We start from the raw sequence: 69651 nt of genomic DNA, 5'->3' as shown, positions 1-69651 counted from the left end.
TTCCCGCTTCCAGCACTCGTCCATGGTGTTGACGTGTTCACGCATGTAGCCAGCTTGCTATAGCTGAATTGACTGTGTGAGATATTTGATGAAGATCATATACTTAGTGGGATTCAATGATTAAGTTGATATAAAATGTTACTTATATTTTCTCCAAGACTATTCCACACCTAAGAAAATGTCATATTTTTCTCAGGGATAACATTTGGAGGAGGGTGTAAAGGTGGCATATTTAATAGATATGGAAACACCATCCCCAGCTTGGAGATATTGAGTTATACATTCTCTGACTCCTGGGTTAAAGCTGTAATTTTTTCAAAACTCCTTCACCACTGTGACAGACATAATTCCAAAATGCCCCTCAGGATCTCCTGCCCTATCCCCTGGGATTATAAATGTGGTGATACGGCACAGATTAAATGTTAAATGTTGAATTACATGTCAAAAGGGATTTCAAAAATGTAATTAAGGTTATTGATAAGTTGACTCTTAGTTATATGTTTGGATCTTATCTAATCCCTCAAGTTCTTTACAAACAGAGAATTTTTCCTGACTGGCAACGGAAGAGTAAGTTAAAAAGATTCAAAGTACAATCGGAAAAAAATGCACCATTCCTGGCTTTGAAGACAGAGGGAGCACATGCAGAGACCTCTGGAAACTGAGAGTCACCCCCCACCCCCACCCCCGCCCTGACTGCAAGCTAGGAAATTTCTGGACACCAGAGACTCCATTTTGAAGTTCCATTTTCCTTTCTAACTAATTAACTCTTTTTTTTTTTTTTTTTTTTTTTTTAATTTTTTTTTTCAACATTTATTTATTTTTGGGACAGAGAGAGACAGAGCATGAACGGGGGAGGGGCAGAGAGAGAGGGAGTCACAGAATCGGAAACAGGCTCCAGGCTCTGAGCCATCAGCCCAGAGCCTGACGCGGGGCTCGAACTCACGGACCGCGAGATCGTGACCTGGCTGAAGTCGGACGCTTAACCGACTGCGCCACCCAGGCGCCCCATCTAACTAATTAACTCTTAAACTGGGCCATCGCAGTCATTGTTTTACATGTAATTGCTCGTAAAATCCAACAAAACAACTGTCACTCAGACTATAAAACTGTTGGCAAGAAGTTTATGAGAACAGGAAAATTAACTACAGCATGGCGGGAATAGTTTTGTTTGACACCATCAGTAGAATCATCAATTAGATAGTAATCAAAAGCTGTTCCACCTCAGCATCATTTTTTTCCCTCCTGTTTTTTTTAATCTAAATCATGTGATTAGTCCCTCCTTCTTTCTCATAAAAACCTCTTGCTTCCCCCCTCCCCCACTTTTCCTGGTTCCACCAAAATCTGTACTCCCCAAATTGCAATTCTGAGACCTCAAATAAAGGCCTGTGTACTTTTTCAGGTGTCCTACTCTTCTCACTTGCAACAATAATGAGGGGACCTTGACAAGACAAGGTCTATTGCTCACAAGTCACAGAGGGTACATCACATACCTGCATGATGGTGAAAAGAGAGGACAAAATAGGCAGAGAGGGAAAGGGTAGGACTTGAGGTCCCTGGGTGGGGAAAAATACATATTTGGGAACAATGCTGGGAGCCTCTGACCACAGCCAACTCCCTTGAGCACAAGGTTCCTCTTTAAAATGTAAGACACCACCAACTCCCACTCAGGTTTCCCTCAGGAATTTGACAAAAGACCTAACTAAAAATGAGTAGTAGACAATAAAATGTAAGACCCACAAGGAATGATATGGCCCTAGACCACCCCTTGTACAATGGAAACGAGCCAATCAAAATGGGATAACGAGACATTTAGAGTTACCTAGACAATAGGGGCAGGACCTGAGAGGAAACAAAGGAGAATGAAGCAGGGGTCTGGGCGGGGGAGAGGGGGACTGAAAAGTTGTAAAACAAAGACCCTTGCCTATAGTCGCAAGCATTCACTTTCAGATGTCCCTCTCTGCAAAGAGAGTGTTCATACTATTCTTCCTTTCTCATCTTATACTCTAATAAACTTTTGCCTGCTGCTCACTTTCATTCTTCGAAGCAGCAAGACAACGAATCCTGGGTACCGAGATAAAAAATCCTGCAACACCTGAGGCCACACAGTTTGGTTACAGGTACAGAGACAGAGAGAGAGGCAGAAAGAGCTTGCTAGTCTGAGGTTCTGCCTTTACTGGGGTCAAGAGTGGGTTTGGAGGTGCACTACTGGTGAATTTAAAACATGAGTGGAAATTTTTTTTAAATTAATTAATTAAATTTAAAAAGGTTGCCTGGTTGGCTCAGTCAATTGAGCGTCCAACTCTCGATTTCTGCTCAGGTCACGATCCCAGGATTGTGGGTAGAGCCCAGTGTTATAGGCTCTGCACTGAGCACGGAACCTGCTTGAGCTTTTCTCTTTCCCTCTGCCTTTGCCCCCTCCTCCATTTGTGCAAGCTTTTTCTCTCTCTAAAAATAAATAAAACATAAGAGTGGGATTAAAGTATGGGAAGGAAAACACAGGGCCACTCAAATGGTCAGTTATAAGCCACACAGGGCTTTCCAAAGGAGGAGTTCATAGGCCAGGCAGCCTGGCTCTCCACCTCGTTGTGTAGTTGGTGGGCATTGTGTTCATTTCAGATGGGATGTCTTCGAAATGGATGTCTCAGCAATCAAAGCTTAATATCATCATAATCAAAAAAGCCAGTTGTCAGGCACTTACACTACTTCGAACTAAGGTAACACTCTGAGGTACTGGGGATGAAGACTCCAACATAACTTCTTCTTGTAGGACACATTATGCTTGTTTTGCCGTTCGGTTATCACAAACCACAGTTTTGAGTCGCTATGAACAGCTGTGTACAAGTTTTTGTGTCAACATAGCTTTTCATTTCTCTGAGATAAATGCCCCGAAGTACAGTGGATAGATTGTATGTAAAATTTTAGTTAACGTACAGTGCAATATTAGGTGGCAAGCTGCATCAAGAACAGTGTATTATCACTGAAGGGAAGTTATACCATTCTGCAACGCATGTGGAGAGGTGCTTAAGAGCACTTGTAATAAAGATGCTTCTAAGAATGCTAAAAGCACAAACATAAAAATTACACACACATACATACACACATACCCTATGCTCAACCCTCAGTTGCCATGTCCAGCTGCAATCTTTTTAGTTGGACTTAGTTTATCTCCAGTTGAATATGGACGCACTGATGACTTCCCGATGGTATACTTTTCCACCCAGAAACTTGGGATCTAATTTCTTCACGCAATTTACATTAGGGCCTCCTGAATAAGAACTGAGTTTCCATCGTATTCACCCCTCAACTAGCACACCCAAGACTAATGCAAACTTTGAGGATATGCCAATACCTAAGATTTAAAACATAAATAGATAAAAGGTAAGTCTTTTATGCTTTTAGAAGCTACATCTTATAGTTCTTTTCCACAGACCAAACAAATAAATTCCATGAGTAAAACAAACAACATAGTTATTTGGCGAGGCATCTCCAATGATGTGGGTCTGCAGGAAAAAAAAAAAACCATCAGGATAGACCTCAACTCCAGACTTCTGCTTCACCACTCTTAGATAACATTTCCCCATCATGAAGTGCTCCCGTAGGTCACACGTGTACATAGAGACCATAGAAGCTTATAATGCCCTCATGTATGACATGTCCTTCCAGAGCAAGACTGGATTTTCCTGCTTGGACTTCCCTGTGACTTGCATCTGGTTAGATGTTTGGAAGCAATGAGGACTATAAAAGGAAGCTCAAGAGGAAACCAAATATCATTTTTTGACAACTTGTACAGATGAGATCATCACAAGGTGTCTAGGCTAGAGAAGAGTGTCGTTTCTCCTCTTTTGAGGGAGACAGGGCTACTTGTGACAACCAAGAGGATGAAAGATAATCTATGCCTTCATAGTTCTCACTCTTTCCCCACACAAATGTGTCTACTTTCGATTTCAGAGTCCCACTCTTTCCCCATAAGAACACTGACTTAAAAAAATATCCTGGTGAGGTTGCACACTCCGTCAGCTTTGCAATTCCACCATCTTTATAATAAAATTCGAATTGGAATTAGATCATACACTCTGTTGGCAAGAGATGTGGTGATGGTAGCCACGGGAGCTCCATATTAGAAGCATGTCCAGAAGACATGTTGGATAGAGTGTCTCTGGGGAGGCACCTAAATTGGATCCAACATACACCCCTTTTCATATTTTCCTTGCCTTGAAATAGAACAGGACTTTAACTAAAACTCTGCCAACTAGAATCTACTCATGTGTAAACCTTCCAAGAGCAAAATCAGCAGCTGCGATCAATGATAAACTGCTTGAGATGGATAAACTCTGGATCTGAAAAATAAAAGTGATGTATATACGCCACTAGTGTTCATTGTGGAATTCACAGAGGGAATTCCATTCCCACACAGAGAAATAAAGAACTTTTTTCAAGCCAAGAAGTTCTTTTTTTTATTGTTTTTTTTTTCATTTTAATTAGGTTCCACACCCAGGATGGGGCTTAAACTTACAAGTCAGATATCAAGAGTCACATGTTCTACTGACTGAGTCAGTCAGGTACCCCTCAAGCTAAGTAGTTCTAACATTCCTGGTGCAACAAATTGAATACAAATTCAGTAATTTTAACATAATTTAGTAGTTTATAAATAAAAATATGTTTGAAATAAACAATAATACTCATGTTAAATTTTCTATATGGATAAAAATACAAATAACAAAACAGGTTGAAATTGGAAAGATTCTTAGTGATCATATACTTCGATAGTGCAATGTTGTCAGATGGTGACAAAAGTGACAGATGGTAATATCCCTCTCTACTGCATACAGTTTCACCCAAAAATCTCAGTCCCTCTAAATTACCATCATTTTTGGATTATATTAAAACTCACTAAAATAATTCATATCTGTGATGTAGCTATATCTGTCTCAAAGCCTAAAGAGACTCATCTGAGTTATGACATTCTTTCTTTATCAGTTATTATATTCAGATTCCCTATTTCAACCATCAACTGCTTGTACACTTTACTTCTAGCCCACATGAATATATCTACTTAATTTGGGACACCTAAGCTACAACCATAATACCTTAGCAGTATAAAGAATTATTATAATTTGTATGACTCAAGAAAAACTTAATGCTTCTATAAATCAGAAGGGACAATTTTAGAAGCAAAAAGTTTTTACAAAAAGAATAATAATCTGAGTACAACCCCAACAATCAGAACCTTCCTAAGGTGAAAAGATTCCTTCAGAAGGGTGAATGTTCACACTGTGTTCTGTCACTGTTCTAGAAGGATCTAGATAAATAGGAGAAGAATTCAAAGTATAACCCCCCAAAATAGAAGGGAGATTACCCTAGATTATAGATTATCCCTTAAAACACAAAGATTTTATTATTATTTGAATCTGGTGCTTTCTGCTTAGTCATGAAGAACAAACAAGTTTAAGGTCTATGATCAGAAATTATGCGATTCAACGGTTTAATTAAGAGAGCCAATTGAAACAGAAAAAACCTTCCAGGCTGTGGTTATAAGCATATAAAAGTGTAACTATAAACAGAAGTCAACATGAAGAAGGGCATGGAAAGCACCATATCAAGATTACAGTGATACTAGGCAGTCAAGAAGGCAGAGGCACAGCTGAACACCTAAGGCACGAGTCTTTCCACGGTTGTTTGTACCTGGTGCTGTCTCTTCCTCTCCATGAAACTGACTCAACACTAACCAGTGTTTATTTTCATTCCTGAAGGAATTAATTCTCATACCTCCTGATTATGGTAACATCACAATAAAAAGATAACATTCTCTGTAGACTTCTAGGCAAATCCAGACTATGAAGAAAATTTTGAAGATCCCATTCATCTTTTGTCATCTAAGATTAACTTCTTCTTCCATAACTTCCTCATGGCGTTTTTCACTTCTGCATTCCTCAGCGTGTAAATCAGAGGATTGATCAAAGGTGTTCCAAGTGTATAAAATACAGCTATCATCTTATCCATGGGGAAGGTGGTTGCAGGGCGTGTGTATATAAATATGCAAGGACCGAAGAACAAGATGACCACAATGATGTGGGAGACACAGGTGGAGAGGGCTTTTCTCCTCCCTTCAGCACTGTGGTTTCTCAGAGAATACAAGATATTAACATAGGAGCACATCAGCATGACAAAACTCAGGGTACAAATGGCCCCGCTATTGGACACCAAGAGTAGATTGATTACGTAAGTGTCTGTACAGGCGAGTCGCAACAATGGCTGCAAGTCACAAAAATAGTGATCGATCACATTGGGACCACAGAAGGGTAAACTCAAGGCCAGAAAAATCTGAGCTAAAGAATGTACACAGGACCCCACCCAAGCCATAGCCACCAGCACAGCACAGACCCGTTGACTCATGATGGTTGTGTAGTGCAGGGGCTTACAGATGGCCACATAGCGGTCAGCGGCCATGAGGATAAGAATGAAGATCTCCAGGCAGCCAAAGAAATGGAATGAGAAGACCTGTATCATGCACTCACTGAAAGAGATAGTGCTCTTCTTCAAAAAGGCATCCACAATCATTCTAGGGGCTACGGAACTACAGAAACAAGTGTCAGATAAGGACAAGTGGAAAAGGAAAAAGTACATTGGACTCCCGAGGGCCCGGCTGGTCTTGATAGTAGTAATGATCAGAAAGTTACCCAGCAATGTCCCCAAATAGAAAAGCAAGAAAGTGACAAACACTATTTTCTTCCTAACAGGATCCTGGGTCAACCCAAGGAGAATGAACTCTGTCACATTATTATTCAGCCGCATGATTTCACGAATGAGGAGAAGGCTGAGTGGGAAGTGGTTGATCTACAAAAAAATAAAAGAATTAATTCATGGTGTGACGTGTGATTTTATGGACTATTTTAAGAAAAATAAATATTCTTCATCATGAATATTTTAGGGGTCGCTTCTTATAAGTCACTTCAACACTTTGTTCCTCAATTTATAATGAGAACTTCATAGGGTCATTTTAAGTCTCAAACAAGCTTGTTAAAGGTACACAAGCTTGTATACAAGCTTGAATCTAACTAAGGATACAATCTTTTAGATACAATCCTTTGTAGCATTTAAATGATTCTGTGTAATTGGACAATTCAATGAATACAACGTGAAAAGACATGGGTCAATTTTATTAACTTCATTATTTTTTCATATTTAATAAATCTTCAAGCACACGTTTTGATGGTGTATTACCTGGCATTTTGGATATATTTGACTGCTGCTGAGGTTACAAATATAAAATCATAATATAAATATAAAATCACAACCCACTTTCATACCATAAAGAACATCTTTATGCAATTATTTATCACCATATATTTGTTATACATATTTATATAAATGTATAATTTTATAAATATGTAATATGTTATCCTTCACTGAATTTCTCCCAGATATTACAACTTGAAAAGAGGAACAGGAAATACTTATAGCCTCTAAATAATATGCTATTACCATAAAACACCCTTACAATATTTAGTATTTTGCACACACTAATGCAGACAAGTGATAAAATGGTCTTTGATAGTAAATAATCACTTAAATATCTGCATTTCTATTTCCTCCCCTCCCTCCCACTTCTGAAAAGCATCTGTTAGAGGACCCCAAGTCCCCGAGGTTACATATAAATGAAAGGGGGTATTATTCTTCAATAGCTCATGCTTACAATAATCCAAATTTAGCTTAAGCACTTTGGATTCTGAGATCTTTTGGAAAGATGTCACCAGGCAGTTCATGTAGGACCAGATCATGACTGTAAACGCCAGTAGAGTCTGTACTATCCAGGTACTGAAAATCTGATGTCTTTTTAACAGAGTGCAGACTCTGAAGAGGGAGAGAGATATAGACAAGAGAAATAGTAAATAAATAATAACTGACTTCATTCAATTTGTTTTCTGTCCTGGAAAAGTCAATGATCATTCAGCTTTGAAATTTCATTCCATTGAAATGAAGATTTCTTTTTTCAAATCTGGAAAAAAAAAAGATTACCATTGGCCTCACTTCCAAGAACAAAATCTTTTCTTTAGCTCTTTCCCGTCAATATACTTTTGAAAGGGACACTACATGCAAGTAAAAATATAAACTTAAATGTGATGTATTTAAATAGAATTTGGAAGACCTATTTATCCCATTGTGTTCCTCCTCAAACTCATCCATACCTTCAATACTCTGTCTTGAAAGTTGTGAGCTTCCAAAGCACAGATGGACTAAGTAGAAAATTTCCTTTATATATTTGTTTCTCTGCCTTGGTAAGGTTACTTCTCCCCAACATACTTGAAATGTAACTTATCTTCTTCCAAATCAACTTTCAGGATGGGGCACCTGGGTGGCTCAGTCGGTTGGGTATCTGACTCTTGGTTTCAACTCAGGTCATGATCTATGGTTTGTGAGTTCAAGACCCACATCAGGCTGTGTGCTGACAGTGCAGAGACTGCTTGGGATTCTCTCTCTCAAAAATAAATAAATGAACTTAAAAAAAAATACTACTCTCAGGAAAGTGTCTGATGAAGTTATTTCCTTTAGAATTCCAGATTTTTTTTAATTCTCTTTAGACTGTGTAGTCTTTGGCAAAGATCTTAAACCACAAGGGAAATGAGTCTTGGTGTCATAGTCAGTACAATAAGCTCATTCTTTCCTTAGTTATTTAAAAGACGTCCATCGTAAAATATTTGTACTTAAAAATATAGCCCATGATTGTGACCACTAAAACAAGATTATTTACACACGTGGACATGTATTTTTAAGATAAATTAAGAATCAGAGGGGCACCTGGATGGCTCAGTTGGTTAAGCATCTGACTCTTGATTTCTGCTCAAGTCATGATCCTAGAGTCCAGGGATCGATCCCTGTGACAAACTCCTCAATGAGTATGAAGATTCTCTTTCTCTCCTCTGCCCTTCCTCCACTTGCATGCTCTCATTCTCTCTTTCTCTCTCTCTCTCTCTCTCAATAAAAAAAAATTAAAAAGAATTATAAATACATATGGTTTCATTAACTTGTTAATAACTGTGAGTTCTACTCAAATATTTAATCAAGAGTTTAATCAATAATCTCCTTCCTTCCTGGAATGTCATTTCATTTCTAGGTACTTCAATTGTCTCAAAACTTCAGGACCCAAATGCTAAGTAATATCCTCTGAAGGCCTTTAGTAATTATTTTGTGATAAGAGAAATTATTACTCCTTTTCTCTAAGGACATCCTTTATAGCTTTTCTTATAATGTTACATACCATGCTTAAATTCTGTTACATGAGTGCTCTCTTTAGCTTCGTTCTTGGAATAAGAATCTCTGAAAACTATTCTCAGGATTTTATTCTGCACAGTTCCAAACCCAGTGATTTGTACCGTGTCCATAGTTAGTATTTTTAAATTAAAATTTCTCAATTAACTCTTAAATTATAATATTTATCTGATTATTTTGCACTATTCTGATCACAAAACATATTCACACCATTAATCTGCTGTGGCCTTGTCTCTGTTATGTGTGGTAGACAGACAGATATGTTCTCAATTTATACATCCATGAAGAAAGCTGAGATCAATTTTTTAAAAAATTAGTAAGTGTGGATTAGGAGATATACTCTGAAGAGCACCACACACCCACATAAGATTTCGAGAGCCTGACATCCATAAAAATGACTGTGGATCTTAAACATTCACCTTTTCACATGAACCCTTATCCCACGAAGCATTCAAGGAGTGCCGTACATTTTTCATATCTTCCTGATATTGATGCATGTTTTGTCCATGTTTTTGTGGACGACCATATCTCCATTTTTTCCCAAGCCATATTAACACCCTTCATCCATTTCTCCAAGGAATCTGACACAAAATGCAATGATGTGGAGACAAAATGGCACTAGTAAAATAGCACATCTTCTAATAACTACTGTACTTACCTCAATTTTTCAAACAAGTGTAGCCAACTTTAGAATGGCTACATTTGTCAGAACAGTAACGAACAAACTACATCTTGGATTTGGAGATGACAGAGGAGAGCTGAAAGGCACACAGAAAAAAAAATGGAGAAGAAAGGAGAGTGGAATATGGACCGTCAGGTGGATCATTCTACACTAAAAATCTGTTTTACTGCAGCATCCATGGTGAGAACCATTGCTTTCCTTGAGGTCTTTCTTCAACTACCCAACCCTCCCTGATTGGATTACACTAGACTTCTATCTTTGGGAGAATCTTTACACTCCTTTCTATGCAAAATCCACCATTTTCTGTGGGAAGGTTAACAGGTTGTCCCCATATTCTTTATCCTTTAAGTTCCCAAACTGAAGAAGGATAGAATGAAACCCTCCCACATATATGGTGCACCTTTCATCATACCATTTTGCGTGTAGCAAGTTAAACTCTTACCATCTCATTTTGGAAACACACACAGAGTAATCATTCTATACTGTGATGTACGAGTGTCTATTGAAAACCGTCACCTGGAGATGGGAAAGCAGCATTCTCCAGAAGCTGTCAGGGTCACTGTCGCTACTGACCTTTCCTCTAGTTTCTCACCAGGCGTACATAAGCTCTTCACACTTTAAAATCCATCCCGAGGACTTATCCTACTCAGCTACCTTACGTGAAAAGCACTTGTGAACTTTTCTACATTCTGCCATCTCAAGAAACTCTTAAGACATGAAATTAATCCTTCTATCCCTACACAGAAATGAAAAGCCACACATAGGTTTTCACATACCTGGTACTCATAAAATATTTGTTGAGTGTCAAAGATGGTTTTATTCCAAAGCTTCTTTTTATTTTTATTTATTTGCTATATTAAGAGTAAGTTTTGAAAAAAAATCTTTTTTTTTTCATGTTCCTTTTTTGGAGGAAGTGGGAGCAATAGCCACAAGATGTATGGAAATATATTTTTTAAACATGTTGGATTATTCTATAACTATGCTTCTTTGAGTATAAATATATAAGTAATCTGTCCCTTATCTGTCAGAACACTGAAAATTATTAGTGTCAAATATTTCCATCCCTATTTGAAAACAGCCTTCCCATAGAACATTGAAAAAAGATGCCCTTTCTGCATCCCAGAAGGAATATTTTAAGACATAAAGATATAAAATATTAGCACCCTAGAGAATACTATTCCCTAAAGTTTTCCTTTCTTTGTTAATCAGAAACATCCCAGATGTTGTAATACATTTAACTTTTGGTTCATCCATTTAGTCCATAGAAGAATAAGTTAACCCTCCCCAGACTCAGGAACCAAATACAGACAAGGATTTGGTGGTATCAGATGCCTCGGGCTAACCAAAGATATAGAGAAAAAAATAGGAAAATACAAATTAATGGTGCTAAACAATAGGAAGAAGAGAAAACAGTGTCCTTAGCAAAAGAGAATGTGGGTCTCCAAGAAACTACTCTAATCCCACTCAGTGCTCTTACTTACCTTTCTGTGCTTTAGGAGACAAGCTTTTCTAGCCCTTGCAATTTATTTGCAAGTACAATCCAGGGAAGGAAATATGGTGTCCTGAAACCAAAGGTTCTGTTCTGTGTGTTATAGCCATCCCCCAACAAAGAACCACAGATTTGTAGCAAATGATCTGAAGATTAGTATGTATACTGAATAGATATCTCATGTTTTTCAAATTCATTTACATTGGTTTTGCTAACCAATTGTTAGTAAAAAGACACTTATAAAGTTAGTTCATTTTATTCGAATAATTTTACTTCACCAAATATATATTGAAGGTCTTTTATACACTATTTTTTTGTGACTTTACATAAGTTGTATCTTTTCATTTACCCAACTAAGTAGGTATTAACAATGACATTTTGTATGGAAAAACAAAACAAAACTAAAACTCATGGAAGTTAAGCAGTTTGTCAGGTTACAAATTTAGTAATTCAAGGTAGAGATCTCTTTTAATGACTCTCTTTTGTCATAGTTTTCCTCATTCCACACATTTTCCTGACACCAGCCAAATCGAAAACCAGGAAGTATTAGAAAGCGATGATAAGGGAAATTTCTAGTGGCTAACAATGATATCTCAGGTTGAGGCATTTAGAATTAATAATAAAATAACGGGAATAGCTTGATATACAGGTGGCCATACGATATACAAATGAAAATGCTCAGTAGGCACTTGGATATTTTTTTTAAGTATGAATTTCAAGTTAGGACTGTAGAAATAGATTTTGGTGTTATTACCATTAAATGATAATTTAAATCAAGAGATTGGATGAGGTCACACCCTCCCCCTACCCCACCGTGCAAAAACAAAAACAAACAAACAAAAAAAACAGGTAGATGCTTTGGAGAAGTGAGCCAGCTACAAAATGAAGGGTTATATCAACACTTAAAAGAATACCTGAAAATTCTGATTGAAATGATCAGTTACTGAGAAATTAAAAATCGGAAAATTTTGCATGAGAACTAGAAACCAAGAAAGAATTCCTATTTTATTCCTCAAATTCTTCACAAGTTCCATAAACTTTATTTTTGTAATTGTTTTCTTAAAGTAGGCTCTACACCCAACATGGGGCTTGAACTCATGACCCTGAGATCATGAGTTGGATGTTCTACCAACTGCGCCAGCCAAACACCCAAATTCCATAAAGTATATACTCATTGAGGGTGGGGATTACAACTATCTTGTTCTCCACCAAATCTACTAATAAACATTTATAAAGAGAAGTTCATAGTAGGCTTTAAATACTAATGAATGAATGAATGAATGAATGAATGAAACAAATAAACCAAATTGAAAAAAGAATTTGGGTGATAATTTATAATTACTTCTTCTGGGGGTTCCTGGATGGCTTACTTGGTTAAGCATCTGACTTCGGTTCAGGTCATGATCTCATGGTTCGTGAGTTCGAGCCCCGCATCAGGGCCTGTGCTGACAGCTCAGAGCCTGGAGCCTGCCTCAGATCCTGTGTCTCCCTCTCTCTCTGCCTCTCCCCCGCTCATGCTCTGTCTCTCAAAAATAAATGAATGTTATAATTACTTCTTCTGAAAAATTACCTATATGGTGGTAGGTGAAATAAGTTGAAGAGATTCTTTCTGAACTACCATAAAACTACTAATTTGGAAGGACAGCAGATAGAAGTGAGGTCAGGTCTTGAGACACAACAAATACTTCCCTAGGAGTCCCTCCACTGATGTGCCTCAGTAGCACTTAGAATCAAGAGCACTGAGACATTGAACCCCACTAAGCATGAAATGGGACTTTGAAAGCATCAGGTTGTCCTCATAATGGAGTGTGACACTTATCATGATGGGATATGGAGTGTAGCATCAATAAGATAGAACTTTGGTGGACATCTGCTGCTTTGCTGAAATATATGTAACACTTCTGCAGATACACCTTGCCTGCCTCATAAAGATGTGCTATAAAAACTGTCTTAGTGGGTCCTGATGGATTCTTCCTGACAAAACTCCATTTTCCTTCTTTGAATGAACCTTGATTTTCCTCTGAGGACCCACTCAGTATAAGAGTTACGAATAGTGTTATTCCCCAAGGTAAGGAATATGGCTCCTATGTGGTCAATGAGAAAGCATTTCCCCCTGTTGTAATAACTGGGACAGGGATCTATTAGCAAATGAGAGGACTCAAAAATTTTGTTCAGACTATTGAGAAAAGTCATTTTTTTTCCTAATAGTTTCTGGAGTAGAGACCCAGAGTTCTTGCCTATGATCTTGTCATAAGTGGAAAGAGCCTGATGGAAAATGGATCCAACACATAAGCAAGCAAAGTCAACAGATAAGCAGAAGAAACCCATCCCTATCATAAAATTTCAACTAGAATTTACCCATTTCCAAACTATTTTACCATCTTTTATTTTATTCATTTTATATTATTGCCTATTTACATTTATTTAAATGATGTAATGAATATTTACAAATTTAAATCTACCCCAAGATCAAAACTATTACCAATAATTAAATCCATTTTTGGCTCATTCCTTATCTTGTCCCCTGCTTCACCCTAAGTAAACCAGTAGTCTGCTTTACTTAATATAAATGATCTTGCTTCTTAAAAAGAAAATATCTTTATCATATGTATATATATATGTTTGTCAGTTTTTCCTGGTTTTGAATTTTAGACTATATGCAGACTTCTAGAAATTGTTTTATTTTTTATTCAACATGATGTATGCTACCAAGTTTTGTGTTGGCTTTTGAATGCAGTTGTCGATTCATTTTTATTGTCATAACATACTCTATTCTGTGGTTATTTCCAATGTGCTTACCCATTAACCTGTCAGTGAATATTTGACTACTATGAACAATAACTACGAACATTTACAAACATGTGTCTTATGAGTGTAATTGGTAGCTTGTAAGATATGGCAATATTCAGCTTTACAAGATAATGTCATACATTTCCACAAGGGGTCCAGGAAATGCAATCGAACTATGTACCAAAGAGAGAGAGAGAGAGAGAGAGAGAGAGAGAGATTGGAATATTTGTGAACAGATCTAATACCTCCACTTGTTAAGCAAAGAATTAAGAAAAAAAAAAGTTATATTTTGCTGTTTTTGTTTTAATTAAAAACATGGATACATTTGTCATCCGTAAAAATCCGGGTCTATATTTTTCACTGTCAGTTTTGAAATGTCAGCTGGTGGGAGTGCCTGGGTGGCTCATTCAGTTGAGCATCCGACTTCGGCTCAGGTCATGATCTCATGGTTCATGAGTTCGAGCCCCACATCCGGATCTGTGCTGACAACTCAGAGCCTGGAGCCTTCCTCGGATTCTGTGTTTCCCTCTCTCTCTTCCCCTCCTCCACTCGTGCTCTGTCTCTCTGTCTCAAAAATAAATAAACACTAAAAAAAGTTTTAAATGTCAATTGTTAGCAATATAATGGGACAGATGGTAGCTATACTCATGGCGAAAGTAGTAAAAAGTATAAACTTCTCAAATAAAAGTTGTACAACTGATATTAATGCAACATTGTGTGTCAACTACGCTCAAATAAAAAAATGTCAATTATTAGACACATTATCCTTTCATATTTAGGATAAAATTTGTGAGCACTAAAATAGACTGATGTCCTGTGAAGAGAAGAGACTTTCTATGAGGCAGAATGTTTATTCATTAAACACTTTTAAAAGATGTGATCTAGAAAGTTAGATTTGAGGTATATGATTGCACTTCATTAACAAGAAACATAAGTATAAAAATATTTCCATCTACTCCTACGTAGCTATATTAATTAAAGATAACTTGCAGGGGTTAGGAGAAGCATGGTAATGAATTTGAGAACAACATGATACCATAAAGTTCTTTGTTCCCTAGAATACAGCCTGGGTTCTAAAGTCTAGTTGAGTAGAATAAGATCTTCTGTTTGGAAAATTAAAATGAGATGCATCATCTTTACTCTCTTATTGATAGGTTACAGAGTTCTTTAAATAGATGAACTTCCAGAACGTTGAGTCCTACGTGGAACTGATACCTTCTACTAGACTGCCTGTGGATACTTTAGACTATACACAAAATTTTGTAAAAGTGAAAAACTCAGACAGCTTAATTAAAATAGATTTATCTTCATCCTATTTCATAATTTAAAAACCCAATCTGAACAGGTAATGGGGATAGACGAATAGGTAAAGCACAGAGGATCCTTAGGGCATTAAAAAAAAGTCTGTACGACACTCTAATGATGGATGTATGTCATTATACATCTGTCCAAACCCACAGAATGTGCAACACTAAGAGTGAACCTTAAGGCAAACTAGAAATTTGGGGTGATTATGATGTGTCAGTGTCAGTTCAAGTGCAACAAACATACAACTCTTATAGGGGATGTTGATAATGAGGACGCTATGCATGGGGTGGGGGGCAGCTAATATAGGGGAAATTTCTGTGCTTTCCTTTAAGTTTTGCCATGAACTTAAAAGTACTCTAAAAAAATAAAGTCTTTACTAAAATGATTTACTAGCTGATATATAGATACATATATGCCATGATTTTAACCAAGGTATAATCTGGGGGGTCAAGTGCTATACTAAGGCTATGACAACAATGTATTCTTTAGGTCAGCCTTACTTACAGATGCTGTGGCTAGCCCTGCCTTTGTCTTATGACACAGGGAAGGAAAAAGGGCATTCCCTGAGGCACGCAGCCAACTGTGGTCAATATCTCCTTCCAACGTGGTCTCTTGGGCTCCAAGGCTGATGCAATGCTTTAATTATTCAGAATTCTTGGTGCCAAAACCACTTCCACACTAACAGGCACGCACTTTTGTTTATCAGCTCCCCAGTGACAACTTCTTCTAGCAGCCAATGGATTCTTGGCAAGAAGCTTTGGAGCTGAATACTACTATGGAGCTACTGGAAAGGGCTCCTTCTAGCAGGCGCCAATTCCCCCAACATAATAAGAGATTCTCTGAAGACATTACATCAGCCACCTTGAATGGTATCTCTGTCTCCAGTGCCCTGCCCAGTCATGAACTGCAGCTGAGGCCTCCTTCCTTTCTTCCCATCCATGACCTGATGCCAACTCCCTGCCTTTACACAGAACATCTTCCTGTGATCACAATGCAAACAAAATTGCACTATTTTTTGTTCTGTTTTCTTGACTTAATCCGTCATGGATAGAGAAAGGAATTCCATTTTTTTCTTCTTGCCTCAAACTCATTAGCAAAATTATCTAATGGGACGAGCACAGTCCTGTAATATTTAAATTTTAATATTTAATTCTGAAATCTTTAAATCTATTAAAGTATAAAATTTATCTTTTAAAATCATTTTTTCTTTTTGTTTGGTTTGGACGTTTGTAGAGAATGATGAACAATGAAGAGTCTTGATGGGACAAAGAAGAAAATTTCCCTCCAATGGGACAAAGAAGAAAATTTCCAAGGTAGGGTAGAGAGGAGAAAGAGAAGAAAGAAAAGTTAAGATGTAACATACTGGATCAAGTTAGAAACACTGTCTTTGAAGGAAAGGAAAATACAAAACCACACGGGGATTCTAAATGTTCTATGTACCACTTCTGGCACCCACAAAGATTTCTGTCTAGATTGCTTCCCAGAAGGGCATGCTACAACAAAAACGGAACTGTGGTTCCCAACTACTAACATAAGACTAAGTAATTAACAATTTCCATGAGTTCTATTCTTGCATGTTTTGATAAACCTGAAGCATACAAGGTATAATGAACAGATAAATCTCAAACACCTTGGATCATGGTAAGCTGATCCCTTCTGAGAACATGAGGCTGGCCTTTCTTAATCATTCAAGTTTTTCCACAAATACTCATAAGACTAGGAGAAGTTCCCAAAATATAAACCACAAAACCTTCTACTTCCTGTAATTTCAAGAAAATTAACACTTTTACTGTCCTTTTGTTCCTTCTTACTTCTCCTCAATCCTTAACTTTCCCATCTGCTTAATCTTGTTATGAAAGCCTTTCACTTCCAGCTTTGATTCCAACTCTTGATTCTGCTCTTGACTTCTGATCTCATCCTTGTGAGAGGCTCCAAGCTGATGTCACAGAGCCTGCTTAAGATTCTCTCTCTATCTCTCGTTCTGCACCTCCCCTACTCATTCTCTGTCTCTCAAATAAATAAATAAATAAATAAGGGGTAAATATATGTGCAAAACAAATAATATGATTTCTACAGCAGCAAAAACCCACATTAACTTTTTTCTGTTTTGTTTTGTTTTGTTTGTTTGTTTGTTCGTTTTTACTGTAGATGGTGGACTTTGTCATAAATAGGAGAATTTTATTTTAATACTTTTCCATCCAGGTACCAAATATTAAAGACCTAAACTTAAATGTCCTCTTGATACAGCCGCCACCTACCTCCTAAATCCCCTGAGAGTTGTGTGCTGGCCCCCAGACGACAGCCACGAACCAGGCTAAAAGCTGAATGTGTTGTATTTTTTCTAATTTATTTATTTAAATTCAAGTTAGTTAACACACAGCGTAGTATCGGTTTCAGGAGTCGAACCCAGTGATGCATCACTTCCATATAACACCCACTGCTCATCCCAACAAGTGTCCTCCTTAATGCCCCTCGCTCATTTAGCCCGTTCTCCCACACACCTCCCATCCAGCAACACTCCAGGTTGTTCTCTGTTTTTAAGAGTCTCTTATGGTTCGCCTCCCTCTCCATTTTTATCTTATTTTTCCTTCCCTTCCCTTATGTTCATCTGTGGTGTTTCTTAAGTTTCACATATGATTGAAATTATATGATACTTGTATTTCCCTGACTTATTTCACGTAGCATAATATACTCGAGTTCCATCCACATCTTGCAAATGGCAAGATTTCATTCTTTTAAAAAAATGCTTATTTATTTTAAGAGAGACAGCAGGCATGGAGGAGAGGCAGAGAGACAGGGACACAGAGAATCCCAAGCAGGCTCTTCACTGTCAGTGCAGGGCCAGATACGGTGCCTGGTCTCACAAACTGAGATCATGACCTGAGTCGAAGTCAAGAGTCAAATGTTTAGCCGACTGAGCCACCAAGGTATCACAAGATTTCATTTCTTTACTGGTTATGGGCCTGTTCAAATTTTCGATTTATTCCTGCTTAAGTCTGGTAGTGTGTGATTTTCTAGGAATCTGTCAATTTCTTCCAGATTGTCCAGTTTTTTGGCATATAATTTTTCATAGTATTCTCTTCTAATTGTTTGTGCTTCTGTGGCGTTAGTTGTGATCCTTCCTCTTTCAGTTCTAAATTTTATGAATTTGGGTCCTTTCTCTTTTCTTTTTGATAAGTCTGGCTAGCGACTTATCAATTTTTTCTTATTCTTTCAAAACACCAGCTTTTAGTTTTATTGATCTGTTCTACTGGATTTTTTTGTTTCTATATTGTTCATTTCTGTTCTCATCTTTGTTATTTTCCTTCTTCTGCTGGCTTAGACTTTATTGGTTGCCCCTTTTCTGGCACCTTGAGGAGGAAGTTTAGGTTGTGTGCTTGGGAACTTTCTTGCTTCTTGAAGTAGACCTGAATTGCAATATACTTCCCTCTTAGGACTGCCTCTGCTGCATACCAAAGGGTTTGGTTTGTCATGTTTTCATTTTCATTTTCTCCCATGTATTTTTTATTTCCTCTTTAATTTCCTGGTTAACCCATTCATTGTTTAGTAGGATGCTCTTTAACCTCCACCTATTTGAGGGCTTTTCAAATTCTTTTCTTGTTTGATTTCAAGTTTCATAGTGCTATGATCTGAAAATATGCATGGTATGATCTCAATCTTTTTGTATCTGTTCAGGGCTGACTTGTGACCCAGTATGTGATCTATTCTGGGGAATGTCCCATGTGTCTTTGAGAAAAATGTGTATTCTGCTGCTTTAAGATGAAATGTCCTGAATTCATCTAATAAGTCCATCTGGGCCAGTGTGCCTTACAAAGCCATTGTTTCCTTTTTGATTTTCTGTTTAGATTATCTGTTCATTGCCCTAAGTGGGGTATTAAAGTCCCCTACTATTATGTCATTATTATCAATGAGTTTCTTTATGTTTGTGATTAACTGATTTACATATTTGCTTCCAAGTTGTGAGCATAAATATTTATAATTGTTAGATCTTCTTGGTGGATAGGTCCCTTAGTTATGATGTAATGCACTTCTTCATCTCTTGTTACAGCCTTTGTTTTTAAATCTAACCTGTCTGATGGGGTGCCTGGGTGGCTCAGTCAGTTAAGCATCCGACTTCAGCTCAGGTCATGATTTCGCGGTAGGTGGGTTTGAGCACGTCGTCGGACTCTGTGCTGGCAACTTGGAGCCTGGAGCCTGCTTTGGATTCTATGTGTGTGTCTCTCTCTCTCTTTCTCTGCTCCTCCCCTGCTCACACTCTGTCTTTGTCTCTGTCTCTGTATCCCTATCAAAAATAAATAAACATTAAAAAAATTTAAATCTAGTTTGTCTGATATAAGTATGGCAACTCTGGCTTTCTTTTGACCTCCATCCCCTCACTTTCAATCTGCAGGTGTCTTTAGGTCTAAAATGAGCCTCTTTTAGGCAGCGTATAGATGGATCTTGTTTTCTGACCCATTCTGATACCCTATGTCTTTTGGTTGGAGAATTTAGTCCATTTATATTCAGAGTGATTACTGAAAGACATGAACTTAGTGCCATTGTGTTACCTATAGAGTTGATATTTCTGGGGATGTTCTCTTGTCCCTTGTAGTCTTTATTGCTTCTCTTTTCTTTTCTTTTATCTCCACTCAGAGAGCCCCCCTTAAAATTTCTTACAGGGTGAGGCACCTGGGTTGCTCAGTTGGTTAAGCAACCGACTCTTGATTTCAGCTCAGGTCATGATCTCAAGGTTCATGTTTTCAAGCCCCACGTTGGGCTCCACGCTGACAGTGCAGAGCCTGCTTGGAATTCTCTCTCTCTCTGCCTCTGTGTGTGTGTCTCTCTCTGTGTGTGTCTCTTTCTCTCTCTCTCTTCCTTCTCTCTCTCTCTCTCAAAATAAATGAATAAAAACTTTTAAAAGAAAATAAAAATAAATAACATTTCTTACAGGGCTGGGTTAGTGGTCATGACCTCCTTTAATTTTTGCTCATCTGGTAAACTCCTTATTTCTCCTTTTATTTATTTTCCCATTTAGTACATTGAACATTTTCTGCCACTCCCTTCTGGCCAGCCAAGCTTCAATGGACAAGTCTGTTACTAACCTTATGTGTCTACCCTCTTAGGTCAAGGACCTTTTGTCTCTGGCTGCTTTCAGAATTCTCTCTTTATCTTTGTATTTTGCAAGTTTCACTATAATATGTCTTGGTGTTGACCTATTTTGTTGATTTTGAGGGGAGTTCTCTCTGCCTCTTGGACCTGATTGCTAATTTCCTTCCCTGGATTAAGGACGTTCTCAGCTATACTTTGTTTGCATAAACCTTCTGCTTCTTTTTCCTACTCTTCTTCTTTTGGAAATCCTACAATATGGCTGTTGTTTCATTTCATGGAATCACTTAGTTCTCTAAGTCTCCCCTCATGACTTAGTAATTTTCTTTCCCTCTTATATCCAGCTTCATTATTTTCCATAATTTCACCTTTGATCTCCTCTATTCTCCCCTGTTACTTCAATCTTCACTCTCACTGTATCCAGTTTGTTTTACGTCTCAGCTATAGCCTTTTTTCATTCATCCTGACTAGTTCTTAGGTCTTTGGTCTCTGCAGCAAGGATTTCTCTGGTGTCTTCTATGCTTTTTTTCAAGCCCAGCTTATAGTCTTATGACTGTTGCCCTAAATTCTTATTTGGATATATTACTTATATCTGTTTTGAGCAAGCCTTTGGCTGTGATTTCTTCTTGACCTTTCTATTGGGGAGAATCCCAACATCTTCTCATTTTTGGCTAAGTTTCTGTCTTTGGGGTACTTTTAAATCTTGGTATGTTTCCTGCACCTGAGAGTACTGCCATATTACAAAGGGGTCATACACTGTCCAGGGCCTGGCACTTCAGAAAGTGTTTCTCGTGTAAGCTGTGTATGCTCAGTTGTTGAGTTTTTTGGCTGCTCTTTCCCACCCGTCAGTCCCCTGCAGAGCTACTCCTTGCTTGCAGTGGGGAGTGTTTGCACCTTTAAGTGGGTGTGGTTCGATTTGTTTGTTGAAGTAACCCTCACACCTACCAGGCTGTCCCCCTCCAACTGTGGTGGTCCTTCTGCCACCCTGAAGATCAATTTCCTGGGTATTCCAAGTGATCTGCCCTCGATGCAAATGTGCTGAAGGGACAAGAAAAGCCCAGGGTCCCCCTACGTCTCTGCTGTCTTAACACGTCCCCAAAATGTGTTGTAATTTTTAAAGCCTTGTTGATTTATGTTAGAAATACCAAAAATGTATGAAAAATGTTCTCATCTTAAAGAAAGAATCAGTATATTTTAAGGATTGACTCTATAATAATTCTGCTTTGAGAGATATCTCTCAACTGAGATAACCTCCTGCCCCCTGAGATTGGAAACAGTCAACCAAAGAGCAGAAGCTACATTGGCCAGCCCTAGGGTCCTGGCACTGTAACATGCTCTAGGTGGGAAATGACACCATGTAAGTAAAGTGATTTTAACAATCGATCCCATGAAAACTGATTTGAAAAACATTTACACTGATAGGTATGACGAAGTGGAAGGATCTTGCTAATTACAGGAAGAGTTAGCAACACCTATTTAGGTTCCAATCAACAATAGATGATGCTGCCCAGGCTGCTGCTGGGTGGGAACAACAGGCTTAAGTCGGCCTTGCTGCCAGACTTCAGGTGCCAAATAGACCATTTACAGAACTCTTAACTAAAGCACAGCACCTTTCAGACCTTTCCAGAAAAATAAAGAGACAAGATTCTAAACCTTGAGGAAGAAGGAAACGCTTACACTGAAAAGAATGAACAATACATTTTTTAATTGGGGGATTGGTCACAGCTGTGGACAGATGAGCTAAGCCAAAGTTATGATATAGCTTGGTTAAACACCAATTTCCAGGATGATTTCCTAGACAGGTAAAGGACAAAGCCGCCCATCCTCCTCCTGTTCAGATGAGGGCAACCTGGTCAATGGTGATTTCTCTAACAGCTTCTACAACCCTTGGGTTGATTTGGCTCTTCTGCGATCTTGCCACAAGGTGGCGATCGAGTGAGGTAGTAGTACAAGTTCCAGCTCCAGGTTTCACCTAGGACTGGAGGATTTGTATCTTTGCGGGTCCAGAAAATGCTCGTGGGTTGTGTGAAGTTTTAACCACTTTGTACTTCATCCTGTGAGTGGTATGGAGGGACCACGCTAGCCGATTTCACCCTACATTCACCACTTGGATCTCAAGTGAGCCATTGATGCTGCTGGGGTATTATACTGTCCACAGTCCATTTACTCTCTGTTGTCCTAAAGGGACTGTCATTTCACTGGTAGCACTTGTTAGCGTCAGCAGTATTGGTGACAACAGTGTATCCTAAAGAATTATCTTTTCCTGTATCGTTAAATTTTTAAAAATTATTTTAGAGAGAGAGAGAGAACAAGCAGAGGAGAGGAGCAGAAGGAGAGAGAGGATCTTAAGCAGGTTCCTTTTTCAGCACAGAGTTCGACACAGAGCTTGATCCCAAGACCCTGAGACCTTGACCGGAGCGGAAATCAAGAGTCGGTCACTTAACCAACTGAGCCACCCAGACACTCCGATTCCCTTCTGTCTTTAAACCCCAGATAATTCTCTTTTCTCAGTCTCAACCAATGATTTTACTTTCTAATTCGTTGAGAAACTTGAAGCAATCTGAAAAGAATTCGTATAAGCACATCACCCCATCTGCCCCACCTCAGCATCTGTACCCACATAAGCAGCCCCCTGCCTGTTATCATGGAATTTGGCTCCTTAGAAACCGTCTGTTCTACCATCTGAAGCCAATGTTCCACTACGTACTGGATCCTATTCCCTTCTGTCTATGTGAGACCCGTGGTCTGATAATCATCCCTCTTTCCTCAGCACCTTTTCATCCCTTCAGGATCACTCCCATCATCGTGGAACCATCCAGTTGTTTCCTCTATCTGAAAAAGGCCCTTCTCTCAACCTCATTCCTTGCCAGCTACTTTCTGCATTGATTTCTGCTCAGGTCATGATCTCATGGTTCATGGGATCAAGCCCCGCATCGGATGCCATGCTGACGGTGCCAGTGCGGAACCTGCTTGGGATTCTCTCTCTTCTTCTCTCTGTGTCTCCCACTTCCTCAAAATAAATAAATAAACATAAAAAACCACCCGTCACTTAATCTGACCTACAAGGTGTCAATGTGTCACCAAAACACAGAACTTCAAACGTCTCTTCAAAACATCTCATCGTGTATAAATTACTATTACTATATGCATATTTAAAAACATATTAACATACGAGCTACTTAATAAATTTTGAAAATTGATATCAGACAAAATGATCAGTTTATTCCTGGATGGACATTATTCCAGTTACCAAGGAATTCCCATTCTGCTTCTTCTTTCCTTTCCCACGTTATAAAGACTTTAAAGATCTTCCTATATGAGTCTTTTTTTTCTTGTTAGAAGCTTTAAGGGTACCTGAATGACTCAGTTGGTTGAGGGTCTGATTCTTTATTTCTGTCAGCCCTGCAACAAGCTGACAGCGTGGAGTTTGCTTAGGATTCTCTCCTCCTCCTCCTCCTCCTCCTCCTCCTTCTCTCTGCCCCTCCTGAGCTTGCACACACTCTCTCTAACCCTCTATCAAATTAAATAAACTTTAACAAAAATAATAAAAGTTTCCTGGGGCACCTGGGTTCCTCAGTCAATTAAGCATCCAATTCTTGATCTCAGTTCAGGGCTTGATCGCAGTGTCATGAGTTCAAGCCCTCCATTGGGTTCTGCACTGGTCATAAAGCCTACTTAAAAAAAAGAGAGAGAGAGAGAGAGAGAATAAAACATTCTTGGCTTCTTTCTGTCTTCTGATCGTCGTATTATTCCTGGGAGGCTGGAATACAAACAAGGACAAGTTGAGGGTCAGCGCTGGAAAAACACTAAAGAAATACCATTTAATCCAGGATACAATATTTAAGTAATGGATGGGAGTCACCAAGAGATCAGTTGTGCACTTGCTAAAATAATTATGAATGAGACACAAAAATTAAAAATTGGCAACAGCAAATCAGGAAAAAAATAGGATCCTAGGAGATAATGTAAGTCAGTTTGTCTATCTCAGAGTAGAGAATCTTGATGGGTTAGGAATTCTTTTATGGAAGCAAAGTTCTGCCTTCCACTTATGTTGTGGAGCTGGACAAAATATATGAAACACTGTTTTCATTATTGGACAACTGGCAACACAGGGAAGGGATCCTTTAGAGAAAGGAAACAGATCAGTCGAGCACTGGGTCAGACCCAGGATTTGCAGGAACACATCAGACCACAGTGCAGGAAGGCAGTCTGATGCTGAAGTTGTCCCTGAGACAAGGATTCAGAGCACAGGGCTCAAGGCACCTGAAGAGGCTGCATCGGGGGGGGAGGTTCCAGAAGTTTCTGAAAGGTCCTTTGCCATCGAAGTTTTGCTCAATACTGAGAATATTAAATTATGTATGTGGAATGAAACCACAGAAGACAGAGTAATGAACAGAAAAAGACATTTTCTCAGTCACCCTACACATTCCTTGCAACTGGGGTCTCTGCTTCACATAGTAGGTCGAGAACAGGCAGACTAATTCCATCAGCTTGTAACTGAAAGGGTAGTCCCTTCAGTGGCCATGCTCGGCAGAAGACCCCAGACACTGGCAATGTGAGCTGGTTTTCTTAATGCTTTAGCCTCAGACTGGTGCACAAAGCCTCCACTCACATTCCTTGGGCCTCAAAATGTAAGCTATACCTTCAACATCCACGGGGGCCAGGTAGATAAATTCTAAGACACCTGCATGTAACTGAAAGGCAGCTGGGAAATGAGAGGAAAAAGGGAACTTTTCCTGTGAGTGACTTAACTCTCCCTGGTGTAACTTGTCAGTGAAGCACTAAATATATATCCTGCTCAGTCCCATGTTTGAACCCTTTTAACTAATTTCTCTAAGCAGTGTTTTTCAGAACATCATCTTGGTTGTTTCAGAGAGATGACACTTGCTTTTTAAGTTCTTCGAAGAGTTTAAAAATATTTCAGTTTATTTAAACATTACTGATTATGTGTATTGTGATCGTGCAAATATAAGCAATAATAATGAAGGGTATCTATTGTGCATTTATCATATCACAGGCACTTCCCTGAGCACTTTATCAATGTTAACTCATCTCATCTTTGCCACAAATCTATGCATTCACTATTGTTGTGCTCCCATTTGGCAGATGAGCTACCTGAGATACAAAGAGATTAAGTGAATTGTTCCAGATAAATTTCTAAGCCTAGTTTAAAGCCCAGTTTAACCCTATGCTTCGAAATTCCTCTATGCCAATTCCCTGGAGATAGGAAATGTAAAAGCCATGGAAAGGTACACAAATTAATTAAATTCAACAAAATGTGATGAATATGTTGAGATGTAATTTACAAGTACTAACAGAGTATAAATAAAGAGCCTTTGGCTGAGCCATTTGGGCCAACAAAAAGCTTCCTAGAAGAGATGAAATTGAAGTTGAGTCTGAAAACATGAGTAAGATGTTTCCAAGTTAGCCAAAGTAAAGGACATTCCAGGTAATGGGACCAGCATGAACAAAGACATAGAGTATACTATAGGCACTGCTAAGGATGAAATCAATTAAATTCTACAAAACACGTTGAAAACTCCCTGGCACGTGGTAAGTATTTGGGCCAGATTTATTACACTGTGCCCACAGTTATTAGCCTCCCTGTATCTACACTAGTTTCCTTGTAACTTTGCAGACCCTTCCCTTTCTGAGTCTGGGAAGTCCCTGTGACTCACTTTGGCCGATAGAACGTGGTAGACACCCCGACCGAACGCCCGTTCTGAGCCTCTGCCTCAAGAGGTTTGTGCACTTTCATTTGCTCTCTGAGACACTTCTACCATGAGAACACCCCGGATTAGCATGCTGGACGACAGGCCACCAGGGAAAGAGCACCACTGTCCCATTCAAGATCATATCGGATCAGACTATAGCTAATCGAACCCAAACACCTGAGAGGTCCCAGAGAAGATCATAGAGCCACCCATCCACCTGAAGCTGACTGCAGATGTTTAAATGAGCTCAACTAAAAGTAGAAGTACACCCCAGCTGATCCATAAACTAACAATTAAAACACACACACACACACACACATATATATATATATATATATATATATATAGTTTTATGTTACTGAGATTGCATGGTTGTTTCACAGCAAGAGCTAACAGATATGGGATTGAATAATAATAGCTATCATTATTGTTGGTCTGAAGAAATTCAGGATGTACAGGACATATAGTTTTAGTCAGAAAGATACAGAAAATAGTGTTGGAGAGGTACATACTGGCAACTACGGTGTGTTAAGGAACTCAGACTGAATACCATAAGCAATCTGTTGAAAACCCCAGAAGATGTAATGAAAGATATCAAATAAGACAGAGAAACAAAATTCAAATCAGAAGAAAGCCAGGTTGGAGATCGAATATGGTGAACATTGATGTATCAGTGTTAGTTGAAACTAAGATAGTAGATAACAGTACCCAAGTAATGTATGTGATGAGAAGAATGAGCCAAGGGTAGAACCTAGGTTTACAAGGGCTTTTATTTTTTTTTTAATTTTTTTTTTCAACGTTTATTTATTTTTGGGACAGAGAGAGACAGAGGATGAACAGGGGAAGGGCAGAGAGAGAGGGAGACACAGAATCAGAAACAGGCTCCAGGCTCTGAGCCATCAGCCCAGAGCCTGATGCGGGGCTCGAACTCACGGACCGCAAGATCGTGACCTGGCTGAAGTCGGACGCTTAACCGACTGCGCCACCCAGGCGCCCCACAAGGGCTTTTAGAAGACAGGAAATTATAGCAGCAGAAAGTGGACCAGGAAGTTAAGATTAGAGAAGTACCAAAATAATCATGATACCATGACATGATGGAAGTCAAGGAATAGAATTACCATGGAAAGAAAGTGGGATTTTTCTGGGAAAAGATGACTTGAGAAAAAAAAAATCTTTAAATCCCATGCCTTCCTTTCCAATTTTAAACTATAAGAACAATTTAAAATAACAAAACTTATGGCTGGACCTAAGGAAAAAAACACCTAAATGTTTGAAACATTTTAAGGAATGTCTTTAGACTTAGGTTCCATGAGGATTGGGGTTGTGACTCTCTCATTCAACTTTGTATCCATCAGTCATGGAACCTAGTATGCATTTAGTACACAATGTGTTGAAAGAAGAGAAAGAAGGAAGGAAGAATGGATGAGAAGGAGGGAGGAAAAGAGGAGGAGGGAGCACTGGGGGGAAGGAAAGACAGAAGGGAGGGAGGAAAAGAGGGAGACTTTTGAAGGTTACTACTGGCTTTCTAAGTGCTAACAAGGGGTCATCAGTGATCATAAGAAAGAGAAATATTCTTCCCACATCAAGGATACTAAAATTAGAAAGCTTACAAAAATCCTCCAAAGGGAAGGCAAATAAAAAGCTTTCAACATTTGCCAGAAGCAGAGTCAGCCAATTTGTTAAGTTACCAAGTCAAGTAAGACCTTTCTGTCCCCTGACCACTTCTCCCACCCCTCCCAACTGAGTCCTTATCTAAAATCTGGGGGAATCTAGACTCTATATGATCTACGAATGAGAAGAAAATTCATGAAGCTTTCCAAGCACACACAAACATATCTTTTCTCTCTATATATAACATTTTAAGGAGCAACAAGAGATAAGAATTAAAAAAAAAAGTTTTATTATGTCTTGGTTACTTAAGAGCCAATAATACTAAATATAATAATCAAATGACCAGATTCAAAGGTTTCAAAACTGAAACTGCAAGACACAAAATTAGGGAAATCAGGAGTGTTCACTTAGAATATGAAACATAATTGCCTCTTGTAAATATGGCCCTGAGAGCTCTGACAAAGGTCCTCTTTGGGACTTAACTATTTATTCTGCCACCTTTTTCTATGTAAGAATCCTGGGCATCTTTGATGGGACATGATAACAGTTGGTCTTCAGTTGGTAGAAATGTTTCACATACTCATGACGTTCATTGGATTCTTTTCTCATTAGCCTATATCACTTAAAGTAATACTTCTTGGTGCCAACTTGATGGGAATTATAAACTCAGATACTGAAATAGAATCACATGACAGTACTTAATTATGAGATTGTGATGCGGTGTGGTGCTGTATGCATCACACGCCTCAATTACGTCATCTTCAAAAATGCAAATACGTATTTTAAAACATCCTCCTACAAAACCAAAAGACCAAAATTGAAAAGCACTGAGGCAGTCTTTCCCATCCTCGATTCTTCCAGGGAATCTGAAACTGGATTTTTCAGACACTATTCAGAGCCAAAAAAGAAACTGTTTTCATGATGCCCAAATGCACATGACAGCCAGGAAAGCTAAGCCAAGCTAGGTCAATGTTATAGAGATACCCTGAAATTGCATTTTTTTCCCTCCAAACGTTCAGATACCCAAAAAGTGGTTCTCCAAATATAAAAAGAGCAAAGCTTCTTCTCTCCTCACCTTTTCTTTCTCTTCATTGTTCATTGTGCATTGTTCTCTAACCCCTCTTCTATCCTATATCCCTTCACATATTCCTGCTGCCAACCACCTCACTGCCTCTTCTCTGTGAAGATCATGGGGACAGACAGCCTGACAAAAAGCAGATACCGCCCATCACTGCCAAGTGTAAAACTCTCCTTCTCCCACCATTCACAGAACTTTGAGAGTGTTTTCCAGGGACAGTCCAGGTTTTCAGTGAGGTTTCCAGCTTTTCGTGGAGTTTGAGGGTCCATCCATGTAGGTGCCCCAGTGAGTCAGGCTCAGGAACAGATTCCACCATAGAATTTTCTCAGAACATCTTCTGCAAGTCCCAGGTTGTCAAGACCGCTACCTCCATTTCTCGGTTCCAGTTCCATATGGATTAGCTCCATGTCCAAGTTCTTGAGGACCAGAATAAAATCTAGAAAAAGAATTGGTGTGTGCACACACATACACACACTACACAATCATGCTGCCACTAGTCCGTACATTTCTTTCTAAATACAAATACAAATTTGTACAGGAAGTGAGATTATCATGAAAACATGGCCAGATGTCAACTAAGGACCAGCTTAAGTTGTTCAAAATGGTTACGAACTTCAAGTGATCCTATTCTAATGCACTCCTTTCAGAAAAAGGGATATGTACTTATTTGTATTTATCACTATTAATACAAATAAATATATGCAAAATGAGTACAATTAAAATTTCTCAATTGTTTTTCCCCCAATGAGAAAATTTTACTTTTCCTGTCCATGAAGGAAAATCAAGCTCTTAAGGAAATATACATTAGAATCCCTGAATATCCTGTATCAACAGAAGTCATACTTTGCTACACCATAACTTTTTCATGGCATTTTTCACTTCAACATTCCTCAGGGTATAGATCAGAGGGTTGAGCAAGGGCGTCCCAATTGTATAAAACACAGCCACCATCTTGTCTATTGTAAATGTGGTTGGTGGGCGTGTGTATATGAATATACATGGACCAAAAAATAGGACAACCACAATAAAGTGGGAGGTGCAGGTGGAAAGGGCTTTTCGCCTTCCTTCAGCACTGTGGTTACGCAGAGAGTACAAGATGACAACATAGGAGGTAAGCAGGATTATGAAACTCACCGTGCATATGGCCCCACTGTTAGAAACAAGTAGCAAATTTATCACGTAAGTGTCCATACAGGCAAGTTTCAACAAGGGCTGAAAGTCACAGAAATAGTGGTCAATCACGTTGGGGCCACAGAAAGGCAATCTCAAAGCCAGGAGAATTTGTGCTGAAGAGTGGATACAGGATCCCACCCAGCTCAAAATCATCAGCACACTGCAGACATGCTGGCTCATGATGGTTGTGTATCGCAAGGGCTTACAAATAGCTATGTAGCGATCAAAAGCCATGAGGATGAGCACCAAGATTTCCAGGCACCCAAAGAAATGAGCTGCAAAGACCTGAGTCATACACTCATTGTACGAAATGGCATTCTTCTGAGTAATGGCACCCACAATCAATCTGGGAGCTATGGTTGTAGAGAGGCAAGCATCAGAAAACGACAGATAGAATAGGAAGAAGTACATGGGACTCCCAAGGGTCTTGCTTGTTTTAATAGTCACCAAAATGAGAAAGTTCCCCAACAGTGTCGCAAGGTAAAGAATCAAGAAGACCCCAAATACTGCCTTCTGCTTTCCTGCATCCTGTGTCAACCCAAAGAGAATGAATTCAGTCACACTGCTATTCATCGCAATTCTACTGGCTGAAAGTAAGGTGCAGTTGAGGACAAGGGCTGAATCTGCAAAGAGAAGAAAAGAAGTGACAGCTTGGGAAGATCACTGGGCTGAACTCTGAATGCCTTGCTTTTGCTCCATGTTATGTTACCTCTGACTGCCTTCAATCCTCTATGACTCTTGGTAAATGTGCAGATGCCCAAGCCTCTCCCAGATCTATCTGTCGATTCAGAAGCTAACTTCCTTGGATCAAAGCCTTTGCATTTGGGGAGGTAAAATTAAATGTCCTTTAAAAATTCAATTCCTACCAAGATAGAAAACTGCAGCACTTGAACTTTCCTTGGGCAAGTGACTTATCTCGCTGGAAATTTAGCCTTCATATGAAAAATACAGTGCAAATATTTGCCTTACCTGATCCTGAGTTTCCCTAAGAATTAAACATATTTTTATGCACACATATAGACACATATATTTCACGTGTTATGCATTTTATCTACATGCTTTGAATTCTGAAAAACACTATTCCACTATAATTAAGCACTCATACTGTTGAGGAATCCCTCTTGATGAAAATATTCTCAGTTCAGTTCACTCATTTTTGGGTCTCTGACCCCTTCATCTCTGACCCCGTCAATATCTTGGATGAAATATGATTTACAAAAATCTATTTTCACAGTCTTTTACTTACACCTCTCGTGTTCAATGTCAACTTCCCTGATGCATTATATGACAAATGTCAGGACAACTTTGAGGTTGGCATAATTGAGGAAAATCGTTTACCGTCTTGGCTGTACTGTTGAACTTAACTCATTATAATATTGTGCATCTCGGCCTATGAATTCAACATGCTATAAAATTCCTAATGATGCCTATAATCTAAATTGTGTTTTTACTCCGAGTTGTTCCTTTTTACTCTGAATTCGTTAGGATACTTCTAAAAATATCATCTGAATATTATTCCATAATTCCAACATTCTATGTTATGATTGTTCTATTTCAAGTTCTTGTTCCTAGCACGTATAGTTTGTCATTGAAATCATCATATAATAACATTTTGTGTCCTGATTTTGACTTGGAATTATTATAACACTTCTTCCCATGTTATTATACTTTTCATTAGTTTCATTGTTAATTTAATTATGTGACACTGTATAAATTTTTATAAGTGGCATCTTTTTGACTATTTGTCCTTTGAGATATTTATATTGCTTCCAATTTTCACTCACATAGATAACAACTCAGAGTAATATCCCAAGTATGATATTGCCATCCCAAAGCTAGAGATTATCATTGCTATTTATAATCATTAAAAACGTTTTTCAGTATTTTGTGTCTATTTGTTAGCTATATTTTATTATAGAATAATTCATGATTAACATTAATTATCCAAATTACACAGGAAAATGAGAGAAGAAAATTAAAATTTGTCTCCAGTTTATTGAATCTATAATCCTACTCTCCAGAAATAACTACTTTTGGTTTCTTCTATGTCATTTAAGAAAGATCCTATCAGTATATTTACATATGTGTGTATTTCTACATCTTTTTACTATGTAAAAATATGGTCAATATTTCAAAGTTGATGATTTTGCAGAAAAGCTGATGAACATGATGACAAACAAAAAGGTTTTGTTTTGACAGGATCTGATTCTCTCATTTGGTTAACAGAAAAAATTGTATTAAAATATGCATATACATTTTTGACCCCAACCACATTTTACACTGTTGCCACAATTTTCATGAAAATAGTGTTCTTTTGAGAATGCTTTATCTTTGTTCAGTTCATATTTTGCAATCATGATATTTTATCTGGGATGGCTATTCATCTAGAAAAATAACTACGTTTTTTATTCAATGACACAGTTGGTACAGTCAGATGTCTTGTGTTCAAATCCCAGCTCCACTATTTACTACCTTGGGAAAGCCACTTTAAACATAACCAGGGTTACTCTGCAGATGAAATGAGAAAAAAGACCCAGCATATAATGAGTGAGAATTGTGTAAGTCCCAGCCTCTGCTACTTTCCCTATTCTGATTTCATTTTTTCCCTTTTCTGTGACTTTTTTTTCCTTTTCTTATTACAAGCTACCAATTTCCCCATTTTCATTTAGCCTTTTTCCCAACATTTTAAAATTACACTATCTATGCACTTCTCTCATAATTCCATAGTTATCTTTCATTTGAAATATTGAATCCCAATTATCTGGATTCTTTTATTGTAAAGAATGGGCAGAATACTTGTTCTTAATGACTTTTGAGTTTAAAGACACATGTAGATGCAATACTACATCTGTACAACAGTTTTTCACACTAGTTTCCTTTCCCCAGTGGCTGAAATCATCTCGGCACTGTGGTTCCTGCTAATTTGCTCATGGTGATCAGAAGCTGGGAATGGCAACACCACACATCGTTCATAAATACTAAAAAACAGGGGCGCCTGGGTGGCTCAGTTGGTTGAGCACCCGACTTTGGCTCAAGTCATGATCTCACGGTTCGTGAGTTCAAGCCCCGCATCCGGCTCTGTGCTGACAGCTTAGAGCTTAGAGCCTGCTTCAAATTCTGTGTCTCCCTCTCTCTCTGCCCCTCCCATTAGCACTCTGTCTCTCTCTGTCTTTCAAAAATGAATAAATGTTAAAATAAATAAATAAATAAATAAATACTAAAAACCAAATACAAAGTGCAAACAGTTTCCCTATATGTGACCCATGATGACATGAGAGTAGAAATAAAATATACCCTTGGTTGTAAAGAGTTTGTGATCCAAAGATATGAAAATCAGAGGGGTGAGAGCATTTGACATGAAAGAAACCAACCAAAGTTTTAATGGGGATCATGGGACAAATAGAGAAGAACGATGTGAAACCTCTGGTTTAGACTGATTCTAGTGTCACAGCAGAAAAACTTGGAAAAGTAAGGTTTCCTTTCTGCCAAAGGCCATGGAAGCCACATTATGAACTTTGAACATGGTTTTGCAGTCAAGTATGAGATTTGAGGATATACAAGATATGAGAGCTGATTTTATTAAGATTTATTCAGCACCTAAGAACAGAATCATTCAGCTGTTTATCAAAATTTAATCATCTGGTTTTTCTAAGTTTAGTCTAGTTGTATTTGGGCTTATCTGGAATGAGGTGTCTTCTCCCTTCAAGATGTCAGGGTTGCGCTGAAGACATCCATCTTTGAATTCCCTGCACTTAGAAACTCAATGGGCAGTATACCGGTGGATCCACTGTGGCCCCAACAGAAAGAAGACTGGCCCACCAGGCATCCCGAGTATGATTCAATGGTGACTCCAGACCTGTCCCTTCCCCTCTCAGAGAAGGAGCAGATGGGCTCCCTCTCAGCTGTCTCTGTGGGGGGCGGGGAAGAGGCAGCAAAATCACACACCTCCTCTCAGCTTTAATAGGATCATTTTGTTGTTGCTTTTGACTTTGTTCTTGTTGTTAAGACTTTAGCTTTGTAGAGCAGTGTTAGATTCACAGCAACACCAACACACAGGTACAGAGATTCCCCATATGGTCCCTAGCCCCCACACAAATATCACCCCTGCCATTATCAACATCTCCCTCCAGAATGGCACATTTCTCGGAACTGAGGAGTCTACTGTGACACACCCTTACCACCCAGAGTCCACAGTTTACCCCAAGGTTCACTCTTGGTGTGGTACATTCTATGGTTTGGATAAACATTAATCACAGACATCCATCATCGTAATATCATACAGAATATTTTCACTGATCTAAAAACAGGATCAGTTTAGATTCTCAAAACGCGATATAAAAATTCCTTTCACACAGTGTCTAATACTCATTAAGTTCTAAATAAAATGGCTCACACCATTTTGTTGGAGAAAACTAACACGTTGAGGGCTATATCTATGCGAGTTTTCATTGTGAGTATTATTAGCTCATACATAGCATGAAATTGGACTGGTATCTCATAAACCAGTCAGTATTACAAATGGCCTGTCCTGGCATTCATTAAGTGGGCCCACTATGTTTCTAAACGGAAAGAAAGGACACAATTTCAGATCTTCCCTCTTACCCTCACTCTCCGTCCTCTCCCTCTTTTTACCTCCTTGCTCCAACTTGAAAAGGAAAAGCGGGCATTCGAAAAATATGGTGAATCATAAATTCTAATTCAATGGTTACTGTGGTTTTCAAGTGCAAAGGCTCAAACTCTGTGCCATAGTCTTGCTTACCACCTTTCCTCCGGTGCTTCTGCTCGTGTGTGTTCCAGCCATGCCTGACACTTGCTGTCCCTCATGAATATGTCCCGACCATCTCATTCCCTACATTTTCAATGTTTCTTAGTGGCTAAATGACCTTCCTCTGAAACAACTTCCACTCTCCGTTGCTACCTGTGTCTAGAGTACCCAATTCACCCTCTCAGCAAAGCTTTCCAGGTTTTCCCAAACAACCTTCCAGTGTTAAAATCTGTGTGTGTGTGTGTGTGTGGGTGGGTGGGTGTGTGTGTGCGTGTGTTTCGTGAATCGTGCAACCCTTGATTAGAGCCATCATTCCTTTTCCCTTTAATATTTTTGTTCATTGGATTTTATATCTCATGAGGCAGGTTCACATGTCTATTTTGTGCACTTCTGGCCAGTCTGGGAGGCAGGTTAGGAGAGAGCAGTCAGAAAGAAACCAGTACCAGGATGCAAGCCTTTTTTTCTCATGGCAACCTCTCCCTCTGCAGCTAGAGGCAGCCTTCATCTTATCAGCTTTTCTTTTAAAACACCTAATTTGGGGTGCCTGGGTGGTTCACGTGATTAAGCATCAGAATCTTGGTTTCAGTTCATGTCATGATCTCACGGTGCGTGGGATCAAGCCCCACATTGGGCCCTGTGCTGACAGCCTGCTTGGGATTCTCTCTCTCCCTCTCTCTCTGTACCTCCCCGCTCATGACTGCTCATGCTCTCTCTTTCTCAAAATAAATTAGTAATGGGGCGCCTGGGTGGCGCAGTTGGTTAAGCGTCCGACTTCAGCCAGGTCACGATCTCGCGGTCCGTGAGATCGAGCCCTGCCTCGGGCTCTGGGCTGATGGCTCGGAGCCTGGAGCCTGTTTCCGATTCTGTGTCTCCCTCTCTCTGTGCCCCTCCCCCGTTCATGCTCTGTCTCTCTCTGTCCCAAAAATAAATAAACGTTGAAAAAAATTTTTTTAAAAAAAAATAAAAATAAATTAGTAAATATATTAAAATAAATAAATAAATAAATAAATAAAGGGTCAACTGCTTATTTAATTAATTTAAAAACTAAAGAAACCCACAAGTTTAGGGTTCTATACCTCTGCCCCCTTGAATGTACCTCCCTTTCAATAAAAATTGGTCGTGAGAATGTGCTGCCTCAAGCAGAGGCCAGTGAAAGCTGGGAGCCCTGACACATTCAGATCCTCTCATCACAGAGTAAATATGTTCCTGGAGCTTCAAGCTTCTCAGGAGACAGAATTAAATCATGGCAACTGCCCTAAAACCCAGTCCTGCATGGGAGGCAAGGAAAAGAACATAGTTTACTTGGGTTTGAAAACTTACCTTATTTCTTATAAAGAAGGAGATGGGATCCAATAGAGAGCTCCTAGATTTGCTCTCGCAATTCGGATTTACTTTGAAGATGAATCATGTGCAGTAAGTGTGCAACATGTGAACCGTACATCCAATTGATCTACTCAGCTTTCCACTGCAGGGTCTACGGGGAGAGGAGATACTCCACAGGTAGCCAGTCTTTCCTAGAAGGCCTGAGTTAGGGCTGTAATATCAGCAGAAAATTTCTCACTTCTATTCTTAGAACTTTCAAGAATAAAGAGGAAATATCCTCACTATTCTGTGATACAAACATCTCTAAAGACAGCTCTGTAAGCCCAAAACAACTCCCTGGCAGAGCAGATGAATCGTATATTTCTTCCTCCTCCCTCCGATATTTATAGAGATTTCATAGAAGTCCACAAATGCCAAGCTTTTGGAGGGACAAGGACTCTGCCCTTCCCACCCAACCCCAAAGGCAAAGCTCAGTCAATCCTGGATCACAGCAAACCATGGTGCCAAGTAATCCCAAACTAGGCTGTCAACAGGCAGATTCTGTCCTCAGAGCCCTTCTCCCCGTCCAGAGTCTGTCCTAAGGGACACCTCTCATCTCAGCTACCAAGTGCTCCACTCATGTCCCTGCCCTACGGAAAAAGCAAGCAGGTATAGATTACTGAAAGTTCCCAAATGCTCTACTCTTTCAGTCAAATCTTTCTAACAGCACATAAAGCTCTGAGCCCATGTACAGGTTCAAACCCAGGTGATGTAATTGAATTCTAGCTTCACGATTTACGTCTCTGTGACTTTAGGCAAGTTTCTTAACATCTCCCAGTTTATTTTAGAAAATGTTACTGTTACGTATAATATTATAAATCTTAATGATACTCTTAAAATATTAAATTACAATGGAAACTACTGTTTGCAATCTCCACAATTTCTAAATATTTTGAAATCGGTAAGTCAGCAGGTAAAGAGAGAAGAGAAAGAAAATGGAAATAAAGATGTTTTACACGTTTTTTAAATCTTTAAGTCAAGTTAAGTTATAGTTAAGCAATGAAATGCACTTTTTATATTGAACAATTCTATACATTACTCAGTGCTCACCACAAGTGTACCCTTAACCCCCTAATCTGATTCACCCATCTGCCCACCTCCCCTCTGGCAACCACCAGTGTATTTTCTGGATTTAAGAGTCTGGGTTTTGTATTTTCTCTCTTTCCTTTGTGTGATCATTTGTCTCGTTTCTTGAATTCCACGTATGGGTGAAATCATATGGTATTTGTCTTCCTCTGTCTGACTTATTTAGCTTAGCATTATACACTCTAAGTCCATCCATGTTGTTGCAAATGGCAAGGTTTCCTTCTTGTTAAACCTGAGTAACAGTCCACTGTATGTACCGTATCTTCTTTATCCATTCACCTATCAGTGGACACTGGGTGGCTTCCATACTTTGGCTATTGTATATAATGCTGCAGTAGACAAAGGGGTGCATATGTCTTTTCCCATTAGTGTTTTTTTCCTTTGGATAAATACCCAGTAGTGGAGTTACTGGATCAGATGGTAGTTCTATTTTTAATTTTTTGAGGAAACAACATGCTGTTTCTCACAGTGGCTGCACCAAGTTGCATCCCCACCAACAGAGCACAGGGGTTCTTTTTTCTCCACATCTCCAGCATCCTCGTCAGCACTTGTGATTTCTTGTCTTTATTATTTTAGCCATTCTGATAGGTAGGAGGTGACATTTCACTGCAGTTTTTTTGGTACCATTTATTTATTTTTGAGGAAGGAAAAGAGAGAGGGTGCACACGGGTGAGGAACAGAGCGAGAGAGGAACAGAGGATCTGAACCAGGCTCTGTGCTGACAGCAGAGATTCCAACACGGTGCTCGAACGCACGAACCACGGGACCATGACCTGAGCCGCAGTCAGATGCTTCACCAGCTGAGCCACCCAGGCACCCCTCACCGTAGTTTTGATTTGCATTTCCCTGATTATTAGCGGCGTTGAACATCTTCTAATGTGTTTACTGGTCATTCGTATGTCTTCTTTGGAAAAATGTCTATTCAGGTCCTCTGCCCATTTTGTAATCAGATCTCTTCTCATTGTGGTGGTGAATTGTATGAGTTCTTGGTATCGTCTGGATATTAACCCTTAATCATTTTCATCTGTCTCCATGTAATTTTTGATTTCCTGTTTGATTTTTTGGTTGACCCATTCATTGTTTACTAGGAACTTCTTTAGCCTCCATGTATTTGTGTTCTTTCTAGATTTCTTCTCATGAGTAATGCTACTTTCATACCATTATGGCCAAAAAAATATGTATAATACGATTGCAATCTTTTCAAATTTTTTAACACTTGTTTTGTAGCCTAACATGTCATCCATTCTGGAGAACTTTTCATGTGTACCTGAAAAGAATGTGTATGCTGCTGTTTATATAATATTCTGAATATGTCTGTTAGGTCCATTTGGTCGAATGTGTCATTCAAAGCCACTATTTCATCATTGACTTTTCTGTCTGGATGATCCGCTCATTATGTAAGTTGGGTGTTAAGGGTCCCTATGATTACTGTATTACTGTCAATTTCTTCCTTTATGTCTGTTAATAGTTGCTTTATTTAGGTGCACCCATGTTCAGTGCATAGGTATTTAGACTTGTTACATCCTCTTGTCAGATTGTTGGACTTATCCAGACCTAAAGACACATGCACATTGAAAGTGAAGAGATGGAAAAGCATTTACCATGAAAATAGAAGCAGAAAGAAAGCTGGGATAGCAATACTTATATTAGACAAAATAGACCTTCAAACAAAGACTGTAACAAGATGCAAAGAAGGACACTACATAATGACAAAACGCACCATTTTTAAACATGCAGTAGATGACTTTTGATAAATGCATACATTCCTGTAACTACCATCCCATGGTAGGAGTTTGTCAACTTTATTCTTCTATTCAAAGAAACAGATTTTGGCTTCGTGTGTGTTCTCCTCATATTTATGTTCTACTTCTTTGCCTTCTGCTCTTTATTATTTGGTTGTGTCCTATGGTGCCTTCTGAGGCTATGAAGGACAATCTGTTTCATGCATCCCCCCCCTAGCTTCTGGTGGTTTGCTGGCAATCTTTGGAGTTTCACGGCTTATAGATGCATCACCCCATCTCTGCCTTCATCTTCCCTGGTGTTCTCCCTGCTTGTGTGCATGTCTGCCTCCATGTCCAAATCTCCCCCTCTTTATAAGGGCAGTGATCCTTATAAAGTCCACTATGACGGCCTCATCTTAACTTGATCATCTGCAAAGACCCTATTTCCAAATAAATTCATATTCACAACCACTGGGAGGCAGGACTTCAACATCTTTTGAAGGTTTACAATTCAACCCATAACAAACCCTATACAGCCTCTAGAATTGGGGAAACATCCTGAGGGGGAAATCACAGCATGATTGAGGCTCTCCAAAATTTCCTCCCAAAGCACTGCTGCTGTCTCTGTCCTCACCCCAGCCCTGCAAGTGACCCTCCACCAGTTCTCAGCCTCCTGTCTGTGCCCAGAATCACCAAATGTTCTTGGGACAGAAGCCACCACAGATCTTATTTTTCCTTTCCTTCCCCTACGTTCATCTGCTGTGTTCTTAAATTCCACATATGAGTGAAATCATACGATATTTGTCTTTCTCTGCCTGACTTATTTCAGTCATGATGCTTATTTCATGATGCTGACTTAGCACATGCCTTCTAGTTCTCTCCATGTTGTTGCAAATGGCAGGATTTCATTCTTTACGCTCAAGGGAGGCAAACCATAAGAGGCTCTTAAATACAGAGGGCAAGCTAGTGGTTGTGAGAAGGGAGGTGGGTAGACGGATGGGCTAAATGGGTGATGGGCTTTAAGAAGGACATTTGTTGGGATGAGCACTGGGCGTCATAGGTAAGAGGTGAACCACTGGGTTCTACTCCTGAAACCAGTCCTACACTGTAAAAAAAAAACTTGAATTTAAATTTAAAAAGGCAGCCACAGAATTTATTTATCGAAGCTCTTGTCTCTGCAGTTCATCCCTTCCAGTTCCTCACAAGATGGTTCCCCTGCTGTATCTGCCTTTTCTAGTCGCTCACGACAAGAGCACTTTTGGCCACAAGTTATCGAATCACACCCAGAAGCAAAAGACCATTTATGGATTTTATTATTATTTTTAAATTAACTCAGCAAATATTTATTGACCACTTACTATGTGCCTGGTGCTCTTCTGGACACTGGTCATTTAACAGCACGTTTCTTAAAGACACAAATCCCTTCCCTCATATAAATTGCAGTCTGGTGTGTATGCTAAACAAAGAAAAACAAACAAGTAAATAAATAGCAGTGTGACACATCAGAGAAAGATGTGCTAAGGAGTCAGAGAAGGATGTGCTACGGAGACAAATTCAGCAGAGGTGGAGGAGTAGGAGACACAGAATGTCAGTGGGTGTGAGTTGCAAGTCTGTCGCATCAAAAAAGTAGATGACTTTGTGTAGGATTGACATTTTAACAATATTTGTCCTTCCAGTCAACGAGCATGGAGTGTTTTTCCATTTCTTTCATAAGCTTTCTATAGTTTTCAGCATACGGATCTTTTACCTCTGTGGTGAGGTTTATTCCTAGGTATTTTATGGTTCTTGGTGCTATTGTAAATCAGATTGATTTCTTGATTTCTCTTTCTGTTGCTTCATTATTGGTGCATAGAAATGCAACTGATTTCTGGACATTGATTTTATATCCAGCAACTTTGCTGAATTCATGTGTCAGTCCTAGCAGCTTTTTGGTGGAGTCTTTTGGGTTTTCCATGTCGAGTATCATATAATCTGCAAAAAGTGAAAGTTTGACTTCCTCTTTGCCAATTTGGATGCCTTTAATTTCATTTTGATTTCTGATTGCTGAGTCTAGGACTTCCACTACTATGTTGAACACCATTGGTGAGTGGACACCTCTGTCGTGTTCCTGGCCTTAGGGGAAAAGCTCTCAGTTTTTCCCCATTAAGGATGATATTAGTTGTGGGTCTTTCATATATGGCTTTTATGATCTTGAAGTGTGTTGTAATTTTTAAAGCCTTGTTGACTTATCTTAGAAATATCAAAAATGTATGAAAAATGTTCTCATCTTAAAGAATCAGTAGATTTTAAGGCATGACTCTATAATAATTCTGCCTTGACAGCTATCTCTCAACTGAGATAACCTCTTTCCCCCTGAGATTGGAAACAGTCAACCAAAGAGCAGAAGCTACATGGGCCAGCCCTAAGGTCCTGGCATTGTAACATGCTCTAGGTGGGAAATGAGACCATGTAAGTAAAGTGATTTTAACAATCGATCCCATGAAAACTGATTTGAAAAACATTTACACTGATAGGTATGACGAAGTGGAAAGATCTTGCTAATTACAGGAAGAGTTAGCAACACCTATTTAGGTTCCAATCAACAATAGATGATGCTGCCCAGGCTGCTGCTGGGTGGGAACAACAGGCTTAAGTCGGCCTTGCTGCCAGACTTCAGGTGCCAAATAGACCATTTACAGAACTCTTAACTAAAGCACAGCACCTTTCAGACCTTTCCAAAAAAATAAAGAGACAAGATTCTAAACCTTGAGGAAGAAGGAAACGCTTACACTGAAAAGAATTAACGATACATTTTTAATTGGGGGATTGGTCTCAGCTGTGAACAGACGAGCTAAGCCAAAGTTATGATATAGCTTGGTTAAACACCAATTTCCAGGATGATTTCCTAGACAAGTAAAGGACAAAGCCGCCTATCCTCCTCCTGTTCAGATGAGGGCAACCTGGTCAATGGTGATTTCTCTAACAGCTTCTACAACCCTTGGGTTGATTTGGCTCTTCTGCAATCTTGCCACAAGGTGGCGATCGAGTGAGGTGGTGGTGCAAGTTCCAGCTCCAGGTTTCACCTAGGACTGGAGGATTTGTATCTTTGCGGGTCCAGAAAATGCCCGTGGGTTGTGTGAAGTTTTAACCACGTTGTACTTCATCCTGTGAGTGGTATGGAGGGATCACGCTAGCCGATTTCACCCTACATTCACCACTTGGATCTCAAGTGAGCCATTGATGCTGCTGGGGTAGCACACCACAGGTCCACAGTCCATTTATTCTCTGTTGTCCTAAAGGGCATCTTTGTCCTTTCACTGGTAGCACTATTGGTGGATGACGGTGTGTCCTAAAGGACTGTTTATCTTCTCTTGTACTTTACATTGTTTAAATATATTTTAGAGAGACACAGAGAGAGAGAAAGCAGGGGAAAAGGGGAGAGAGGGAAATAGAGAATCTCAAGCAGGTTTGTTTCTCAGCACCGAGCACGAAGCAGGGCTTGATCCCAAGACCCTGAGATCGTGACCTGAGACTAAATCAAGAGCTGGTCACTTAACTGACTGAGCCACCCAGGTGCCCCAATTCCCTTCTATTTGTAAACCCCTGATAACGTCTTTTTTTCCCAGTCTCAACTGATGATTTTATTTTCTAATTCATTCAGAAACTATGAAAGAATCAGAAAAGAATTTGTACGAACACCCCATCTCCTCACCTCAGCATCTGTACCCACGTAACCAGCCCCCCTGCCTGTTACATTGGAATTCTGCTCCCTATTAATCGTCTGTTGTACCATCTAAAGCCAGCGCCTCCATTTGTGTTGCTCCTGTCTACAGGAGAGCAGCGGTCTGATAATTCCCCATCTTTCCTTAGAACCTTTTGATCTCTGCTGGATCATTCCCTATCATCATGGAACCATCCCATCCTTTCCTCTATCTTAAAAAGCCCCTTCTCTCAAGCTTATTCCTCACCAGCTGCTTTCTGCATTAACTTCTCCGCCTTCCTCATAACATATGTTGGGAGAGTTTGGTACCTTCTGTGTCTGGTCCCTCTCAGTCCAATACCGGGCAGGTGCCCCAGCACTCCACCTTACCCCACTTCCTGTCGATGTTGCAAATGACCTCCACAGTGCTACATCCAATGGCCAGCTCTCAGCCATCGATTTACTAATCTACCTACAGTATTAGAGATGGTTACCATTTTTATTTCCTTGATATACTTTGTCCACTGGCTTCCTATTTACCTTGGCTTCTCGATTTTCCTTCTACTTTACTGGTCCCTCTCTTCCTTCTCCTGTTGATTCTGCCTTTTCTCTCTGACTCCTAAGGTTGCGGGTCCCAGGTGCCCTTTTCCTCCGTCAATACACAGCTTCAGTAAATGCATCCAATCCCTTAGCTTCAAACGTTATCTAACTGCCTGACACTCACAAGTTTGTATCTGCGTCCCAGACAGTGCTCCCTAATGCCACACTTGTATGTCTAACCGCCTGGCCAAATCTCCCCTCCGTTGTCTAATAAAATCTCAAATTCAGAATGTCACAAGGATGAACCCCTGGCTCCACTGCCACACATCGCACCCCCCCACCCCCCACCACCACACTCCTCTCTCAGAGCTTTGTCTTCTCAGCGGTTGGCAAGTCCATCCTAGCAATTTCTCAGGTCAAGATCTTTAAGTCACTCTTTGCTTCTCTCTTCACACTGCGCATTCCAATCTGACACTGAATTCTGTTAGTTCTACCTTCAAAACATATGCAGGACCTGATGTTTCTCACCATCTTCACTATTAAGAATGAGTTATAGTCATGTGGATTGCCAACCGAGGTCACTGAAATCCACAGGGATACCCCTGCTCCTGTAGTTACTGCCTTACCTTCATGTAACCCCAGTCACATCCTATCTAAGCAGCTAAAGTGACCGTGTCACCCGAGAGTCAGGTCTTGTCTCTCCTCTGATTAAACCTCTCCAGCAGTGCTCTTCGTCACTCTCGTAAAAAAAACAAAGTCATCTGGGACACCTGGCTGGCTCGGTTGGTGGAGGGTATGACTTGATTTCTGCTCAGGTCATGAGCCCACGGTTCCTGGGATCAAGCCCACATTGGGCTCTGTACTGACAGTGCGGAACCTGCTTGGGATTCTCTGTCTCCCTCTTTCTCTGTGTCCCCGTCCCCTCTCGAAATACATAAATAAATGTTAAAAAAAAAAACAACACTAAAGTCACTTAATGTGAACTATGTGATCCGAACCCACCACTCCCCATCTGATCTCATCTGGTACTCTCTGGGCTCCAATCTCACTGGCCTCAAATGTTCCAACCTATTTCTTCAGTGTATACCCTCACTCTCTTCCAGTATTTATTCAAATGGGATGTCCTCCTTGAAGATTACTCTGACCATCTATTAAAGTTGCAGACTGTAAGCCATGGAGATATAATGTATAGCACAGGAAATAGAGTCGGTAATGTTGTAATAACTTTGTAGGTGATAGAATGAAACTACACTTACCATGAGGATCATTTTCATAATGTATAAAAATATCAAATCACTATAACATGCACCTGAAACCACTAGGATATTGTATGCCAATTATACTTCAATAAAAATAAACACTATAAAATACAATACTACACAACACAGCACCATTGCAGGCTGCCCCCCGCCCCAGCCCTGATGATCCTTACCACCCTCCCCTTCGTATTTTTCCACAGTACGTGTAAACTTGTAACGAAACAAACCATCTGCTCGTGTGTTTATTGTTGATTTTTCTCTTTCCCTCACTAGAATCTAAGCGCATGAGGTCAGGAATCTTTGTTCTGTTCACTGTTTTATCTCGAGCACCTAAAATAGATCTGGCACATAGTAGTTACTCCATAAATATTTTTGGAAAGAATAGATTTCTAACATGTGTGGAACCAAAATATAAGACTTTTTTTTAACGTTTATTTGTTATTGAGAGACAGAGACAGAACGTAAGCAGGGGAGGGGCAGAGAGGGAGACCCAGAATCTGAAGCAGGCTCCAGGCTCTGAGCTGTCAGCACAGAGCCGGACACGGGGCTTGAACTCACAAACCGCGAGATCATGACCTGAGCCGAAGTGGGTCGCTTAACCAACTGAGCCACTCGGGCGCCCCTAGAAATAAAATATAAAAAACCTCGGTAGATTCAGATCTTTGGTCACATGTAGTGAAAACAAATTGAACTAAAATTGAACAGATCTAGACTAGATTTCAACATGTCACCAAGACACAGAACTTCAGACATCTCTTCAAAACATCTCATTATGTATAAATTACTATAAACCATGTGAATATTTTAAAACATATTAAAATTTCTGTTACTTAATAAATTTGGAAAATTGAGTATCAGATAAAATGGTCACTCTATTCCTGGATGGACGTCATTCCAGTTACCAAGGAATTCCCATTCTGCCTCTTCTTTCCTTTACCACATTAATAAAGCCTTTAAAGATCTTCCTACCTGGAAAGCAAATTGATTTTTTTCTTGTGACCAGCTATAGAGCATATTTTAAGCTTATATTTAGCACCTTGCATGGGCTCCCTTGACCTGTCTTCCACCCACCTACACTTTAGAAGATACGGTGGAATGCTAAAAGCCACGTTTTGCACACTCCCTACATCTTGGTGTCTCCATGGAAACTGGGTTCTTCACATCGCTTATACTCCTGAGGGATTTGGAAGGTGAGACTTCAGAGACCATCCCTTTCAGCTCTTAGCAACAGATGAGCAAATAAGACTTAGAGAAGATTAATAATTGCTTTACGCCCAAGGACCTACGGCTGATCAGTAGCACATGAAGTATTGCAATTCATGTTTAAACTTCAATTTAATATTCTGTGCACTAAACTATAGCATTATTTTTTTTAATGTTTATTTATTTTTGAGACAGAGAGAGACAGAGCATGAATGGGGGAGGGGCAGAGAGAGAGGGAGACACAGGATGGGAAGCAGGCTCCAGGCTCCAAGCCATCAGCCCAGAGCCCGACGCAGGGCTCGAACTCACGAACCTTGAGATCGTGACCTGAGCTGAAGTCGGACGCTCAACCGACTGAGCCACCCAGGCGCCCCTAAACTATAGCATTATTTGAGGCATAAGTTCCCATAGATAATTTTTGTTAATTCAACTTTAATTATACCTTCGGTCATTAAAAAATAATTTGACTTACTGTTTGGAAAATCATGACAAAATTGTCACACTTCATCACCTGTAACTTTCAGCAGTAATGTCCCTCCATGAAAATGTAAAATACATACGTGACAGAGTAACGTGTAAAGATTCTCTGAATGTTATCTTTTATGTTCAATTCTCAAAATACCTTTCTCAAAAGCGTCTTGTGTCTCTCAACCCCCTCTTACCCTTTGAATCTGCTGAAGATCTGTTCAGATCTGCTGAATCTGCTAGAAAGTGACATCCCCACTGCTGGGAATCTGGGTATTAAGGATCACTTTGTTTATTCCATTTTGGGCAATTATATTTGCCTCGAAAAAGTCTTATTCTTGTAATATATTACATGCAATACATAACTACTAAAAAAAGACAAAAGTTGCAATTGTTGCTGCAAATTAGAGGCAGCAGAAACTGGAGTAAGAATAAACTAATACATGGGCACCTGGGTGGCTCAGTTGGTTTAGCATCTGACACTTGATTTCAGCTCAGGTCATGGTCTCAGGGTTTGTGAGATCAAGCCCCACATCAGGCTCTGTTCTGACAACTTGGAACCAGCTTGGGATTCTCTCTCTCCCTTTCCTTCTCCCTCTCTCTCTCTCTCTCTCTCTCTCTCTCTCTGCCCCTCCCCAGCTTGCATGTGCTTTCTCTCTCTTTCTCTCAAAGTAAGTAAATAACCATTAAAAAAAAAGAATAAAATATTCCTGGGCACCTGGGTGACTCAGTTATTTAAGCATCTGACTCTGGATATCAGCTCAGGTCTTGATCTCAAGGTCGTGAATTCAAGCCCCATGCTAAGTTCTGTGTTGAACATGAAGTCTACTTAAAATAATTAATAATAATAATAATAATAATAATAAAATTCCTGGCCTCTTTCTGCCATTTGATAGTCATATCCTGCCTGGGAGGCTGGAATACAAGTAAGAACAGTTCAACATTCAGCACTCGAAAAGTACTAAAAAAATACCATTTAACCCAGGGTATAGTATTTATGTTTTATCGAAACCAATGAATGGGAGTCACCACGAACTCAGTGGGGGAAGGGTGCCAAAATAATTACGAATGAGACACAAAAATTAAAAATTGTCAACAGAAAATCAGGAAAAAGTAGGACCCTAGGAGATAATGTAAGTCAGTTTGACTGTCTCAGAGTAGAGAATCTTGATAGGTTAGGAATTCTTTTATAGAACCAAAGTTCGGCCTTCCACTTATGTTGTGGAACTGCTCAAGAGTAACAACTGCCATTGAATAACTTCTTAAGATTTACAAAGATTATTCCAAAGGGAGGGAAAAAAATCCTGTTACAAAACCCATGGCTCTGTTGGATGCTAACACATGTGGCTCCCCTATAACTACCCTACAGGTCACAGTGCAGGAACAAATGACTCACTTGTTGAGACTGACCTTGACTTCTGCTGTGAAGCGGCTCAGTCTGACCCCAGCAATGATCCTGTCCCCAGGGAATACCACATTGTTATAGCAGATGGATGAGAATTCACTGGCTCGGGGGTTAGCACCTTCATCAGTGGAGAATCGGCCTCAGGGGATGAAACTAGAATGATGTAGTCTGTGGTATGTCACAGCTGCCCAAACAGATCCTCTTTGCCAAAAGGAGAACATTAATTTCATAATGTATCTTCTAAGAAGTTGAACAAGAGCCGTGTCTACGTTGACCTAAGAATACAATCAACTAGGGTTCAAAAAGAAACCTGAATGATTTGGTAAGCACTGTACTTGGATATCTTTTAGCAGTTGTCCTTAATTGGAGAGAATGTAAACCCCTTGGTAATCCCTTGGAGAAAGGTTATTTCTTCCTTAAGATCATAACTACTTAAGTCTCCTGTTTAACTCTCTCTTTGAAAGCAATACAAATCCCAGTTCTACAAATTTGGCCAAGATATAATAAGTGGATGGCTTTTCCCTTGTTTATGTCCTAGAGACTTTGCCTCCACGGTTAGAAAAACCAAGTGAGAAAAATTGCACCTGGTTCTTGGACTCTCTGAACTTACTTCATGTGACAGAATCCTGAGTTTGGTAAGATCTTAGGTTAAGTGACCTTAGAATCTTTAGTTATGCCACTCTCCATTGTTGACCAACTGTAAAATCTAAGCTCTAAGAATCATCTCCATTATTTGGTGTAAGCATTTCATATGTAGGTTTCAATTATCGCATAGAATTATAGCCTAGAAATTATTTTCGAATATAACATTAATTGAATTAATTACATTGAATACGTACATACATGTCTATTACTCTTAAAGTATGTCAGTAATTCGCACCCGATACCTGTTTGTTTGCTTTATCGGTAAGCAATACTTATTCTCTGAATAAGGAACCCTGATTATGAACTTGAGTGCACACCTGAATCAGATTAAGTTATTTTGCTTGATCTACTTTGGTTTCCTTTTGAGAAAATTTTTCAACATTAAATGAATGAATGTTTATTTAGAAATGAAAACTGGAAAATAAAATGTGTAGTTTTCTAAAAACTGCTCATAGGCATTCTGGAAAGAATTACTAAGAGATTCTCTGATGGCTTTTTTCCAATTCAGCTTCCTCCTCTCTCCTCTCTCTCCCTCCCTCTCTTTCCCTTTCTCCTTCCCTCTGAGGTCTTTCTCTCTGGCCCCTCTCTCATCCTGTGAGTTTATGTCCATTATTCTGTGAGTTATGTATGTCTTTCTGTTTTAGTGATTGTGCTACTGCAGAAACTGAGGCTTACAGAGGCTGAGATCACTAAGCCAGTAAGTGCTCTGGCTGTGACTTTGTGGCAGGTCTGCTGGGTCTGGATCCAGTGACATTCCCTGCAAACAGAAAGGCAGCTGTGGAAAGAAATGCTAGGAGTCTGGCAGGAAGTGGATGGGATGACAGTGAAATAAACAAAATGAGGAGAACGGATAAATGAAGCTGAATAAGTTAAGGGGGAAGGTGCTGGTGTTGGGCTGAATGTTACAAAGAAAAATTCAATTCTGTACTGTATGGATATGAAGTCACTCAAGCCCCAAGCCATAAGACAAATGGAACATTAGATATTACTTAGAGTGGTGGCTTTCCAATTTTTTAGAGTTTATTTATTTATTTTGAGAGAGGGAGATATATACATATATATATATATATAGAGAGAGAGAGAGAGAGAGAGAGAGAAATATGAGTGGGGGGAGGGACAGAGAGAATCTCAGGCAGGTTCTGCTACCAGCACAGAGCCAGATGTGGGGCTCGAACTCACGAACCCCGAGACCATGGCCTGAGCTGAAATCAAGAGGCTGACAATCAACTGAACCACCCAGGTTCCCCTCAATTTTTTTTTAACGTGAAAAAAATCGCCTCTCTAAGAAAACGTACCCAGGGGCTTAAACAATCAATACAATCAATTAAGAGATGAGCGCTTTTGTGAGAAGGCAACAGAGTCCTTTGTTGTTACTCATCTAGTGAGCCATCCTTATATTGCAAGTGAGGACACTGAGGCTGGGAGATGCCAGCAACATGCCCAAATGGCAGACCACATTAGTGACACAACATGGAGTAAAACTCACGTCTCATTCCCTGACTCTGGAGTCAGTGTTCCTTGTAATTCACAAGCATCCTTACAAGAAAGATCTCAGTTCCTGGGTCAGGAGGCAGAGGAGGAGGTTAAGCAATGTGAATAAATGGCGGTCACCTGTGGGCGCTCTGCATTTTGTGCATGGGGTGGGGTGGGGTGGGGTTGCTGAACTGTGTGAGGAACTTCTCAGCGTTCACACAGTGGTATACTCCACGCATCAGTTGAAGCTATACTCTCGAAAATTCCTAAGGTATAGCAGCCATCCTCTGCTTAAAAAGTCCCAGGAGTGGGGCGCCTGGATGGCTCAGTGGGTTAAACATCCAACTCTGAATTTCGCTTCAGGTCATGATCTCACCATTGTGAGATCTAGCCCCGTGTGGAGCCTGCTTGGGATTCTCTCTCTCTTCTCTCTCTCTCTCTCTGCCTCTCCTCCTCTCATGCCCATTCTCTCTCTCTTTCTTTCTCAAAGTAAAGGAATTTTTTTTAAAAAGTAGTTCCCAGTAGTATACAAGGCACGTCTTCACTGCAGCTTTTCTTCTGGGTTGCAACAGTAACTTTCTTGAAACACGGTATCATCTGTTCTCTTAGGAAGTGGTGGAACATAGAAGTTAGCAACTTGAGCTGTGCCATCAAAATTGCAGTAAGAGATTTATCTCTTGTAAGAGATTTAACTTCCCAAGATGTGTTACATTTCTTTAAAAGGAGAGCAGAATTGCCTAATTGTTGCCATTTATGTTCCCGGGAAACTTTGCTCCATTTTGGGAACAGAGGAAACCAAAAGGAATGACTTAGGGCTGGTTCAGGATTGAGTCAGTCTGTTGTGACCTGGATCTGCTGGACCATCACTGTTTATTTTTTTTAATATGAAATTTATTGTCAAATTGGCTTCCATACAACACCCAGTGCTCATCCCAAAAGGTGCCCTCCTCAATACCCATCACCCACCCTCCCCTCCCTCCCACCCCCCATCAACTATCACTGTGTATAATCTTACTCAATTTAGGTATATTACCCAGGTATTATACAACCACAACTTTTAGGTATATTTTGAGCATTTAATACTTATGGGTAAATTACAGAATTACAATGGAACTGTCACAATATCTGGAAAAGAGCATTGGAAGCATATCCCACTTCAGATTGTTTTGAAGATAAAACAGGATAATATATTGCACTGTAATTAGCACACTGATTAGCAAATGATAAACTCACAGAATAATTACTAAGGAAGCAATATTGATATTTGAGGGCACTGATATTGGAGTCAGAAAGTATGGCCCATGTTCTGGCTTCACCACTTATGAGCTGTGCAACCTTGGCTAAGTCTCCTAAACTCTGAGGGTCTGCTCCATCATCTGTAAAAAAAAAAAAAAAAAAAAAAAAAACACAAAAAACAAAAAACAAAAAACAAAAAAACAAAAAACAGAAAACAAAAAAAACAAAAAAAAAAATCATAGGGTTATTCTAGTACCTGGAGTAAGATAAGCACTCAAAAAATGTGGCTATTAATAAGAAGAAAGGGAGGAAAAGGAAGAGGAAAACTATATCACATGGAAGAACCATTGAAATAAAGAAAGAGGAGAAATGTCATGGGAGAGGCTGGCATGAATGAAGTATCTATCTTTTCAACTCTTCATTTAGCATGTTGTTAAGATCCAAATGCTTGGATAGTGAATAAATGAATACAAACAAATAATAAGGTCCCTGAGGTCCTGGAAAGACATGAGGCCAACAATCACTAATTATAAATCATATGTTGCATTTTTAGGTTTTCCAGCTCCCAGCTGGAGCTCATATAAGCACCCAATAAATGGAGAATCCAAACAATGCGACTGAATTCATTCTTTTGGGCATCACAGAGAACCCAGAGCTGCGGAAAATGCTCTCTGCTGTATTTCTAATCCTGTACGTGTCCACGGTTTTGGGGAACCTACTCATGGTGGTAACCGTGATCACAAGTCAGAGCCTGAGATCACCTATGTATTTTTTTCTCACTTCCTTGTCCCTCATGGACGCCACCTACTGTTCTGTCATTGCCCCCAAGATGATCGTGGACTCCTTCTCCGAGAGAACTACCATCTCCTTTGAAGGCTGCATGGCCCAACTCTTTGCGGAGCATTTCTTTGGTGGTGTGGGGGTCATCCTTCTCGTCGTGATGGCCTATGACCGCTACATGGCCATCTGTAAGCCCCTGCACTACCCGAGCATCATGAACCCTCGGGTGTGCCGCCTGCTGCTGGGAGGCGCCTGTGTCGGGGGGTTTATCCACGCAGCAATACAGCTTCTCTTCATGTATCAAATACCCTTCTGTGGTCCCAATGTCATCGATCACTTCATATGTGATTTGTTCCCATTGCTGAAACTCGCCTGCATGGACACCCACGCCCTGGGTCTCTTAGTCATCCTCAACAGTGGGGTGATGTGTGTGACCATCTTCCTTATCCTCGTGGCCTCCTATGTGGTCATCCTCTGCTCCCTGAAGTCTTGCAGCTCTGCGGGGCGGCGCAAAGCCCTGTCGACCTGTGGCTCCCACCTCACTGTGGTCGTCTTGTTCTTCGTGCCCTGCATTTTCCTGTACGTGCGGCCTGTGGCCACTTACCCCATAGACAAGGCAATGGCCGTGTCTGATTCCATCATCACGCCCATGTTAAACCCCCTGATCTACACCCTGAGGAACGCAGAGGTGAAAAATGCCATGGGGAAACTGTGGGGGAAAGGGGGGGCTTTTGTTGGCAGGTGCGTGTCATGCTAAGAGCATCATGTCTCCCATAAAGAGGAATTCTTTCAGACACGTGTGAGAAATAAACTGTCCATTCTCCACTAGCGGCCAGAGGGATTTCTTAACAATATAAAGTTCTTTATGATTTAGGATTTAAGGACCATGGATTTGTTAAAGGATTATGATCTGCTACTGATTTCGACCCTCCTTGGCTTCCCATTGCCTTTAGAAGCATCCTGCCTTGTAGTAAAACTCTCCACTTAATCTTTCTACTGCCTCTAAGTCCACATCTGGAGCGCCTCACCTCCTCCTTCACTGTCCATCAGCAGTTGTGGGACTTTTTCACCTGCCCCCACAGCTCTTCAAGTTTTTGCTTCTCTCTGAGAGCAAGCCCTCCTCCTCTTCAGGTGGCTGTTTCCCCCTAATTTACAGCTTCAAACTGAGAGATGAAGCACTATCACCTCATAGAGCCTCCCCCTTCACACCTCTGTTAAAGATTCCTCCACTCCTACCGTAATCCCTATGCTGACATCTTCCTTATTTTCTTAGTAAAAATGATCAACAGTATCATTGCTTTTACATAAACGTCATTTGACTTTGGCTACTTGCCAGCTTTCTCTGTACTGGACATCTTGTGGGAAGGACTTTTGTTTTATTTATGCCTGGCATCTGTTAGGTTTTCAATAAATGTCTGTTGAATGATTATAGAATGGAAGAGCTTTCCCCACTCCCCTGCCCAAACAGCCAAGTTCAGACAGTTGGGGGGAACAAGGAGATAATCAATAAGTAATTAAAAACAAACAAACAAAAGGCAGGGAGTGATCATTAGAACAGAGTCTGTGGAAATGGAAGGCTCTGGTTATTTTGTGGAGGGTCCTTCATATTAGGTGGGAAGAGAAGGATTCTATTAGCCCATAGCATTTCAGCTGATTGTTGAGGAAAAGTGATGAAATATATTAATACTTTTAATAACTTTAATACTTTTAATGATGAGAACACCAATAAATAAATGATGAGAAATAAATAAATGATGAGAACAGCAATGATCAGAAGGAAACGGCACGTGAGGATGAGTGCGATGAAGATTCTAGAAAGGGAGACTCTAAAACAGGACTACCATGGTATTTTCTTTTTTTTTTTTTTTTCAACATTTATTTATTTTTGGAACAGAGAGAGACAGAGCATGAACGGGGGAGGGGCAGAGAGAGAGGGAGACACAGAATCAGAAACAGGCTCCAGGCTCTGAGCCATCAGCCCAGAGCCTGACGCGGGGCTCGAACTCACGGACCGCGAGATCCGTGAGATCGTGACCTGGCTGAAGTCGGACGCTCAACCGACTGCACCACCCAGGCGCCCCTACCATGGTATTTTCAAGGAACATAGTGGTCCACGTAGAGTGGCAAGAAGCAAGGTGACAAATGTACACAGGGGTCAGATTATGTCGTGTGGAGACAGCTTAACGCTCCCTATAACCGCAAAGAGCACGAATGTTGTTTTGGTTTCTTAGAAATAACCTCGAGCCAGAAATTCTCCAGGAAGGCTGAATGACTTTAACTTTTGTGCTATAGGGGAGTTGGAGGCAAAGTGTAAAAAGCTTTTGCAGCTAGTTTCTATTTGTTCTTTCAGTTTTGATTGTAGAAGGAATTTTACAGTACCATTTAAAAATACTTCATAGTAGGGGCGCTGGTAGCTCAGTCGGTTAAGCATCTGACTCTTGATTTCAGCTCAGCTCATGATCTCATGGTTCGTGGGTTTGAGTCCCACCTCCAGCTCCATGATGGCAGTGTGGAGCCTGCTTGGAATTCTCTCTCTCTCTCTCTCTCTCTCTCTCTCTCTCTCTCCCTCTGCCCCTCCCCTGCTTGCTCTCTCTCTGTCTCTCTCTCTCAAAATAAACATTTAGAAATATCTTTATTTCACAGTAAAGTACTCCTCCTAGTTTTATAGTTTTTCATTTTTTTCCATGTATCAATACAGAAGAAAAATCCACAACAATGTGATGGCTTGGGTCTTTGAAAAAGCTTAGGATAATCTTTATTTTATTAGAGTCGCATAATATAAACACTAGGAACGTCCTCGGAATGAGGTCCAAGACTTCATATTTTGTGATGTGTGAGATTTGATACCTTGATAAACGTCAATCAAAGAAACAGTGCGATGCTAGCTTTAGTTTCATGTTTCTTATTCTATTGTTGAGAGCTTTTTGTGACTGTGCCAACTTATAATTTAGGGTTACCTGCCAGTTTGTTCACATCTTTTTTAAAGGTGATTAAATAAGTTCTCAGGTCACAGCATGCCTCTATTTCTCATTAAATACATTTTAGCACATAAGGTCTGGAAATTTTTTACATATTCTGGTTTCCGATACAATCTTTAGTTTACTGATTTCTGGTACCAGGATATTCTAATAATAAAGTTATATTTATATAACTCTAATAATAAAGTTAAAAGCAAAAGGGGCTATTTCTGAGATGTCAATTTTTAAACTGAATTATAATTGAAGCACAACCAACTAAAAGGAAAATGAATCTCTTTAACTTGATGAAAGGGTGTGTTCCAGAAGCCTAAAGAAAATGTCCCGGTTAATTAGAAGAGTAATCCATTAAATTCAGAAATAATGCCATCTTCTATAACTGCTATTATTATATATTTTACTAAGAGTCTTAATGCCAAGTTCTCAACCTCATATACCTACAGACACCAGGAAGATTTTAAAAATTGAGTAAAGTCAAATTGTGCAAAGATGTTTAAGAAGAAATGTAAAACATTTGTTCCCTACCAAAAGGGAGCAAATCCTGTCCCCTATTAGAGTCTGCCCAGACTAAGCTCTGCTCTGTTGTCACCCTATGGGGAGCATATATCCAAATTTGCCCCACACTCAGATTTTTAAGACAAATCAGGCATCCATATTTCTTTTTTTTTTAATGTTTATTTATTTTTGAGACAGGGAGAGACAGAGCATGAACGGGGGAGGGTCAGAGAGAGAGGGAGACACAGAATCGGAAACAGGCTCCAGGCTCTGAGCTGTCAGCCCAGAGCCCGACGTGGGGCTTGAACTCACGGACCGCGAGATCATGACCTGAGCTGAAGTCGGATGCTTAACCGACTGAGCCACCCAGGCGCCCCAGGCATCCATATTTCATATAACTTTTAATGATTTGAATATGTTGATGGCTGATTTTTTTAAAGGTTGGTAAAATCTTATTCTAAACAACAATTTGGGATCAAACAAATTTACAAACTTTCAGGTGAATTCCAGTCCATTGGCTGTCACTTTAGAAATTCTGTGTCAGCCAATGAAGTAACAGTAAAAAGGAAATAAGGCAATCAGAACCAAAAATGAAGCAACAGAATTCATTGCTGGGTGATGTGTTCATCTACTTAGCAAAACCAACACAATCAACAGACATATTATAGTGTTTATTAAAAATCTTGGTCAAAAATAAGCACAATATTACTTCCAAATGTAAGCATAATAAACAAGTTTAAAAAATAAAATAAATGGTCTTCATCATCAAACTAAGAGATGTAACAAAAATTACAAAAAGCAGACTAAACGTCTTCACAAAAAGACATATGACAACTGAGTAAGGTGAGTTCTATGATTCATGATAGGAGAAACTCACATTTGAAAGTTGTTAACTTTTCCCAATTAATTGACACATTGAGTGAGCTCCTAATCAAAATCTCTGGAGATGATATTCATGGAAACTGACAAACTGATTCTAAACTCCATGCGGTTGAATATATATGTGAGAATGGTCAAAGATTTGGGGGGACGGGGGGGGGGGGGAAGGGGGAGAAGAACCAAGAGCAAATATATCACAAAGCTGTAGTAATCCACAGGGGCCAGGCAGATAAAATCACTTGTGCCCAACTGAAAGGAAGCTGGGAAATGAGAGAAGAAAGGAAACTTTTCCTGTGAGTGACTTAACTTTCCCTGGTGTAACTTGTCAGTGAAGCACTAAATATATATCCTGCTCAGTCCCATGTTGAACCCTTTCAACTAATTTCTCTAAGCAATATTTTTCAGAACATCATTTTGATTGTTTCGGAAAGATGACATCTGCTTTTTAAGTTCCTTGAAGAGTTTTAAAAATATTTCAGTTTATTGAAACATTACTGATTATGTGTATTGTGATCATGCAAATATAAGCAATAATAATGAAGGGTATTGTGCATTTATCATATCGCGGGCACTTCCCTAAGCACTTTATCAATGTTAACTCATCTCATCTTTGCCACAAATCACATTCACTACTGTTGTGCTCCCATTTGGCAGATGAGCTACCTGAGATACAAAGAGATCAGGTGAATTGTTCCAGATAAATTTCTAAGCCTAGTTTAAAGCCCAGTTTAACCCCACGCTTCTAAATTCCTCTATGCCAATTCCCTGGAGATAGGAAATGTAAAAGCCATGGAAAGGTACACAAATTAATTAAATTCAACATAATGTGATGAATATGTTGAGAAGTAATTTACCCAAGTACTAACGGAGTGTAAATAAAGAGCCTTTGGCTGAGCCACGAAAAGCTTACTGGAAGAGATGACATTGAAGTTGAGCCTGAAAACGTGAGTAAGGTGTTTCCAAGTTAGCCAAAGTAAAGGACATTCCAGGTAATGGGACCAGCATGAACAAAGACATAGAGTATAGTATAGGCACTGCTAAGGATGAAATCAATTAAATTCTACAAAACACGTTGAAAACTCCCTGGCACGTGGTAAGCATTTGGGCCAGATTTATTACACTGTGCCCACAGTTATTAGCCTCCCTGTATCTACACTGGTTTCCTTGTAACTTTGCAGACCTTCCCTTTCTGAGTCTGGGAAGTCCTTGTGACTCACTTTGACCAATAGAACGTGGTAGACACCCCAACAGAACGCCCGTTCTGAGCCTCTGCCTCAAGAGGTTTGTGCACTTTCATTTGCTCTCTGAGACACTTCTACCATGAGAACAACCCCGGATTAGCATGCTGGACGACAGGCCACCAGGGAACAGCACCACTGTCCCATTCAAGATCATATCGGATCAGACTATAGCTAATCGAACCCAAACACCTGAGAGGTCCCAGAGAAGATCATAGAGCCACCCATTCACCTGGATCTGAACACAGAGAACTTTTTGTTGTTTTACCACAGTGATTGTTTCAGGGAGAGGTGTCTGACCCATAGGATATGCAATCTCAGCACTTTTGCTGGAATTCCCAGCTAAAAAATCCTGTCTTTCTTCTGGAAATTTTTATTTTAATTTTTTAGGTACTGCAGGTCAGCTTAGAAGCTCAGGGGACCTAAAACACTGCCATTATTCCTTAACTGTGTTTTACTGTTCAAACCCTATCATTCTAGCTTCTAACCTGATCCACCCCTTCTGATTCATGGGGTGAAGAAAGGACGAGGGTGACAGATCTCTATGATACCCTACAGAACTCTGTAACTACCTATCACTTGTTAGATTCCTACAGACCCTCCTCAGTTGTCCAGCTATTTGAAGTGGCTGATGCTATAATTACCTCAATACTAACTATGCCCATTGTCTGTTGAACCCTAGTGATGATTCTGTCCCGGATGCTGAGGTCTTTTTGTTTGCACAGAAGGATTCCAACCTAAATGTAGAGAGGAGAGAACAGACACAGCTCCCCTCATCACTGAAATCACAGGAGGATTTTATAAGAGGCATCTTGAAACTTTGATGAAGTCATTTTTCCTTATGACCAATGAAAAGACTTATTTTCCGTCTTCCTTTCCTTTCTCTTGGTCCTATACTTGGAGTGACTCCCTTTCGCCTTTCCTCATTACTCCTTCCCAAGGTCAATCTCCACCCAGTTCACTTGAAGTCTTTCTCATTTACAGATAAGGTTATATTATACAAATTTTTATTCTTAAAATTTTAGCTTTTATGTGAGAAGAAGTAAATATTTCTCATTTTAGAGTAATGTACAATCACTTTCTAAATGAAAATAAATTATCTTGGGGTCCAGTGTTCACAGAAATTATTTATAATGTAACCTTTCTCATGTAGCAAGGAGTTAAAATTGAAATGTTGAGTAGACACAATGGATGTGAACTCTGTGTCTAAATCACCTTATGCCTATTTCCACACCAAAGGAAATGGTCAACAGAAGTATCCTACAACTAGATAGATGCCACAGAGAAGCTGTAAGGAGATCTTCTAGGGACCAGCCGAAAAGAGTTCATTGGGAAGAGTACAGAATTTGGAAGGTAACCACTGGCTTTCTGAGGGCTAACGAGTCATCAGTTATCATAAGAAATAGAAACCTTCTTCCCACATCAAGGATACTAAAATTAGACAGCCTACAAAAAGCCCCCAAAAGGAAGGCAAATAAAAGGATTTCAAGATTTTTCAGAAGCGAAGACAGTGAGCCAGTTTGTTAAGGTACCAGTTCAAGTAAGACCTTTCTGTCCCCTGACCACTTCTCCCACCCCTCCCAACTGAGACCTTATCTAAAATCTAAGGGAATCTGGGATCTCTATGATCTAAGCATGAGAAGAGAATTCCCACAGCTTTCTGAGCACTAATAAACATATTTTCTTAACCTTACCACTTTCCATTCACCTTTTCTGTCTCTACAGTGTACATAGCTCTCCAGCCCTCCTTCTACCCCTCATCCTTCTGCATAGTCCTGCTGCCAGACACCCGCATTGCCCCTTCTCTGTGAACATGAAGGGGAAGGACCCTGCCAATAAAGCAGCTGACTGGCAGATACCGCCCATCACTGCCAAGTGTAAACTCTCCTTCTCCCACCATTCACCAAACGTTGAGAGTTTTCTCCAGTGACAGTCCAGGTTTTCACTGAGGTTTCCAGCTTTTCTGGGAGTTTGAGGGTCCATCCATGTAGATGCCCCAGTGAGTCAGGCTCAGGCACAGATTCCACCACAGAATTTCTCAGAACATCATCGCTAAGTCCCAGGTAGTCAAGACCACTACCTTCATTTCTAAGTTCCAGTTCCATATGGATTAGCTCTATGTCCAAGTTCTTAAGGACGAGAATAAAATCTGTAAAGAATTAGTGTGTGCACACACATACACACAGTACACAATCATTCTGTCACTAGTCAGTGCATTTCTTTCTGAAGAAAAATTGCACAGGAGGTGAAATTATCATGTAAATATGGCCATAGGTGAATAGAATTCAACTAAGGGCCAGCAAGGTGGTTCAAAATGGTTACAGACTTTAAGTTATCCTATTCTAATGCAATCCTTTCAGAATTAAGGATGTATATTCACTTGTACTTATTTATGATAATTCAATTAAATATATAAAATATTAGTGATATTAAAGTTACTTAATGGATTTTCCCCCAATGAGAATATTTCATCTTTCCTGTCCATGAAGGAAAACCAATCTCTTAAGGAAATATACATTAGAAAAAAAAGAGGAAATATACATTAGAATCCCTAAATATCCTGTATCAAGAGAAGTCATACTTTGCTACACCATAATTTCTTCATGGCTTTTTTCACTTCCATATTCCTCAGTGTATAGATCAGAGGGTTGAGCAAGGGGGTCCCAATTGTATAAAACACAGCCACTGTCTTGTCTATTGGAAATGTGGTTGGTGGGCGTGTGTATATGAATATGCATGGGCCAAAAAATAAGACAACCACAATAAAGTGGGAGGTGCAGGTGGAAAGGGCTTTTCGCCTTCCTTCAGCACTGTGGTTACGCAGAGAGTACAAGATGACAACATAGGAAGTAAGCAGGATTATGAAACTCACCGTGCATATGGCCCCACTGTTGGAAACAACTAGCAAATTTGTCACGTAAGTGTCCATGCAGGCAAGTTTCAACAAAGGCTGCAAGTCACAGAAATAGTGGTCAATCACGTTGGGGCCACAGAAAGGCAATCTCAAAGCCAGGAAAATTTGTGCCGAAGAGTGGATACAAGATCCCACCCAGGCTAGAATCACCAAAACGCTGCACATGTGCCGGCTCATGATGGTGGTGTATCGCAAGGGCTTACAAATGGCTACATAGCGATCAAAAGCCATGAGGATGAGCACCAAGATTTCCATGCACCCAAAGAAATGGGCTGCAAAGACCTGAGTCATGCACTCTTTGTAAGAAATGGTCTTCTTCTGAGCAAGGGCATCCACAATCAATCTGGGGGCTGTGGTTGTAGAGAAGCAGGCATCAGCAAAAGACAGATAGAACAGGAAGAAGTACACGGGACTCGCAAGGGTCCTGCTTGTTTTAATAGTCACTACAATGAGAAAGTTCCCCGACAGTGTCGAAAGGTAAAGAATCAAGAAGACACCAAAAACTGCCTTCTGCTCTCCTGCATCCCGAGTCAACCCAAGGAGAATGAATTCAGTCACACTGCTATTCATCATAATTCTACTGGCTGAAAGTAAGGTGCAGTTGAGGACAAGGGCTGAATCTGCAAAGAGAAGAAAAGAAGTGACAGCTTGGGAAGATCAGTGGGCTGAACTCTGAATGCCTTGCTTTTGCTCCATGTTATGTTACCTCTGACTGCCTTCAATCCTCTTTGACTCTTGGTAAATCTGCAGATGCCCAAGCCTCTCCCAGAGCTATCTGTTGATTCAGAAGCTAACTGCCTTGGGTCAACAAAGCCTTTGCATTTGGGGAGTAAAAATTAAATGTCCTTTAAAAATTATGATTCCTACCAAGACTGAAAACTGCAGAACTTGAACTGTTCTTGGGCAAGTGATTTAACTGTCTCATAATTTAGCTTTCATATGAAAAATGGAGTGCAAATATTTGCCTTAGCTGATCCTGAGTTTCCTTAAGAATTAAAAGATTGTATATGCACACAGATACACACACATATCTCATGTGTTATGCATTTTTTGATCTATGTGCTTTGAAATCTGGAAAACACTATTCCACTATAATTAACTTGTTGGAAAATCCCTCTGGAAGAAAGTGTTCTCTGTTCAGTTCACTGATTTTTGGGCCCCTAACCCCTTTATCTCTGACTCCATCAGTATGTTGGATGAAATATGCTTTATAAAAATCTGTTTTGACAATCTTTTACTTAACCTCCCTTGTTCAATGTCACTTTTACTGGCGCCATTATATAACAAATGTCGGGACACCTTTGAAGTTGACATAATTGAGGAAAACTGTTTACCCTCTTGACTCTACTGTGGGACTAAACTCAGAATATTGAGCATCTCTGCCTATGAATTGAACATGCTATAAAATTCCTAATGATGCCTATATTCTAAATAGTATTGTTACTCAGTTATGTTCATTTTACCCTGAAGTCACCAGGATACTTCTAAAAATTTCATCTTGAAACATATCCCATAATTCCAACATACTATGTTATGATTGTTCTATTTCAAGTTTTTGTTCATAACATGTTGAGTTTGTCACTGAAATCACCATATAATATCATTTTGTGTCCTGATTTTGACTTGAATTATTATAACACTTCCTCCCATGTCATTATACTTATCATTAGTTTAACTGTTAATTTAATTACGTGACATTGTATAAAGTTTTGTAAGTGGCATCTCTTTGACCATGTGTCCTTTGAGTTATTTATATAGTTTCCAATTTTGAGTCACATAGATAACAACTTAAAGTAATTTCCCAAGTATGATGTTGTCCCAAATGCAAGAGATCAGCATGCTGTTGATAATTATTAAAAATGTTTCTCAACATTTTGTGTCCATTATTAACTATATTTTATGATGAAATAATTCATGTCTATCATTCGTTATTCAAAAGACACAGAAGAATAAAAGAATATTTAAAACTGTCTCCAAACTATTGAATTTATACTCCTGCTCACCAGAAATAACTACTTTTGGTTTTCTTTTAGAAATGTCTTCTAGGGGCGCCTGGGTGGCGCAGTCGGTTAAGCGTTGGACTTCAGCCAGGTCACGATCTCGCGGTCGGTGAGTTCGAGCCCCGCGTCGGGCTCTGGGCTGATGGCTCAGAGCCTGGAGCCTGTTTCCGATTCTGTGTCTCCCTCTCTCTCTGACCCTCCCCCGTTCATGCTCTGTCTCTCTCTGTCCCAAAAATAAATAAACGTTGAAAAAAAAATTAAAAAAAAAAAAGAAATGTCTTTTAGGAAACATTCTCTAAGTATATTTACATATGTGTGTATCTCTACATCCTTTTACTAGATACATATATGGTCAATATTTCAAGGTTGATGATTTTGCAGAAAAGCTGATGAACATGCAAACAAACAAGAAAGGTTATTTTTTTTTTAATTTTTTTTTTCAACGTTTATTTATTTTTGGGACAGAGAGAGACAGAGCATGAATGGGGGAGGGGCAGAGAGAGAGGAAGACACAGAATCGGAAACAGGCTCCAGGCTCTGAGCCATCAGCCCAGAGCTTGACGCGAGGCTCGAACTCACGGACCGCGAGATCGTGACCTGGCTGAAGTCGGACGCTTAACCGACTGTGCCACCCAGGCGCCCCGAGAAAGGTTATTTTATGACATGATCTTATTCTCTCATTTGGTTAGTAGAAAACAATTGTATTTTGTTATATGCACGTACATTTTTATCACCAACCACATTTTACATTGTTACTACATTTTTAATGAAAATATTGCTTTTATGAGAAGTTTTTTATCTTTGGTCAGTTCATATTTTGCAATCTTGATATTTTATCTGTGATGGCTATTCATCAAGAAAATAACTACATTTCTTGGTCAAGAACACAGTTGCTGTAGTCAGATGTCTTGGGGTCAAATCCCAGCTCCACTCTTTACTAGCTGGGGAAAGCTACTTTACACATAACCATGGTTATGCTGTAGATAAAATGAGAAAAAGATCCAGCTTATAATAAGAGAGAACTATGTAAGTCCCCGCCTCTGCTACTTTCCCTATTATGATTTTACTTTTTCTCTTTTTCTATGACTTTTTTTCCTTTTCTTTTATTACAAGCTGTCCATTTCCCCATTCTAATTTAGTGTTTGTTTCAAAACCTTTTAAAATTCTACTGCCTGTTCCCTTCTCTCAGAATTCCATAATTATCTTTGATTTTAAATATCAAATCACAATTATCTGGACTTATTGCGAAGATTGGGCAAAATACTCACCTGTTCTTAATGATTTTTGCGTTTTAAGATATGCATAGATGAAAGCATTAATTATGTAAGGGACTATGTGATTGGTATGAGAAGAATAGAAACCATCTGCAAAGAGAAGAGTAAAAATTCCTAAAGGATAGATGGGTCAGTGAAAAACTCAGGGTTATGTTAAGAGATGAACTATAGATTTGATTGAAGAGATTCCAGTTCTAAACCAGGTTCCCTAAGATGCAAATCCCCTAAAGCAGAGCAGAGAGGTAGGTTAGCACAATGACGGAGCATCCAGGCTGAAGCCACACCGCCAGGATTCATACCCCACCCACTGCGCAGTATGATGCCAAATTTCACAAGTCCCTACATAACTGTGCTACTTATTCTTCCTCTGTAAACATGAAGATTAAAATAATCTACTTTTTAGGGTTTCTGTGAAGGCTAAATACAGTACGTATGATGCAGAAGAGATGCAAGTATTTAGTAACTGCGATTGGAATGGCTCTTTCATTATGATTACTAGTATCAACATTCCATTATGATTATTAAAATTACCAAGATATTAATCTACCTGTTCATTTACCCATTATACATCTGCACAACTGTTTTTCACACATATTTCCTTCCCCGAGTAGCTGAAATCATCTTGTCACTGTGGTTCCTGCTAATTTGTTCATGGTGATCAGAAGCTGGGAATGGCAACTCCAAATATCCTTAACAAATACTAAAAAACAGGGGCGCCTGGGTGACTCAGTCGGTTGAGCAACTGACTTTGGCTCAGGTCATGATCTTGCAGTCCGTGAGTTCCAGCCCCGCATCCGGCTCTGTGCTGACAGCTTGGAGCGTAGATAGAGCCTGCCTCAAATTCTGTGTCTCTTTCTCTCTCTGCCTCTTCCCCATTCACACTCTGTCTCTCTTTGTCTGTCAAAAATGAATAAATGTTAAAAATAAATAAATAAAAACAGTAAAAAACAAATACAAAATGCAAACAGCTTCCCTATATGTGAACCATGATGACATGAGAGTGAAAATAAAATATAACCTTGGTTGTAAAGAGTTTGAGATCCAAAGATACAAAAATCAGAGGGGTGAGAGCATTTGACATGAGAGAAACCAACCAACGTTTTAATGGGGGTGATGGGACAAAGAGAGAAGATTAATATGAAACCGCTGGTTTAGACGGATTCTAGTGTCACAGTAGAAAAACTTGGAAAAGTAAGGTTTCGTCTCTGCCAAAGGCCATGGAAGCCACGTTATGAAATTTGAACATATTTTTGCAGTCACGTATGAGATTTGGAGATATACAAGATATGAGAGCTGATTTTATTAAGATTTATTCAGCACAGAAGGACAAACTCATTCAGCTGTTTATCAAAATTTAGTCATCTAGTTTTCTAAACATAGTCCAGTTGTATTTGGGCTTACCTGTAATGAGGTGCCTGCTCCTTTCAAGATGTCAGGGTTGCACTGAAGACATCCATCTTTGTATCCCCTGCACTTGGAAACTCAATGGAGAACATACAGGTGGATCCACTGTGGCCCCAACAGAATGAAGATTGACCCAGCAGGCATCCCGAGTATGATTCAATGGTGACTCCAGACCTGTCCCTTCCACTCTCAGAGGAGGAGCAGATGGCTCCCTCTCAGCTGTCTCTGTGGGGGGCAGGGAGGAGGCAGCAAAATCACATGCCTCCTCTCAGCTTTAATAAGATTTTTTGGTCCTTGTTGCTTTTTAGTTTGTTCACGTTGCTAAGACTTAATTTTTTTAGAGCAGTGCTACATTCACAGCAACACCAAGACACAGGTACAGAGATTCCCCATATGGTCCCTAGCCCCCACCCAAATATCACCCCTGCCATTACCAACATCGCCCACCAGAACGGTACATTTCCCAGAACTGATGAGCCTACCGTGACACATCCTCATCACCCAGAGTCCAACGTTTACCCCAAGGCTCACTCTTGGGTGTGGTACATTCTATGGTTTCGGTACATATTAGTAACAGACATCCATCATCGTAATATCATGCAGAGTATTTTCACTGATCTAAAAACAGGATCAGTTTAGATTCTCAAAACATGGGACATAAAAACTCCTTTCACAAAGTGTCTAATACTCATCAAATTCTAAATAAAATGTCTCACACCATTTTTTGAAGAAAAATAACATGTCACGGGAGATAACTACGTGAGTTTTCACTGTGAGCATTATTAGCTCATACATAGTACAAAATCGGGCTGGTATCTCATGAACGTCAGTCTTACAAATGGTCAATCCTACAGTTCTTTAAGTGGATCCTCTATGTTTCTAAACAGAAAGAAAGGACACAATTTCAGAAATTCCCTCTTCTCCTCACTCTCTATCCTCTCCCTCTTTTTACTTCCTAGCTACACTTGAAAAGTGGGCGTTCTAAAAATATGATGAATCATAACTTATGATTAAAGGGTTGCTGTGGTTTTCAAGTGCAAAGGCTGAAATACTCACCATGACTTTCAAAGTCCTCAAACAGTGTGCCATAGTCTTGCTTACCACCTTTCCTCCCAGGGTTTCTGCTCATGTGTGTTCCAGCCATGCCTGACACTTGCTGTCCCTCCTGAATATGTCCTTAATATCTCAGTCCCTACATTTTCAACATCTCTTAGTAGCTAAATGACCTTCGTCTGATAAACTTCCACTTTCCATTGCTTCCTGTGTCCAGAGTACCCTGTTCATCTCCTCACCAGAGCCTTCCAGGTTTTCCCAAACAACTTTCTCGCTAATGGCCTTCAACTGTTAAAATGTGTGTGTGTGTGTGTGTGTGTGTGTATGTGTGTGTGTGTGTATTTATTGGATCATGCAACCCTTGACTATAGCCTTCTTTCTTTTTTCTTCCTCTAATTTCTTTGTTCATTTGATTTTTAAATCTCATAAGGGAATTTCACATTGTTCTATTCGGTGCACTTCAGACTAAGCTGGGAAGCAGCTTAGCAGAGAGCAGTCAAAAAGAAACCAGTACCCGAACTCAAACCTTTGTGCTCCATGGAAATCTCTCCTTCTCAAACAGTCCACACCTCACCAGCCCTGCCAAGCAAAGCATCAGACTCCTTTCATTTGGGTGGAGCCGGCATAAAGCCAGAAACCATGAACCAGTAGAGAAGAAAAGCACTGCCATGCCCAGTACGTACCCTGATTCTCAAATGGATGCAAATTGAAGACGGATTAAAAAAGAGAGCAGAATTTATATTTATATTTATGTTTATGTTCATTTATATTTATTTATGTTCACATTTATCATTTAAGCCCACGGTGTAAGGTTGAACAAAGAATCTTGTTAGGGATAAAGACTACTTGTCTCGGATTTCACGAGAGAGTTTGCTTCTCATTCCTCCACTCCATATATACCCCTTACCCCAACAGCAGAAAGAGAATATAATTCTTAGCTGTGAGCAGGGGTGACAGTGGGTCTGGACAGACAACTTTAGTATCACGACTGGCAGAACATCAGTATATAATAGAATCATGTTATCAACAGTGCCAATGCATAATGACGGTGTACGGTCAGTATACAATCCAATCCTTTTTCCTAACATTAAGCCTTATACATAAGAAATTCAAAAGTATAGGGGGTGCCTGGGTGGCTTAGTCAGTTTTGTGTCAGACTCTTGGTTTAAGCTCAGGTCATGATCTTGGGGTTTATGGGATCAAGCCCAGCATTGGGCTCTGCACTGACAGCCTGCTTAGGATTCTGTCTCTCTCCCTCTCTCCCTCACTCATTATCTCTTTCTCTCTCTCTCCTCTCTCTCTCAAAAAAAATAAACAAAAATTTAAATTAAATACGTAAATAAGTAAATAAATAAATTGAGGGTCAGATGCTTATTTAATCAATTAAAAAAAAAGAAACCCACATATATACGGTACTATACCTCTGCCCCCTCGAATATAACCACCCCTTTCCAAGGAATTGGTCCCAAATGTTCTCACTTTCAGAGCACAATTCCTAAAATTGGAACGCACAGAAAAGATAGCATGCCCCTGCGCAAGGATCACATGCAAATTCGTGAAGCATTCCATATTTTTATTTGACAACAAATTATATTCTTAAAAATTTGCTCCAGAGACTGTGACACATCAAGCAGAGACCAGCGAAATCTGGGAGCCCTGACACATTCATATCCTCTCATCACTAAGACAAATATGTTCCCGGAGCTTCAAGTGTCTCAGGAGACAGAATTATATCATGGCAACTGCCCTAAAACCCAGTCCTGCATAGGATGCAAGGAAAAGAATATAGTTTACTTGGGTTTGAAAACTTACTTTCGCTTGAAAAGGAGATGAGATCCAAGAGAGAGCTCCTCGATTTGCTCTCGCAATTCAGATTTACTTTGAAGATGAATCATGTGCAGTAAGTGTGCAACATGTAAACCGTACATCCAATAGATTTACTTAGCTTTCCAGTGCAAGGTCTGTGGGGAGAGGAATTACTCCACGGATAGCCAGTCTTTCCTAGAAGGCCTGAGTTAGGGCTGTAATATCAGCATAAAATTTCTCACTTCTATTCTTAAAACTTACTAGAATAAAAAGGAAACATCCCAACTATTCTATGATAGGAACATCTCTAAAAGCAGCTCTGTAACCGCCCCCCAAAAAAAAACTCCTGGAAGAGCACATGAATTAACATTTCTTCCTCCTCCATCTGATATTTATAGAGATTTCATAGACATTCACAAATGCTGAGCCTTTGAAGGGACAAGGACTCTGCCCTTCCCACCCAACCCCAAGGGATAAACTCAGTCAATCCTTGACCACAGCAAACCACAGTGCCAAGGATTCTGAACAAGACTGTCAGTGGGCATATTATGTCCTCAGAGCACTTCTCCCCCTCCAGTCTGTCCTAAGGGACACCTCTCACTTTAGTTACCGAGTGCTCCAGTCCTGTCCCTGCCCTACAGAAAAAGCAAGCAGGTATAGATCACTGAAAGTTCCCAAATGTTCTGCTCTTTAAGCCAAATCTTTTCTAACCCCACAAAACTCAGAGCCCATGTACAGGTTAAACTACATGTGATATAATTGAATTCTAGCTTCACTATGTGTGTCTCTGTCACTTTAAGCAAGTTTCTAAACTTACCCCTCTTTCTCATTCTAGAAAATGGCACTCTTAGATACAATACAATAAATCTTAATGAGACTCATAAAATATAAAATTACAATGAAACCTACTCATTAAAAATTCTAAATATTTTGAAGTCAGTTGAGTCAGTAGGTAAAGAGAGAAGAGAAAAAATATGGAAATTAAGACATTTTTAAATATTTTTAAATTTTTAAATCAATTCAAGTTATACTTAACAATGAAATGCACTTTTGTTATTGAGCAATTCTACACATTACTCAGTGCTCATCACAAGTGTCACAGACTGGCTACCTCTGGAGTATCTTCTCTCCTCTTGATCTCCTTTACTAGTTCACCCAGCTACCCACCTCCTTTTGGCAACCAGCATTTTCTACTCTGTATTGTAGAGTCTGGGGTGTTTCTTTTTTCTTTCTTTGTTCAGTTGCCTTATTTCTTAAATTCTACATATGAGTGAAATCATGTGCTATTTGACTTCTTCTGTCTGAGTTATTTAGCTTATGGACACTCTAAGTCCATCCATGTTGTTGCAAATGGTAAGATTTCATTCATTTTAATGCTATGACTGAATTGTATGTACCACATTATATTTTTTAATCTACATGCAAGTTAGTCAGCATATAGTTCACTAATAATTTCAGGAGTAGAACCCAGTGATTCATCCCCTACATCTTGCATCCAGTGTTCATCCCAACAAGTGTCTTCCTCAAGGTCCTTTGCCATTTATTCATCCACCAACTCACAACCCCTCCAGCTCCCATCTGTTTGTTCTCTGTATTTAATTTAATTTTATTTTCTTTTTTGTGAAGACAGAAAGAAAAAAAAATGATACTTATTCCGATTTTTATGAAAAGATTTTTCTTCAGTTTTTCTACTGTATTTTTCACGTTTTTGTAAACTTTTACATCTATTTCACTTTCCTCATTTCTTTTTATTCTATGTTATTGTATTCATTATTTTAAATTTTCAACTGTTTACCT

At 39.6% G+C, this 69651-nt stretch overlaps 4 protein-coding genes and 2 non-coding genes across 6 annotated transcripts; 2 read left to right on the top strand and 4 right to left on the bottom strand.

Moving 5' to 3' along the window:
• Positions 1-3402: 3402 nt before the first annotated feature.
• LOC125147300 (small nucleolar RNA SNORA18) lies at positions 3403-3539 on the bottom strand. Its single transcript, XR_007145129.1, has one exon. It is a non-coding gene; the product is annotated as a small nucleolar RNA SNORA18 (small nucleolar RNA).
• Positions 3540-5859: 2320 nt separating this feature from the next.
• LOC125176813 (olfactory receptor 4C16-like) lies at positions 5860-6792 on the bottom strand. The gene has a single exon (XM_047878687.1). It carries the CDS (start codon positions 6790-6792, stop codon positions 5860-5862), a length of 933 nt encoding a protein of 310 aa, XP_047734643.1.
• A 23069-nt stretch (positions 6793-29861) lies between these two features.
• Positions 29862-30770, bottom strand: LOC125176874 (olfactory receptor 4C11-like). The gene has a single exon (XM_047878782.1). It carries the CDS (start codon positions 30768-30770, stop codon positions 29862-29864), a length of 909 nt encoding a protein of 302 aa, XP_047734738.1.
• Positions 30771-51631: 20861 nt separating this feature from the next.
• Positions 51632-59333, top strand: LOC125146545 (olfactory receptor 4C6-like). Its single transcript, XM_047823255.1, has 2 exons — positions 51632-52557; positions 59129-59333. Exons 1-2 carry the CDS (start codon positions 51632-51634, stop codon positions 59331-59333), a joined length of 1131 nt encoding a protein of 376 aa, XP_047679211.1.
• Positions 59334-59978: 645 nt separating this feature from the next.
• LOC125176611 (olfactory receptor 4C11-like) lies at positions 59979-60890 on the bottom strand. The gene has a single exon (XM_047878334.1). The coding sequence runs from the start codon at positions 60888-60890 to the stop codon at positions 59979-59981; it is 912 nt and encodes a 303-aa protein (XP_047734290.1).
• Positions 60891-67519: 6629 nt separating this feature from the next.
• Positions 67520-67623, top strand: LOC125147243 (U6 spliceosomal RNA). Its single transcript, XR_007145081.1, has one exon. It is a non-coding gene; the product is annotated as a U6 spliceosomal RNA (small nuclear RNA).
• Positions 67624-69651: the final 2028 nt, after the last annotated feature.

This window comes from Prionailurus viverrinus, chromosome D1 (assembly GCF_022837055.1).
Source record: "Prionailurus viverrinus isolate Anna chromosome D1, UM_Priviv_1.0, whole genome shotgun sequence".
NCBI classification, from domain to species: domain Eukaryota; kingdom Metazoa; phylum Chordata; class Mammalia; order Carnivora; family Felidae; genus Prionailurus; species Prionailurus viverrinus.
This window is presented reverse-complemented; position numbering and strand designations above follow the sequence as displayed.

What these genes read in the sequence shown, in the direction of transcription:
- LOC125176611 (XM_047878334.1), bottom strand. Translation starts at nt 60,890, where the DNA reads ATGATGAATAGCAGTGTGACTGAATTCATTCTCCTTGGGTTGACTCGG.
- LOC125176813 (XM_047878687.1), bottom strand. Translation starts at nt 6,792, where the DNA reads ATGCGGCTGAATAATAATGTGACAGAGTTCATTCTCCTTGGGTTGACC.
- LOC125176874 (XM_047878782.1), bottom strand. Translation starts at nt 30,770, where the DNA reads ATGAATAGCAGTGTGACTGAATTCATTCTCTTTGGGTTGACACAGGAT.
- LOC125146545 (XM_047823255.1), top strand. Translation starts at nt 51,632, where the DNA reads ATGGAGAATCCAAACAATGCGACTGAATTCATTCTTTTGGGCATCACA. An exon ending in GGGGGGGCTTTTGTTGGCAG is followed by an intron (nt 52,558 to 59,128) that starts GTGCGTGTCATG and finishes CTGTCTCTACAG; the next exon opens with TGTACATAGCTCTCCAGCCC.